A 57,171-nucleotide genomic window follows, 5' to 3' on the forward strand; every position below is an offset into this window, starting at 1 on the left:
CAAGATCCTGGTACCTTGTTTGTTTCAGGGCATAGTCATCTTGTGTTTGTAACAGGGATTTGTTTGCTAACCTGACCTCCACTAAAATTATATTTTTGGATATAACTTAGGACTATATTATACTTGTGTACCCGCGGCACTAACCACCAAGATTTTTTCAGGATTGCCCCTTAGTTATATCTGATCTTCAAATGCTTTGCTTAATGCTATACTTCAGAATGTTGCTTGTTTTATTCTCTACTGTCTCAAAAATGAAATGAAAATGAGGAACTTCACATCTGTGATTGTTAGCATGGCCTACCTGAAGTTCTATTGTGTTATTACTCGTTACGTTTACATTGTTATGTCACTATAGCTGTCACTTGTGAACTCTAAGTGACCTTCGTTTTGATGTTTGAATTCATGGTTAAATACTTAAATGCATGTATCAGTGTTGGCATTATCAGTATATGACCAAAAGCCTTGTGCATATTTTGTAGGCTTCGGCTGGAGGATTCATGGTAGCATTTGCTGGTAGGAAGTATGCAGCCAGATCTGCTCCAATATTTGTCTCCAACACCTCGTTTACAGTGTCCAGCTTCACCCTGGTATGGAGCTACAAATTTACGATTATGTCTAGCATGTGTGAACTTGGGATCGAGAAATCCTGATGACTCTTCTCTAGGTACTTGAGTTCAAAAAAGGCAGACTTCAAAACTTGCACTGGAAGAAGGATGGCTGTGGTGCTTGTACAGGCAAGTCAAACTTTGTTTGCCTCGGGAAACAAACTTGCGCTATCAGAACACAAAGCTGCAAGACCCAAGGGCCTGTTGACTGCAGCATCGGCATCCAGCTGGCTTTCTCAGGCACCGACAGGCACGAGTCGGTTCTGAACTCATGGTACGAGGTGTCCAACCTGCGGCAATACTCCCTGTACGGGCTCTACTCCAACCTCAAGGACACCCTGAGTGGCCAGTTCAACAAGTTCTTCTAGGCTGTTTGGCGCGGCCTATGTTTATTCTCTCCTGTTCCTGCCTCATTCTGTTGATCTGCTTGAATCCCCATGTTGTGCTTAGCGTCCTTTAGGTTTGCCCGTCCAGGTTGCTTGTACCCAAACTTACTTTAGCCTTGTCTGAAAGCTCTACCTTATGTATCATTGGTGTCATTTTCTGGGAGTATCCTTTTATCGCCTTTTGCGCTTTAACTTTCATTATGTGATGAGCTAGCTTCTGCTGACGATGTTTGCAACCAAAGGAAGATTCATATCGTCCAGTGTGCATAGCTGTGCACAGTTGCTTGGTCCTTGTGATGTCGACAACCTGTACCCAATACCCATCATCGACGCTCAAGGTTTCTGAAAATGCCATACGATCGTCCGTCAGTTGGGCTGGTTCAGAATTCAGGGTCTTGGGTTTGCAGCCTGTCCTTTTTTTTTCTTTAACCCAGCCGTTTTGGTTTTGTGCTTCGTGGACTGTTAGTGACACTAACGTCATTATTGTTGGGTTTGTTTATAAGTTCGCGAAGCACTTCGGTCCAAATCTCAACTAACCTGGATGTAACTCTCGCTTCTGAGAATCGGTCTGAAACTTTTTTGTAACACAATTACGCTGCACCGTTTGTAACCAAAACTTTTTTTTGGTAGGAACTACACTGTTTCTTGCAAAATTCCGACTTTTGTCGTATGCAAAGGCATGAAAATTGGGGACATGAGATACGGTCATACGGATTAACAATTTCCGAAGGGAGCGAAAACGAGCTGTCTCCCCTTTGGCGACAGATCGTGGAAGCAACAAACAATGGCGATGGGATGACACTGACAGAGAAGGAAAAGGATGGAGAATCTGAGCTGGTGAAACTGAATATTCTTGCCGAAATATACAACGCCCTGTTGTCCCATTTGCACGCTATCATAAGCTCAAAACTACCATCAGGCTAGGATGGCCATTTGTGAATTCTTAGAACACGGATCTGTCCGGGGTTTTTTTTTTCGGAGCAGTTTAGCATTCCCAAACCCTGACAGTAGTAGTTAGCACTTGTTGTTTTGTTTCACCACATGTTTTACCGTTCAGGGAGGCTTGGCCTGCATGAGCTGGACTGCTGGAACACCATCCAATGGCCGGATGAAGACACACAAAAAAATGCTGGATGAGGACCACACCAAAGTTCAAGCATCACCACAATTCACAAAGGACAAGCACCTTTGGCACACGCGGTCACACACAACACTGGTGAAAGGAAACCTTGGAGGGTCCTGCATTTGCATCCTGGTTTCCTGGCTTCCTTGCCAACTGTTGATGGGCCATTGCATGACACCACACTAAAGAAAAACCACCTGCGCAGAATGGCATGAAATCAAAAAGAAAAGAGGCACTGTGCACATGTACAGCTCATCAAAGCTCTTGAACCTGAAGCCAAAGGGAAGCGAACTTTGTGTCATCCAAAAGATGCAAAATTTGCACTATGAGAGGACAGGGCGAGGGGGACAGAAGCCACACTAAAAAGGCACTCACACTTTTGCTTGAAGGGAGCACTCAAAGCTAATGGCCACTGCAAACAGCAGTGCCACATCCTCCGGTCCTATTTGCCAGACACACATCCGACTACATGCACAGATTTATCAACTTTTTTTAAAAAAAAAGAAAGAAAAGTGATAAAAGGCAGTAATAAAATGATGCTCTGATGGCAAATACATTACTACCACTGACAATTGATGTGCAGAAGTAATCAGAGGTTAAAAGTTGGCTGGACGCATAATTGTATATAAGTGAAAAGTGTGTGTGGACCGATAATTCAAGCTCCATGGAAGCTAGAATCTGAATCTGAGTTCGCACAAGGGCAAAGCAAGCATTTTTATTTTAGTGGCAGCAGCATTAACAGAGGAAGTTTCATAAGGAGAACGCGAGGGTGTTTAGTTTAAGAAACAGGGAGAGGATAAGATGATGACGTGAGCATGGAAAAGGCAGGGAGGAGGGAAAGAGTGGTGGCCACTCATCAGGGCAGCACCACGTACTGTAAAAAGATTTTCAGTGTAGCGCAGCATTGGAAAGGATCTTCAGTGCAGCATCAGGCCCACAGCTGAGCTGGAGTCCCAACGTATAGTATTTACTTATTTTTTCCACATATTTATACGCGCCTTCCTATTGAAGTTACGCTTTTATTCTTTCGCGTCCAATAAATATTTACTAATAACTAATTAGAGATATCTTAATATTCTTTCATCGTTATTATGAGAGTTGCTTTTGTAGTCTCCCAATAATCTCAACCTAATCCAACTGTCGTATTGGGAGAGTCTCAACTCCTCCTTTATTTAGGGAGAGTCATGGTGAATTATTAGGATGCTGAAGCACTATTTTCTTATCAACTCTTCCAATATAGTAGTTGGATTAGTGAAAGGGAGACTGCTGTAGATGCTCCAAGAAAAGTTAATGGCAACTGATATTATGTATTTTTACCTTTTTTTCCAAGAGTGATTCTTTGGCTACTTTTATATAGTAGATGCACAAATGGAATTTGACTAGCATTCCCACTTGGATTCTTCTTTTCATTGCGAGGCACTTGCTAAGAGCATAACCAACCTTTTTCTGCTAGCTATAAGCAGCTTACGCTATTTGAATTTTTTTTCTAAATTAAATATGTAGATAGAGAAAAGGAAGAATTCCATTTACTAACTAAATCATATATGTTCTTTCATTTACGTATATATGTGGATAACATGTGTAAAGTTGGAGCACAATATGAAAGATATATCCCAAATTTATAAATTCTTCAAGTCCCAATTGAAGGGCCTACTACAAACTCTACAAGAATCTCAACAAACTAAAGCCCAACAGATTGCGCTTTGTTTACCATGATTCTCAGTGTTAGGAAACTACTCTTAACAATGCCCAAGTTGTCGATTAATTACAATGCAAACCTTTTTTTTCGCTAGGGAATGCAACTTGCAACCTTTTCCCTACCACAAATTATCTATATAACCAATTCTATCCATGGAAAGTCTTAAACAAGCATCACTCCAAACCTATAATATTTGGACAGAATAACAAGAACAAAGAACAAAATAAAATTCAGTGGCACGTACTTAGAGTTAATTAAACTATAATAAGCATACCTATACGGCTATACCGGGTTATATATAGATGGCCTAAAAGTACACATGCACCTCAACGGCTCAACCGTCTTCTTCAGCTGCATCTATATACAAAAGGAATTTGGCTCCAATGACGTGAGCGCTTTCATTAGATCTTAACCTACTGCTACCTAACAAGGTCTATAGAAACGAAAAGACAGCTGCAACTTGCTATACAGGAAATGACCTCCACTAAAGGTGTTCCATCAAATATGCTGGTCATATAGTGTACTTGTGCCCTCAAGACTCACAGGAACAGGAACATGCTGAAAGGTTGCTGACACTGCATCTAGATACAGTTAAAAAGAGTATGGCTGCTTCTCCACTAATGCAAATGCTATTATACCACTTTGTAACTTTTTTTGTTTTAGTTTATTTTTGTGGATAGGGCCTGGCAAGATTTATGACCCGTGTTGCGTGGCGGCTTTATTTTGAGCTTTCTGTACTGGCGGCAAGTGCTCAGCGCACAAGTATCAGATGTGGGGCACTTCTATTTTCACTAAAGGTGCATAAATTTCTAAGTACTTATCGTTACTAATGGTTTTATGACTGTGCGAGTTTTTTTAATCACACATTATGGACGCAGACGGTTACATAGACGCACGAACACTCACCACTACGAATATATGCACGCAACCTTACCTTATGAGCACATCCAAAAGACTGAGCCGGCAAATCCTTGAGATTGACGGAATCACCACTGGCACCTCGTATCGACAGGCATGTCGCCTCATTGAAAGAATAGCGCTGGTTAAATTCTGAAAAATATCAAGAAAAATATCAGCACCCGTGCTGAGTTGAGAATTTGAACCCGAGTGAGCAGGTTCCAGGGATCTTATAAGCTGAGCTACAAAATTTTAATGTTCTTGTCCACTGAAATGGTGCAGCTTTGATGTGAGCGATGATTTTTAAGCTGACCTTTTTTATCACACTGAAATATTGTTTGAGAGCAAAAAATTTCCCAAATATGGCTTCTTGCCCATTTGAGATTATCTATCTTAAAGTGAATAAAAAGAAACTAGTTTCTTCAGCTCTCAATCCCTTAGTTTAATTCAAAAGAGTCTCTTCACCCAGAATCGGCCTAGCTAGAATTATTTCTCAGTAAAGATATCGTATAACTCCCAATTCTCATTCAGGAAGAAACACAAACTGCAGTCTATGTGCTTGGGTAGTAGCCTTTCATTTCACATTGTAACCATTTTCGCGCTTTCACCTTGAAGGCAAGATGGGGGACTTTGGTATAAGATGCACTCCTATTTCTCTTAGGCCCCGTTTGTTAGGATGGAATTGAATCTCATTCTAAGAATCTCATTCTAGCAATTAGATTCAATAGGAATTAAATTCCATAGAATTAGATTCATTTCAATTTTCTTGTTTGGATGTACAAAGAAACTAATTCCTAGAATTAGATTCCAAATATTGTTTGGTTGATTAGAGAGGAAACTACTTCTTTGGAAAATATAGGAAAATACTTAGCACTGTTTTCGAAACTAATACACGAGTTAGAAACTACTTCTCGAGCTAGGAATTAGAAACTAATACTTAGCACTGTTTTCGAAGAAAACCACATCATACACGAGTTACATACCTCCAGCTAGGAAAATATAGATAAAATACAAGATAATACTTTCAGATGAGCTACATATTATTACAAGTTCAATAGATATTATCCATCACTTGATATAGATGAACTAGTTTCTTCACTTGTTGAGCTGTTTTAGAAGCCACCTCTTCCTCATCCTCTCTGGAAGCGCCAACAGAGACTCGTACTTGCGTGCGTCACCGGTCAGGATATCAAATAGGTCCAACAAAGTGTCTTCATCCAATCCTTGTACTTCATTCAGTGTGTCTAGAATTTCTTTTGATGTTGGTCCTTTAGGGGCTTCCTCCTTTAGTGCTTCAGCAAACTTGTCTAGTTTTTCAGCCATCATAGAGGTAAAAGAGTCGCTTGACCGTTGCCTCTTTAAACTTCCTGAAGTTGCCGATGATGTGGGCTCTTTGTTACTAAGATCTTCCTTACTCATGTCTTTTGAGCTCTCAGCTGCAGTCCTTGCCGCTTCACCGGTAGCATGGTCTTTGCCAAACACCAAGCTGATTGAGTCCCAGTACAAGACAGTCTTGTGCCTATAACCAGAAGCTTCTTTGTTTTTCTACAAAAAATAAATGTTGTACTGGTTAGAAAACAAGTATATCACAAAAATTGAAGGACCAGCAGTAATGATACTATCAGGTAACAGAAACAACTTGTATTAGGAGGCCGGCATTACTAGTGAAGCAAATAAAGAATTATGCTGAATGCAAATAGCAATACTAACAAAATTATAGCATTACTGATGAGTTGTTCCTGGCAGAAACAACATGCTCAAGATCACAACTTCTAACCAAGCACCATATGCCTGAACATTTCTAGCCATATGCCTGAACAAATACCGGTAACAACATGTAGGTGCATTGCAAAGCTACCTGTAATGGGGTATCCATTCATAAATAAAGCAAACACCACACAGCTACCTCTTAACAGTTGAAAATAAAAACTGAGAGGATGCCAGATGCTTGTTGAGGGATAATATCACTTCCAAGATGAGCGTCAAAAGTAAAAACAGTTTTGGCCAACTTATGACTATGGCTGAAATGTCCATATATTCTTGCGTCGATGGCCAGAGAATAAGCAAGCAATGACCACTGCATTAATTAGGTAAAGAATTCTAGTAGTTTTATTGTTCTTTTCACTTTCACGTTGATTTTTCAGAAGCTGATCAAAATCAAGATAGACTTGTATCTCAGGGCCCAGCTGAATTATGATTGTTGGAAAGATAAGATATAATCTGTTATTTGGACCTCTAGTTCTTACATAACAATTGTTGGAGTTGAACAGTTTACACACTATCAACAGAAGAAAACTTCCAGTCTAGCAGAGTGTGGACGCTGATGGTTTTGATCAAAGGAAATGTTCAGTTATCCACAGTTCCACACCAATGTGACATGCCACGAGTGTCAGGTCAATATCCTGATAGGATATAAAACCCGTAAGCTATCTAGCTGTCTCCAGAACCTTAACATAAAACAGAGGCAGATAAACCAAAAAGACGTGACATGACCATTCTTTTTCAACTGTTAACATTCATAAGAACAGTACTACGTATAACAATGTTATATAACAATAAACAGTAAACTCCATGACATTAAATAGTGGTACGAGAGAACACAACTTACAACTACATATAACAATAATAAATACGATTGAAACTTACCGCCACATATTCTTCCCATACAGCATCACTATCAACAGATATTTTGTTTTTGTTCCAATCCCAACCAAATCCACTTGATTCCAGCATACCATTGATGATAGTGTAGTGTTTGTCAAAGGTCTTGTTCCTCGCCATGATATTGTCTTTTGAGATATCCACATTACACTTTTCTCGGACATTCTTGATAGCAGCTGTATAGACATGAGACTTCCACCCATTCTGGCATCTGTCACCCTTGTTATAGTACTCCACAAATGTGTCAAGAAGAGCCTTGTCCATGTCATCATTCCAAGAAATGTAACCCCTGCCCGAGCCTGACTTCTTGCCCTTCTCCATATCCTACAGGAAAAATGTTCACAAAAGGTTATTAGTAAAATATCAGGAAGCAAAACCAAATATCATAAGTTTAAGCATGCATTGATGATAGAATTTATCATACATTGACCACGTCTTGCTTGGTAATCAGCAAACATTTGGTTAGCTTTGGTATCCCTAAAATTGCTCCATTCATTTGTTGATTGAACATTGGTAATCATACCCACTTCACTTTGAACTTCATGAGGTTCAAAAGATATTACTTGATCAACTTGGTGTATAAGTAAATCATCCATATCTCTCTGTCTATCAATTACAAAATTGTGCAATATGCAGCAAGCATTAATGATCCTAATCTGCAAGAATTTAGTAGAAATGAGTTACATGCTAGCTAAGGTCATTCAGAGGTGAATTTCAAGCTAGGTTACTACGGAATACCTGATTTTGTAAGTCAAAATATGAGTTGCTTCTTAGTATAGCCCACCTCATCTTTAATAGCCCAAATGTTCTCTCTATCACATTTCTAGCAGTTGAATGGCGCAAATTGAATAGTTCTTTGGCAGTGGATGGGTTATGCCCTTGAGCAGCCCACTCATTCAAGTGGTAGCGAGTGGATCGATATGGAGCAAGAAAGCCCGGTCCATTGGTGTATCCCGCATCTACTAGATAGTATTTCCCACTTGGAATAACAAATGCATCGTCCCGAGACATTGCATCACGTAGCACACGTGAATCTGAAGCTGATCCTTCCCATCCCGCTAAGACATAAACAAATTTCATGTGACGATCACAAACCCCCAAAACATTGGTGGTAATCTGTTGCTTCCTATTCCTATACCTCCCTTGGTCAGCCAAAGGCACAAAAACGTCAATGTGTGTACCATCTAATGCTCCAAGGCAATCTTCAAACCACTTCCACTTGGAATCCTCAGGTTCTACAACTGATGGATCAGGAAGCTTGATAAATTCATGGCATAATGATAGAATACCTCTAAGCACCTCATTGAAGTGACGGCAGATTGGCTCAAGTGACCATCCATATGAGCTACGAATCATCCTCATCTTAGTGCCATGACCCACTACAAGCAAAAAGATTGCTACCTTTTCTTCTACCGACACATTCTTGTTATCACACATACCACATCTCTCACGTAAGATGGCACATAGGTCATAAAATGATCTCTTAGTTAGGCGCAAACTATCATAGCAATAGACATTTGATCCTTGGTACAGATTTCTTAGCATTTGTTTGCGTGTAGCTACATCTCTCTCAACCACTTCATTTGGATCAACAATATGTCTAGGTCTCTTACGCTGATACCAGTGCACAATCATGCTCATGACAGCAGAAACAAATAAAGCAGCCACCCTTTTTCTCTTTTTCCTACTCATCTCTCTCATTTGCTCCATGCTTGTATTAACCAAGTCTATGTTGTTGTCAGGCATCTAAAGCACATATGCAAAAAGGAATATTTTAATTTATCATCAAAATGCTACACTATTTTGGATAATCAGAAGACAAAAAATAATCAGAATGCCTACCAAACTGAGATAGATGAGGATCGAGATTTTAACGCCTACCAGTCCAAAAAACAGAATGCACTCAACAAGGTACATACATAATTTTCTATAGACGATGGACACTAGAGGTTGCTTGTTTCTGTCCTGATAGATGCTTAGCCACTATAGTAGCTCGATCGCTATCTAGCTAGACAGCTAGCTGTCTACAAACCGTCCTGCGAGTGGATATTAAGGAGTTGATACGAAATGTCTTATTGGTACCTTTGCTCGGGAAGGCGATGCGTGTAACCGTTCAGTGTAACAGAATCCAACATAACATTCAGTGGTCATTTAACCGTCCTAGTTCAGTGTAACAGAATCCAACATAACATTCAGTGGTCATTTAACCGTCCTAGAATGGTAACTGGATTCTAGCATGCATTGATTTAACCGTCCTTCATGATTACAACCCAACATGCCCAACATAACACATCATACGTCTAACAGAATCACCATACTGGTAACCGAACATCAGACTTGCATAGTAATAAATATTTGCGTGAAATTATCGACCATGTAACACATCATCGTCTAACAGAATCACCATACGGATGCTGCAAACAAAGCTAGCTGGTCATGAAAGCGATCGGTGACAAGTAAAATTCAATCAACACACAAGTTGAACAACCCTCATTCAATTCGATCAACAATCACCCCAAGTAAAATTTCAGAGGGACATATAAAAAATTGCACTTGCTGATTTTTAACTCATTACAGTTGAAAATATCAAACATCAGATTTTTCAACCATATCAAACATCAGAATCAAAATGTACCAGACTATCATATCTGACAATGTATCCACTCGCTAATCTTTGAACTTACAATGTATCAGTGCCTCAGCATATCAGTTCCTTGCACCCTTCTTGAAGCCGCCCAGCAACGCCTTAACCAATAGCTAACAAAAGAGAAAAGAATCTGAGACAGTGAAATAATTGGCCTTAAGTAACATTAAATAATCTGGTACGAAGTGATCCATAATAGAAGAAAACGTCTATATGCTACACTCTGAGAAAGAAACTTGTCTTCCCAGGCAGTTACCGGGAGTTGACTGAAACCTGCTGTATCCAAAGAGCGACAGAAAGCAAGTAGTGCTGATAGGAAGGATCCAAACAGCTAAAACATACACTGCTGTCACTAATAATATTTAATTACACTAATCATGCATCAATCATAAGCTTTTCTGAAGCACTACTAGTGTTTTTCCTTAGTCAGTTGTCCTATGTCCTTGTCAGAGATCGAACATCCTGCAGCTTCAAACTATTTACAGATTAGTTTCCTTTTCAAATGCTACGCTTTCTTATGAGCAGGTAAGAGTTGATGCCTTTTCCTCCAAGATATTGACGGCTAGCGTTAACAAACTCATTTTAAATCTCTACCAATAACAGCATGGCTTTACCTGACACTGACATGTATCAATTACAAGGTTAGACACCGCATTAAGCTTCCCATGTCACTGAAGAAAACTAACATGGAGGCACAGAGTGATTGGAACTGGGAAAGAAAAATGCACATAAGACAAACTCATCCAGGTCACTCCGTACCATGCTTTAATATTTCAAATAGCTCAGCTCTTAGTATTCCTACAATATTCAGTATTTCAAATAGCCCAGCATGAATCCCAGTGTATATAACAGGAAGAAAAGGGAATTTGATATTTGCTAGTTGTCCATCTGGAACCAATGTAAACAAATATATAACAGGAAGATGGGTAAAAAAGCCAATATCAACCAGAGAGTTGCATCGCTCTAGTAATTTGCACTGCACTACCTATTGATTTTGACACTAGTTTCAGTAATTGAACCTAGGCAAACAGCACATCCAAGGCAAACAGCACATCCAAGGCAAATTATAAAATTGATAATTTTGCATTTCTCATCCAAACTTGTTTATATTATCTAAAAGTTTGAGTTAATTAATAATAGGAAGACCTTCCTGCATGCTCTAAGAAAAAGCTTGACTAATTATACTACTGTGATGGCCTCTTTTGCACTAATTCTGCCAGAAGCCCAGAAAGCATGGTTATACAGATCTACTGCAGCACATACATTAGTGAACATAAATCACCATGCTGAATGAGACTTGTTATCATCAAAACAGGAATTATAAAACAGTAGAAACACATGTACAGAGCTATGGTTTACACAAATCTAGTACATATCTCCATTCTACTGAAAGTAGAAACTAGCAAGCTTAAAACTTTTGATAAACAACTAATTAGCAGTTTCATGCTTAAAACTAGCAAGCTTAAAACTTAGATCTGCAGGACTCACCAAGGCAGGAGTATTGGTGGTGCACGTCGATCTTCCAGTGAGTAAAATGGATAGCTGCCGAGCTCCTCCTCCTCCCGTCCTTGTGCTTCCCTTCCCTCAGATCTGTCTACAGCCTCTAAAAAAAGAACAAATCGAGTCAAGGGTTAGGGTTAGGAGAGAAATTGCTGTGTATGTCGACGAGGAAGAGAGGGAGGGAGAGGGGGAAGGAGCACCGGCTCACCGCGTGGCGTGTGGTCGCCGGCGAGAAGCTGCTCGCGCGGAGGAGCGGCACGGGCGGCGCACTCTGTGCACGGGCGGCGCACTCTGTGCCGGCTCTGGAGGGGGTCGACGGAGGAGGGGGCAGCGGAGGAGGGGGCCGGCGGAGGAAGTGGAGGAGGGGGCGGCGGAGAAGTGGAGGAGGGGGCGGCGGAGGAAGTGGGCGGCGGCGCAAGGGGAAGGAGTCGGGGCGGCGTGCGCGGGGGGAAAGAGGTCGGGGAAGGAGACCGAGGAAACGATTTCCTCTTTTTTGGGTCGGAATGTGCGGGGGGAAAGATTTAGATAGATTGGAATCCTGAGGAATCCCTCTTTCCAATTCCGGGAGCAGCCAAACAAGATGGCTTTGGAAATTAATTCCAATTCCAGCCAATTCCAATGAAACAAACAGGCCCTTAGAAATAAGATGCCAGTGCAAGTGTTTATAGGAGATAAAAAGAGGCAAAATGGGGACTTTGGTATAACTTTGCATGTGTTATACATTGAGACAAGATATAACGACTACAATTACAAGCGCGGAATAAAACCAGCCAAACATATGAAGTTCAATTAACACGGTCTCTCCACCTCCATCAAGAGCTTGACGAGGGTTACGAGGGTGATAACCTTTGCCGCGCATCAATACTCTATGACACGCGGAGACTAAAAGAATATTTGCTCAAACGTTTACTCATTTTTATTTGCTGTTCACTCTCTATCTTAAATGAACACCAGTAACTAGAAACTTGCACTCCGTATTTTTTTAAAGTAGCTAGGAGCACTGGCCTACGCAGACCGCGCGCTCAAACGTAGATGAGCTGCTGAGAAGTCTCGGATGCGCCCCGAGCTTTTGCCCGGTCCCTGTGCGACACCCGCACCGCTCGTCCCGATCAGGGATCGAACGCGGGTGGGTTGCCTGGCCACTGCCAGCGTTACCACCGAGCTGCTCGCTCGTTCGCATTGCACTCGATATGTATCCCTTCTCAAGTGCACCATAAAGGAGTGTCATGGTAAAAAAAAAAAACAATAACAATGCATACAAGGTATAGTAGCGCAGATGAAAGAAAGCTCTATTTGGTACTTGGAACTTGGGTAGATGCAGAACCAACCAACCGCGCCCCAAAAATACAGTGGTAGTACGCCGCAACAGCAAAGGGACGGTGGCCGTGCAGCGTCTAGTCCTTCTCCCCCCTTGCCCTTTTTGCGAGGGGGAGCGTTGGGAAGCAACAGTTGGCAAAGCCTATAGGCGGTAGCCGGCCGCTCGACCGATTTGGCAAGGGAACTGCGTCCGGGCTCGCCGTGTTCCTGGGAATCTTACCCAGGTTAGGTTGGTGGCCGCGCGGTACAGCGGCTACAGTGCGCAGGGAACCAAATGTACTACCACTTGCTGCCGCCCTTAAACAAGCAAGGAATCGCCATGGCGACTTCAGAAAACAGAAAGAGAGGCTGCAGTGCCTTGCACCCAAGCGCAGCTAGTGACAACGTCCATCTTTCTTTTTTCCTCAAATTGGGAGGAGAGAGAAGGGAGACTTTTCCAAGCTTGAACCTTCAGCTCTGTGCCCACACTACCATTTTGCATTTATATACGCCTTCTCTCTCTCTCTCTCTCAATCTTTATCCTCGCGGTGTGCTACTGTTGTCCTCTAGCGTCCATTATTAGGCGGCCTCCTGGCGCTGAGATGTGAGTGGGCTTCCTTGCTCCCTCCCTCGCTAAGCCTCTTCACCTGCCTCGGTCTGCCCTGAATCCTTGGACGCATACAAACCTCATCAGGTATTCAGGTACCGCCGCTGCCTTCCCGGGCGTGCTCCTCCCCTTGCAAATCTTTTCAGCATCTAGGCGCCACTCGATCTCGCTCTCTCCTTCCCATGCTGATCTTGGTGTGTGCTTCTCCGCCCTCCCCAGTCCCCAGAGCCAGTCCTCGTTGAAAACTAATTTCCCTCGGTACTTGCTGCTCCTATCGAATCATTTTTTTTTGCATTTTTTCTTGGTTTCATGGTGCATGTTTCTGTTGCTTACACCTGCCTTTCAGAGTTTATTACTATTTTTCATCCGATTGATGTTCTTGTTTTCTTGTGCGCGAGTTTCCCTTTGAGATTCCGTTCTTGCGGATTCTCCAACTTTGTTTTATTTCCACCCTACATTTTCTTGCTTGTTCCCACCTCACCTAGCAATCATTTTAATAATAGCATTTCCACATCAAGCTCTCTAATCTGCTGTTTAATTATTCGCCCACAGGCTGTTTGTTGGATCCTTTAGTATCCCACCAGGCCAAGAATCCTTCAACAGCTTTGGAGCCGGGGTTGCTGCCTCAGACTTGGGTGAGGCTTCAGGTTCCATTGGCGAGGCAAGGCGGCGATGATGAGCTTCAAGGGCCACGAGGGGTTTGGGCAGGTGGCCGCCGGGGGCCAGGCCTCCCACGGTGCGGCCCTGCCGTGGTGGGCGGGGCCCCAGCTGCTGTACGGCGAGCCGGCGCCTCTGTCGCCGGAGGAGACGCGCCGGGAAGGCCAGTTCCAGGTTGTGCCGGGGGCTCAGGGCACGCCGGATCCGGCACCGCCGGCGGCCGCCAAGAGAGGGAGCCCTGAGGTCCTGAAATTCTCTGTGTTCCAAGGTGAGTTCTCTTTTTTTTTGTTGGTCAAGTTTATGGATTATTAGTTGAGGGATTCTTGCTTAAGGGAAAAAAAGGATGAAATGAAATGCAGGAATTTGGCATGTTCCTGCACCTGTTGGATCTGTGCATGTAAGCAAATATCTAAAGGTTACATCACATATTGTCTAATTGCAAGATGATTGGCCTTACTCCAAAAAAGTTGCAATATGGTAGGCCTGGACTAGCTTCAAGAATCCATTTTCTCAGAAACCGCTTTAGAAATTGGTGCCTTTTTCTTTTCCTCTAATACGTTGGAGGATTACCTGTTACTCCTACTTCGCTAAGAAGGGCAGAAGGGAAACTACTTCTTTTATTGTGATCCTTTCAAAGTCGTTATATATGTATGTGTATATGTGTGTGTGTGTGTGTGTGTGTGTGTGTGTGTGTGTGGAAGGAAGGATTTTTTGCAAAATCTTAGGTTATCGCAATGCAACATGAACTATATGTATTTGCATAAAAAAAGACAATGCTATATATGTCACGTGTCATGCCAGAGGATGCAATTAGTTAGATTGTCCATTGTTTTGGCCCCATGCGTCCATAGTACCATTCTATGAGTGGCTCCTCTACTTTGATGCCGCTGCCGGCTGTTCTATTATTGTTGCCTCCATTATGCTCCCTGGTGCGTCTCTATCACTACTGCGACACTTTTTTCCTGGCTGATTTTTATTGATAAAAACAGAAGTTTATTTGACTAACAGCCTCAATATTGCAACACTTGTCGACCAATTTGATTAAATTCATGGCTGCAAGCTTATTTGTGAGAATTTCTTAAAAATACTAGTATTTCTTAACTGTGGATCGGTACAGAACGAAACAAAACAGTACTGTAGGAGTTACCAATTAGATCACTCAAACTCTGCATCGGCGATAAGATTTTCTTTGCTGAATATGGCATTGCAAATTGCAATATATCATCATCAGCTTCTGTGGCAGATGCTGCCTCCTGTTTGTGGCATGTGCTGCAGAGAACAATCATTAAGATGGTTTATTTAATTACATGGAAAACAAAAAAATTCTAGACAAACATTTACATAAATAAAAAGAGAGAATTTGTGATGTGGCAGTATGGCATGTAGGTTTGATGGTTAGCCAACAACTATCCAGTTTTGAACCATGGAATGGCTTTTTCTGTGCGTATTAACATACAATAGACTTCCGGGGTAGCTCCTGATGGAATTCAGTAGCCTCGTCGGATTCCATGAGTAAAATACACATCTTTCCAACCATAGGAGTTCATTGTATAATATCTACCGTGCTGTCTAATTTTCTTAAGTATCACTACTAGAGATTAGGATGCATCAGTATCATAATATTTTATACTATTCTTGTCTAATAATATAGAACAGTGCCTAGATCTGTAATCTGTTGTGACTTCTTGATCTGTGTCGTTAGGAAAATATGTCCAGTTTTTAGTGGTTGGGAAAATTACACTGCATGAATGCCAACTTTTTAAGGTTGAGTGACTGGCCACCAGACTTGAAAATAGGAGTCAAACAAAATGGTATTTGTCCAACTTGTCAGAAAGAAGTACTATTTGAAGCCTTCACAATGTCATTCATGTTATCTATGATGTGAATTGATAATATTTCAATTCTTTTGTGGTTGAGTGGATTTGCAATCACTTGTGAAGAAGTTTTACTATCTAGTAAAAATTCAAGACTTGTAACAGTTTCCTGATCCTATGACATTCAGGGAATTCGGAGTCAGATGGTAAAGGAGAGAAAGTCCCGGAGCACTCTACCACTGTCTCACTGCAGTCACCATTCCCAGAATACAATGGCCGTTTCGAGATCGGTCTTGGTCAATCCATGGTAAGTTTATCCTTTTATCTTTTATATCTTGCAATTAACCAATTATAAATCCCAAAATCCATTCTTGAAATTTTTTTGTTAATTTGTTGGCTAACTTCTTTGCAAAAAGGAAATAAAATAAATCCAACTGACTGCATTTCTTTCAGGCCCCTTCCAATTATTCTTCTGCTGACCAGTGCTATGGCATGCTTACCACGTATGGGATGAGATCGATGGTATGGTTTATTTGTTTTTGGAAAACATGAGTATTTCAAAACTTTAATTTCGCTGACTATCTAATTGTGCAAAGAACTATCAAGGAAAAGGGACCGTTATATGATTAAATATTCAAATATTCTCATGAATTTCATAGTTCTAGCAATCTCACGCAGTAAGGTTTTGTTTATGAAATTAAGTAAACAACACATGTTCTGGGTAGCTTGTATCACAACTGAATTTACATGATGAGTTCCGCTGCCCAAACAAGTCAACACAAAGTTCACCTATGCTCAAACTCTTTTGTCGTGTGATCTCATTTTTAGTGGTAACTTGAATTGGCAAAAAAATATTTTAAGTAACCCATGGAACTCAGAACTTGTATATTTTACGTCGTTGACAGTAAAAATGATGAACACAGCATGTTCCAGTGAGTAAAAAGATTAGGAGGCGAGAAACTGATTGCGAAACTGAAAGATCTGCCATGGCCTTTTTTTCCCCTGATGCAACGATGGATCATGTGTTAATCATGCTCCTTGGATTTATATGCGATCAGTTGAGTTCCTTTGATAGCACATGATTCTCTAATGACCTTTTTCTTTCCCCGTAATGCAGTCTAGTGGGAGACTTCTCTTGCCATTGAATGCGCCAGCTGATGCACCGATCTACGTGAATCCGAAGCAGTACGAAGGCATCCTCCGTCGCCGCCGTGCTCGCGCCAAGGCTGAGAGGGAGAATAGGCTGGCGAAAGGCAGAAAGGTGAGGAGCTTCTTCTCTCAGTTAACCTTACCTACATCCATGGCAGTTGCGGAGTTGCCAGTTGCCACCAACCAGCTGAAAGCAACATTTCCGAATTCCGATCCACCCATATTTCACTGTCAACACTGATTAGTGATCACTCTGCCTGTCACGCTGCAGCCATATCTTCATGAGTCGCGCCACCTCCATGCCATGCGACGGGCGAGAGGCTCCGGCGGGCGCTTCCTCAACACGAAGAAAGAAGGGGCAGCGAACGCGAACGGGAGTGGCAGGACGGCAGCAGCAGCGCCGCCTGCGCGCTTTGCCACGTCACCTAGCTCCGAGCCACCACGGGCGCCGCCGGGGCTTGGCAACGTCAGCAACCAGCGCTGCCACTCCCGGAGCAGTGTCTCCAGCCTGTCCGGCTCCGAGGTGTCGAGCATCTACGACCACCACGAGGACCACGCGAGCCACCACCGCCAGTACGGCGGCGGCATGGTCCGGGCGCCGCCCTTCTTCACCCCACTGCCGGCCATCATGGACGGCGACCACGGCGGGGCTGCCGCCATCCCCTCCTTCAAGTGGGCAGCCAGCGACGGCTGCTGCGAGCTCCTCAAGGCGTGAACCGAGGAGGGGATGGCTACTCAGACGGCCGGCCTTCACCCCGTTGGCTGGCTGTCTGTAGGCAAATCATTCTTGGCTGTTTCTGCATTGGGGTGCAACCTCCTCGTCACCTACCGACCAACCTATCCCTGTCCCTGAAACCCATACAGGTTTCAGGGGTCCTGTGATGCTGGAGCTGCCCCCATATGCCTGTAACATAGTGTACCCTAAGCACTGCTGCTTGGTACTGCTTGATAGCAGTGCCAGTGTCTCAGTATGGAAGTCTCTGATGTCGGGTTGATCAGTGTCTGAATAATTGAGGTGTCAGACTTCACAGTTGCTCCAGTTCTTGGAGATGTGTCTGAGTCTGTTTGAAGCTTTGAGGGCTGAAACTTGTGCTTGGTGAAGATGCCGTGTTAAGACTGAATCTGCAGAAACTTTAAGTTTGGGACCTACATTATACTATAACGTCCGTTGCTGCAGTTGATATGTGGCTTGCAATTTAGGTAGCGTGTCTGTTTATGCTTAGGTGACTTGGTATTCGTTCTGCACATTTCAGCCATTCAAAATCTTTGTCTTAGTTGTTGTTTTCGGCAGAAATTTCCAATTGCACAGTTCACTCGAAGGATTTGAGCTCTTTTTAAAACATTGATGAATTGAAACTGTTAAAAAGTTACTGAAAAGTAAAAAAAGTGAAGCACTGGAAAGGTACTCGAGAGAGAAGAATTGGGCCGTTTGCCAAAGCGGCCCGCAAAACCCATCGCGTCACCACCGGCAGCGGCGCAGGCCGCAACAAGGCCGCGACGCCCCGCCTTCCGCGTGCCGCCTCGCTCGATTCCGTCGTCGACGCTGTCTTCCACAGCGCCGCCGCTGCCTGACCCTCCCCGGCGAAGATACTGTCGTTGATCTGTACCGTACGCGCTTGGCGCCAGCTTTACCTGTCTCGTTTCTCTCCAACAAGCGTTCGATGAATCGCCTCTGCGGCTCTGAATAGAATTTAGTTCTTTCGATTCGTAAATTTTAATACCTGGAGATAATTAGTGACTTGAACGCAGTGATTTGGTGAGTGCATATATCTGAGGCATCCATGGTAACGGTACAGTATGAAGCTTCTGAATTCTCGGACGGTCAAAGTATGAAGATTTTTCTTTATTTCAGCCAGTTGAATATGTACGTACAAAGTATGAAGGATTTATCTCTATTTCAGCAAGTTGAATATGCCCATATAAATCTAAAGAAATCAGCTTTGAATATACCGACACAAATGTATAATATTTCCTATATATGAAACACTGGTGCCTACACTACACCGGCGTCACAGAGGAGCCACAACATGGGTTTGCATCCAAATCCATACAACAGAATGTCGCCTTCTAAAATCTAAACAATGGAGTGCAAAGTATTCAACTAGAAGTTTAGAACATGGCAACAAAGCTATCGGAACGCAGATCCAACAGCATAGGGAAGCCAAAGCACCTGCTTGGCCAGTAAGGTCCAAAAAAAGCCAGAACAACCCCAATAACGTTACGACGGTCATAACTGAAACTTGCAACACAGCTAACCCATACACCTACAAGATAGCCCTCCTGCTCTGATCTGCTAGCAAAACAAGTGCACAAGGATAGCAGCTGAAATGTAGATGCACAAACGAGATCATTGGAACGTATAACAATTGGATGAGCGATTGGCAAGCACTAATAGCTGACCGAGATGCACTGGCCATTTGCTAATAATAGAAGCTCAAGAAACATTCGCAAAGATCGATGTGATCAGTAATTTAGAGCAATCAAATCAGCAGATTATTCAAGCATGGGATGTCTGTATAATTCGCCAGAGTAAGAATTCATCTGGCAACACGTATAATTTGATTTCACCCAAAAGAATCACATCTTCAATTAGAGGGAGCAGAGGTCTATCTCCCTCGCCGGTCACCAATCTCGCCGACCACAGAAGGTTAATTGATGCTCGAAAGAAGAAATCAAATGCACATCCTCAAATCCCTCACCAAAAATTCCAAGATGCCGCCGCCTTTTTGCCCAATCAGGCTGCAGGATCTCTGTTCTCTGAGACCGCTGTCTCGGCCGCCTGTTTCTCCTGGCCTTCCTCCGGTGGAGGCGCCGCTGCGTCGGCCGCCTGCTTCTTATCGCCTCCCTCCGACGCCGGCGCCGCGGAGGCGGAGTCGGCTTCTTGGGCCTGAAAGGCCTCGAGATCCGCGGCCATGGCGCGCTCGGCGCGGAGTATGGGCTCGTAGTAGTCGGCGTGCGCGTCCATGCACTTCCGCAGCGCGGCCGTGATGTCCTGGCACCGCTCCACGACGTCGACGCCGCCCGTCTCGGCCTCCGCCTCCTCCACGCACTTCTCCCACGCGGTGAACTCCTCCTTGCACCCGCCGCCCTTCATGAAGAGGCAGAACCCGCACTCCCCTTGCTCCTCCTCCCCCTCCTCTGCTTCGCCGGCCCCAGCGGAGGCTTCCAAGACCACCGTCTCCGCTGAATCGGCCGGGCCGCCTCCACCGGCGTCAGCCGACGCTCCCGCCGCCGCATCGTCCGCAGCGCCGCCGGCCGGGGCGGTGGCGGCCTGCTGGGGATCTCCTTTGGCTGGTGGAGCGGCGGCCTCCGGGGGAGGAGTGGGAGGATCGGAGGCGGCGGTGGCTGCCTCTGGGGGAGGAGGGGGAGAGGAAGAGGCGGCGGCTGCCTCTGGGGGAGGAGGGGGAGAGGAAGAGGCGGCGGCTCCCATGGCGCTAGGGTTTGGGGGCTAGCAGTTCGCGCGGCGGCTGCGCGAGGAAGAAAGCTTAAACCCTGCTTCGAGAAACCGAGTCCGTCAGACAGGGGTGGGCCTAAACGAGTACAACAAGGATACCCAGATCTGTGAAGAAATAAAGCCCAGCCCATGTCCAGCTGTAACCGTCACCACGTTTCTGATACTGTTTCCAAGTAATACTTGGCAACTTTGATCAAAGGTGACCCGTTTTTCAGGATAAATAAAGTTATAAAAAATACGCCATAAAGTTATATTTTAAGTGCTTCTAGAACACTCCAATAGCAATTGTATAAAGCCAAAACATAAAGTTCCAAGTATTTTGATAAATAAATAAATAACGTGTAGTGGACCTGCTAAATCCACGGTGACCATTTTCATCTTGGCACCGGTGCGGTGTGCACAGATTGGGCATGGCGTTTAGTGCTTCTGAGTTCTGATCTGGAACTCCGAAGACTGCCGTGCACTGCCTCGCGTAGCCATGGGAAATAAATCAGAATCGATACAAGATTTCGGCACCAAATTGCCCGGGCGGCAGCATGGTTTCCTCAGTATCACTACAGAACCGGTAACAATCGGCTACAGAGATCTGGTACTGTAACAGGTTTTTCTAGAAGAACACGAATAAAAAGTCTCGATACGAGTTCAAGTACTGATCAACTAAACCATAGTCTGCTTAGACGACTTGTCAAGACGAAGAACCCAACCTAAATAATTTGATCTAGAGCACTGCGTAGATGGTCCGATATCGAATCACTCGTCGTCAGAATCATCTTCTTCGTCATCCTCGTCCTCATTGTAGCTCTCGTCATCCTCATCCTCATCCTCATCCTCCAGCTCGTCCTCTTCATCATGCACCAACTCGTTATCTATGGTGGTTCGGAGAAAGATCTCAGTTCCTCCAGCCTTGGGCACGATGCAGAAGAAGTCCTCTGGCATCCCATCAGACAGGGAGGAGCTTCTCACAGCATCCAGCGTTGAGAGCTGGTGGTGGCCCGTGAAGCACGAGAAGGCCACCGAGCACCCGAACCTGGAGTCCATGGCCTCCGGCTGGACGCAGACGAGGGAGATGGCGTGCCCCAGGGGCTCCACGGGCTTCAAGTTCATGAGGAAAATTTTGCTGTCCGGGGCTTGGAGCACGCGTGGGCCTCGCTGGAGGGAGAGGCTGAACTGCTCAAAGTACTTGAACTTCATGAACGGCCACTTGTGGCGGGTGATGAGATGGTTCGCCAGCGCCACCGCTGGCCCAGTGAAGCCGCAGCCAGGTTCCGGGCAGAAGCACGGCCCATACCGGCATGCCTTCTCGTGCTTTTTCTTGTTGAAGTAGGTGATCTTCTTGGTGCATCCGTTCTTTGCAAAGCAACAAGGAACCTCAACAGTTTCGACAACGCGCTCCATGCCAAAGCAGCGCTCAAAGGCAGTTCTTGTACATAGGGGGCACTTCTTGAGCCTCTTGCAGCATGACTTGCAGACCAAATGCCCCACACCACACTGCAGTATTGGAATCATTAAATAAATCCTCATGAGGGAATATCATGGACAAAAGCAAAATGGATTTTGACAAAAACATAGATAGTACATCTTATGTAAAGTGTAACCTTACTTATACTGTTTTTGGTAGATTGATATAACAAACAAACTGATCTGATGGTCTCCAGAAATTGACAAATTGCTTTTGGTAGATCGACAGAAGGTTTCAATTTCCCCAGGGAAAACGATAAAAAGATTTTGCTGGTCCCATGTTCTTCAGAAATTAACTCGATGCTATTCATATGTCTACTGTGTATACCTGGTAAATCGGAGGCTCAAGGGGCTCGTAGCAGACAGGGCAGTCCAAGGGACCCATTGCCATTCTCACTCCGTCCGTCTTAGTTTCCCCTTTCGGCTCCATCACCTGCAAAACCACTAGCTTGCTTGATATTGCAAGCGCAGCAAAGGGTTCAACGTACTGACCAGGATAGTTCCATCCCTTCTTAGTGCCAATTTATACCAGGAAAAGGCAAGTGATGATTTAGTAGATAGAAGGGCTATTTTGATTAACATACTGCATCCTGATTGATGTACTCGCTTGGATGGAAGGGCCAGTAATCAGAATTCAGAAACTGAACATCCAAGCAATAGAATCTTATAACAAGTAAACAAAATAACATAAAATGGGATAGCCTAATACATGGATTTGATTAATATACATTCCTTACTAATCAAGCCTTCCTATCAGCCCAAATCTCACTAGCTTAACAGCCAAGCCTAGTCTCAACTCATCATTATGTTGTAAACAGTTTGCACTGATGTATCACGTCAGAATACCCATAGGCCACAGGGCAACAAGGTCAGTTTTTTGTATAAACAATGATAGATCACCACAAATCCCTAAACCAAGTTCTTTGGTTGAATCACACATGGCGATCACCTGTCAGCCCGGCTGCACATAATACGTGTAGTGAGTCCTGCAGCCAGGAGGTGCCCCGGACTAATAATAGCGATCTATTCAACAAGGTAGCATTTTTTCATCAAACAAATCTGATCCCTTTGTTAAGGAAAGTCAGTGAGTTTGCTTTATACCCCTCATGCACTTCTGGCTCCAGATAAATCAAAACGAAAACTTTGTCAAGGTACTGCAAGTCTCACGCACGAATTTAGGTTTTGGCATATGTTGCCAAAGGTCGTTGTTCATGAACAAAGATGGCAGGAATGATTCCTGACAATCATGAAAAAAAGATAATTGGATCAAACTATCTTTGAAACGAAATTAGATTAAACTATCAAGTAGCGCTAGAATCAGATAATGTTGGAAGTGATCCTGTTCTTTTGATGCGGAAATAATTGTGTCATGTTCATACATGAGTTAATATAGAAGTAGTTGGCACTAGAAAACAGGAAGAAGGTTCGATTTTGTTCAACAATTTATCAAAGAGAAGTCCAAACTTTCTGTGGCGAGCAGCAACCGTATGTTTTTTTTGGCTTAATTTCGCACTTAGCAGTAACAACTACTCCCATCGACCATCTCTCAAAAAAACAAAAGCCTATCCTCATTTTAATTTTCTCCCGTTCAGGACAGGAAAAAAACAAAAGCCTATCCTCCACTTTGCCCCCCATGTCCTCGGTTCCTACACAACGCGTCTTACACCAAAAAAGAAAATCCTTCACAATGCACGTGTACGTCCAGTACTTGGGTTTAAGCGATGCATATGCTAGAGATTGGGCACAGAAATAGCCAGATAAAATTTGCTCTCGTTCCGCGCAGCATAAACCCTAGTAACCAACAGTACGAACCGCGGTGTCAGTTCCGAGAGGAGGGAGCCAAATTGTCACGAATAGGGAGGGGCCTAGCCTCACCTGGTCACCTCTCAACGAATTAGGGGCCGCTGGGACTGCTCCGCCGCCGGCGACCCCCTCCGCGCTCAACTACTCCCCCGGGCGGCGACCTCACTCGCGTAATCGCGTTGATCAGAGCCCGTCGAGAACGTGGGGGACGGGAACTGACGGGGACGGCAGCAACGGTGAGTGGAAGAGGAGGCGGCCGAGGGGGCTAGAAAATGGGCCTGAGTTCCGTGGGCCTCTTGCTTCTTCAACGGCCCGCGGTGGCCCACTTCCCGCGTTCCGGAGACCGATAGGAGATGTCCTTTTCCCCACGAGAGCTGCTTGCTACAGTGACATCGACTGAAACTTACGCCTGCCGACGCACTGTTCATGCCAAAAGTATACTGCCTTGCCTGGGCGGTAATACGAAATTAGGTCAACGATTATTGCAAGCCTCAAGGTCAACGCCTACTCTCGTCCTCGTACGATTATCGCAAAAGGCAAGCCAAAACGCAACGCTCGTACTGACGCAGGCTCTATCTTATTTTTACTGTTTATCTCAGCCGCTGCTTGACGGGCTAACAACAAACATTCTTCGGGACGGCGGAGGCGTGGTTTGGTTGGTTGGTAGATGCATCCCACCTCACCTGATCCCCCGAAACGGCAGCTGACGCCCCCCGCTCCCCGCAACTCGCAAGCGAGTGACGCGAGCCGCTCTGCTCCATCCACCTCCACCCCGTAGGCCGCGAAAAAAAGGTGACGTGGACGTCGCTACACGCAACTTGTCCGCTGCTGCTGCCGTGCCGCCCGCCCCTGGTTGACCTCGTCAAACACAACTGGGATCTCGGGTTGACATGGCGCTCGTACGGCGGGATCGTCTGCGGCCGGCCTGCTTTCCCATTCGCCCACGGCCCACGCGCGGGGCAGCGGGGCCCACCCCACCCGGGGGCGCCGTCGCCAGCTGCGCACCGCTGTCCTGCGGCACGCGCGTCCCCGTTCCCCGTCCCGTGGGACGGCGGCGCCTCCAGGGAAGGGGGGGGCGACGTGTGTTTTCTCTGGGGTACGAGGGTTCAAGCGGAAAATGTAGCGGCTCGCATGCTGGAACTGGATGGATGGAGCGATCGCGGCCGTCCGACGCCGCGACAGCTGTCTCGCGCTTGGGTTCCCTAGCACGGTCCGCGGGCGCCGGGCACGCCGCCCCCTTCGCTAACGGCCTTCTTTTTTCTTTTGGCTTTGCCAACCGAATCTCCCGGCCTTTTCAAATGTTTCGCAAGCGAAAATGTTTTGCAGATGCGCCCTCCGATTCTCCTGGTTTTTATTCTGTCTGTCAGCAGGTCCTAGCACGTGCACCTACGCGACGCATAGGTGAATCTAGGTCTTGCGTGTGCGATCAAGCCAAGGTGGGTGTGTATTACATGACGAGAGATCGCAAGCCTGCAACATTCTATTATCGTTTCCGTGTACCTTTTCATTTGCCATTTTTCCAAAAACAGACCATGAGCAACAAAGTGGTTAAATCTATCGTGTGGTGGAAATCCTTCGCGAAACTTGTATGAGAAAAACTATTTTTTATGAAATATACTATCTAGTTACCAGATATACACCATTTATTTTAACACTTAAAGTTTTTTTTTGACCTCAAAAAATTTTATAGTCTGTAACTCGCCGCCACAAGCACGGAGGCTTATATTTGGATGGCACCTACAGCTCGCCACGCCAAAGGTGTTTCGTGCCGCAATTGTTTAGGCAACTATTTTTTACGCATATTAGGCTTTGCCGCAGAATATTAGGCACGTCACTCGTAGTTTGCTACCAAAACTGACACAAAAGTGCGTTCGCCACAACCGCGACGTGTTGCGGCACGCCCAATATTAAGGTGGGCAGTTATGGAAATGGTGCAAACGGATCCTGAGTGAAAGTTTACAGTGATGGGTGTCTCCCCTAGCATCCGAGTTGCATGATCATAAGTCCATACCATTACGGTAATGCACCGAATATCATTCCCCCTCTACTCTTCAATCAAGAGCCACGATTTTAATTTTATTAGAAGTCAATTTTTATTAATTTTATTTATTTATTTTTGGTACAAACTAGAGTTTTAATTAAATTTATAGAAAAATACATTAACATCTATAAATGCTAAACAAATACACTAGTCGGTAAACTCATCTACGTTCTTTAATCTTCAGTACCACCAGTCTCCCGTCGCCATCATCATCATCGAATCATTCCACGTATCTAACCTCACCCGTGGCAGTCGGAACGGTACACCAAATCCGCGCAACGCCACACAGCGCTGCTTGCGTGACCACGTACTCGCGTTATCCGACAGCAACGGCAGCACGACGCCCACGCCGGGCTCCATTTCAAAAAAGGGGCGAAGCGCGGGGGGCGGAACGGTAAAACCGCCACCCAAGCAAAACCAAAAAAGAACGTTGCTAAATTTCCTTTTCCCATTTCCACTCTCCTTCTCTCTCTTCCACCTCGTCCTCCCGTCCCCTTCCTCCCGTCGCGGCCCGTCTCCTCCACTCCAACCAAGCTAGGCCAACGCGAGAGGCCGTCCCCCCACACCCCTCCCAGATTTGCAGCTCGCCCCCCGCGAATCCCCCGAATTCCCCCACCCCCTCGCCACGCCGCGCGCTGCCCGCGGCCTCCGGAGCGGAGCGGCCACCCCCTCCACCCTCCACCGCAATTCCCGAGGCGGGGGAGCCTTCCTGCCTTGGCGCTCGCTCCTCGCCTGGCTCTCTCTCCCTCGTGATCGGCGCCGCGGGCGAGGCGGAGCGGAACGCGGGCGAATCGCGCTGCCCGGTGCGCGGGGGGGAATCTAGGGTTCCGGCGATGCCGGCCGCGTCGTAGGGCGGGGGTCCCTGCCTGCGTCGCCGGCGCGTTCCCGAGATCTCGGGGCCTCCGAACCCTAGCGTGGGCCGGGGAGGCCGCTAGCTGCTACTGAGGCATGGACGTGGACTCACGCATGACGACGGAGTCCGACTCCGACTCTGACGCGGCGGCCGCGGCCGCCAGCGCCGGAGGCTCGGGGTCAGGGAGCGAGACTTCGTCGTCGTCCGCGCCGTCGACGCCCGGGACACCCGGGACGCCCGCGGCGGCCCCGAATCCGGCGGCTGTCGGGGCGGCGGGGCCGAGGCCGGCGCCCGGGTACACGGTGGTGAACGCGGTGATCGAGAAGAAGGAGGACGGACCAGGGTGCCGCTGCGGGCACACGCTCACGGCGGTACCGGCCGTCGGGGAGGAGGGCACACCAGGGTACATCGGACCGAGGCTGATCCTGTTCGGCGGGGCCACAGCACTCGAGGGGAACTCTGCCACGCCGCCCTCTTCTGCCGGGAGCGCGGGGATCCGTATGCCTCTATCTTATGGCTTTTGCTTTCTGATGATTTTAGAATATTAATACACCTTCTCTCGTGGTAGGGTCGTTCCCATGTGTGGAATTCCGATTAGTGGCTGTTCTGGGCCGGATTTTGGGATGCAATGTAATTTGAGCAGAGCAGTTTAGGTTCTGGTTTATGAAGTTCGGAATTTCATTTTTGAGATGGAATTACAGGCTAATAGTGATTTAACGAAAATCATTGTTGTATTGTGGGTAAGATCATTCTGAATGCTAATTTCTAGTGGCACTTGAAAGTTTGAATATGGTTCGATTCTTATTCAGGACGGAATTATAAAGTCATCATGCTAGTTTAGATGCTAATTCGACTAGGTAGGAATGTATTAAAGCCTTTCTGAGGAATTGAGTTGAATTTCAGCAGCAAAAAGAGTGAATTCAGGTGCTGTTGGGTTGTTTGCTATGTCAAATGTTGCTTGTTGAGCAAAAATTTGCAATGCTGTTTTACTTAAAAGGTTAAAATGAGCATTACACCTGATAGTTTTCTTCCATCTTTCTATTTGCTAAAAGTTGTTGGATACCTGTAGGTTATGATGATTGGTTCTCTTCAAGGAACATTTGCTCCTTCTTGGAGCCAAATTGGGTGTTATCCAGGGTGCAATTTATCATTTTTATGCCTGTTCTAGGCTTCTAGTACAATAGGGTGGGCAAATTAGTAGGTGTAGAGAACTGTTTCATGACCGGCAGTGGTCAGAAATTTAAAGGCTTATTTGTTCTTTGGGTTACCAATTAGAAACTGTCTGAAATGTACAAAAGGAATTTAGTTGCTTGGATGTTTAAATTATACTTAAAAATGAAAAAGTAAAGGATATCTGCTGCTGGTGTAGAATGCTAATTTTGTTTCCCAGCCAAATTATAAAGGTGGGCTCCTCACTGATATCTCCCATTCCAGGTCTTGCTGGCGCGACAGCAGACGTCCATTGTTACGACGTGTCATCGAACAAGTGGAGCAGGTAAAATATTCCTTATTGATTTTGACCTTTTTCTGCAACTAGTAATTAGTGCGCTATTTCGGTTGTTTGTTGTTTAGGGTAGTATGGAATTATATTGCCAGTATTCGGAAATCTTCAAATAGTTCTAACTATGACATGACTGTGTGTGTTAGGCTTACCCCACTTGGAGAGCCTCCTTCACCAAGAGCTGCACATGTGGCAACTGCGGTTGGAACCATGGTGGTCATTCAGGTATTATTTTCCTTGTACTACTAGTTGCATTATTTTTCTGACTAGGCTGGTGTCGAATTTGTTGTTCGTTACAAAAAATTTCTAGTACCTATTATTCTAACTAAATATTGTCCTTTTTGCAGTATAAATGTTTGTCATATTTTTTAGACTTGCGCTCACCTTATTACCACACCAATCAGATCTCCAAGAAACTCCAGTTGAAGTAGCCACTAGCCAGTAGTTGATTCTTGATACACCTAGTAAACTACAGTACTAGATTGCTAGAGACTCCCTTTATTTTCATGAGGGTGGAGCGGAAATTTCATCTGAGTTATATTCTTCTTATGATTCAGGGTGGAATTGGCCCTGCCGGTTTGTCTGCAGAGGATCTTCATGTCCTAGACCTTACACAACAACGACCACGATGGCACAGGTAATCAACATTCTTGAATGACCTGAGTTTATAATTGCATTTCTTTTACGTTGCTAAGGTTGTTACGCTTACGCAGAGTGGTGGTTCAAGGACCTGGTCCAGGTCCACGATATGGTCATGTGATGGCCTTGGTTGGGCAGAGATTTTTGTTGACTATTGGTGGAAATGACGGTAATGCACAGCTCTTTTAGACATCTGTAAAGTTTCAAATAACGATTTCCTGCACACCCTTAATGGTGTCAATACTGGAACTATTTTCACGTCTTTAGGGAAGCGACCTCTGGCGGATGTATGGGCCCTTGATACTGCGGCTAAGCCATATGAATGGAGGAAACTTGAACCAGAAGGTGAAGGACCACCTCCATGCATGTAAGTATGCCAACAGGAATATGAACTTAAATTGAGTAAAGAATAGTTTATTACTCATCGACCTAAAACTTTATAATATTTCCATGGAAATAAATTATAATGCATTGGACCATCTCATGCCATGTTGCTTTATAAGTTCTCTATGAGAATATCTGCAAGTTGATCTGCTATTTATTTTGTATGGCACAGGGTAGCATGCTGTGGCAGTGTTAGCCCACCATGTTGGCAATCAATTTCTTGTGATCTGACCTCTGCATGAGTTCGCATTCTTTCAGTGTTTTTACTGTAAATAGTTTGTTTGATGTTGTTCTCTATTTTCCTGTGCGGTGCTGTTCAGGTACGCCACTGCAAGTGCACGCTCTGATGGTCTTCTCTTACTTTGCGGTGGGAGAGATGCAAATAGTGTGGTAAGTAATTGATATTTACCAAACCTTTTCCAGAGAAAAAAATAGTATCACTGCTTACTAACTAATTAGCGTCACTGCTTCTTAAAGTAAGACCTGCCAAGTTTTTGTTCTCGTAACATTTAGAAGCACACCATCCCGATAAGGTTCCATACATCCTTTTGTGGAAAAATTAGAGCAGTTCCCAAGGAGATTTTATTTTAATTTATAAACATCTAAAATCTAAAGTTGGAATTTTCTTTGAAACAGTAGCTACAGAAAGCAGATACATCAAATGGAAAATGAACAAAGTTTTACTTGTCCGCCTGAATTAAGAGGAAACTGACTACTATATATGACACTTAGTTATCCTGTAATAAGGTGACAAGTAGCATCCTTTTCTGTGACTGTAGAAAAGTTGTGTTGTGGAGATGTCTATTTGCTTGAATTGAAAAAAATGTAGGAGAAGAGTTCTATAGTACGTATGCAACAATGATTATGTTCTCTACACTAATCATTACACCAAGTTCTATAACCTAGACATAGCAGGGGTATTTGTCAAATGTCACGATTGGTTTTTCTCGTTCATTTGGTACTAAGCACTATTTTCTATTCTTATGTGTGTTTTGCAAAATTTCCAGCCCCTATCAAGTGCATATGGTCTTGCAAAACATAGAGATGGGCGCTGGGAGTGGGCAATTGCCCCTGGTGTTTCCCCATCACCCAGATACCAACATGCAGCTGTAAGCTATATTGCTCAGTCTCAGTAATTTTGTTAATTCCCCACTGTGGTCCTCGTGTAATGATTGCTATTTGCTATTCATTAGGTTTTTGTCAATGCGCGTCTTCATGTGTCGGGAGGTGCTCTTGGAGGTGGGCGGATGGTGGAAGACTCTTCGAGTGTTGCAGGTTGCGGTTTTAAAACCTTGAAGTGACTCACATTTTTTGTATCAAGTTGTGAAGTACCTTTTGCAAAATGTCCCATGCTGCCATCATTGACAGAAACGGCCATTGTATGGTTTCACCCATTCCAATCTCAACCAAGTATCATTCACTGCCATCAGTTTACTTTCTTTTCAAACATATCCAAATAGACTTGTTTATCTCCTGTTGTGAGTTTCATTTATCCATTTCTGATAAAATATCTGTACTGTATATGTACCTGAATATCCTAAATGCTCTAGTTACTTTTAACATTTCATTCATAAACCACTTGCTGATGATATCTATATGATGTCCTGTATTCTTTTTCGTTACCTATGATGGCATGCTGATACAATCTGGTTCCTATTCCTTTGCTAGCATTTGAATTGTGTCGCCTTGTTTATATATGCATCCACATTGGAACTAGAGCAGTTTAACTACTTACTATGGCAACTTATTGTTGACACTAGTCTTTTCTTTCTTATAAGTTTGTGCTATTGAACTTGTTTCAGTACTGGACACTGCTGCTGGAGTCTGGTGCGACACAAAGTCAGTTGTTACAACTCCCAGAACAGGAAGATATAGTGCAGATGCGGCAGGCGGTGATGCTGCTGTTGAGCTTACACGACGGTGCAGGCACGCAGCAGCTGCTGTTAATGATCTAATATTCATTTATGGGGGTTTACGGGGAGGTAAGATGACTGGGTTAGTTTTCCATGTTTCATGTCTGACATCAAGTGTCATTAATGCCACAGATTTTGCTGGGGTGACCATTGTTGTTGTCACTTCACGTATATAGTTGAAAACAGATTATTGTAATGATCACATTTATAATGATTTCTCATTTTGAGTAGTAATGGCCACATTTATAATATTTCTAGCATTGCATGATTTGGTTTGATGCACTATTGCTTATCGGTTGCTAACTCATAGAGTTGGTATTGTAGGTGTACTTCTCGATGATCTTCTTGTGGCTGAGGATCTTGCTGCTGCTGAAACAACAAATGCTGCTAATCATGCCGCAGCGAGTGCAGCAGCCACAAACTTGCAAGCAGGACGAGCACCTGGAAGGTATGCGTACAATGATGAACGAACAAGACAAACAGCTACGGAATCAGGTCCTGATGGAGCTGTAGTTCTTGGGACTCCAGTTGCACCTCCTGTAAATGGAGACATGTATACTGATATCAGCCCTGAGAATGCTGTGTTGCAGGGACAGAGGTACATAGACTACTTTTTATGTTATTGTGCTGTTTCGTGAGCAAATTAATACTATTTTTTGTAATAGCTATTTCATTCTGATGAGTTTAAAACCCTTCGCAGGAGATTAAACAAAGGTGTGGATTATTTAGTTGAAGCATCAGCAGCAGAGGCTGAGGCAATCAGTGCGACATTAGCTGCTGTGAAGGCCAGGCAGGTTAATGGTGAGGTGGAACAGTTGCCTGACAAGGAGCAGTCTCCAGACTCAACATCAAGCAGCAAACATTCAAGCCTCATCAAACCAGACATTGTTCTTTCTAACAACATGGCAGCTCCACCTGGAGTTCGGTTGCATCATAGAGCTGTGAGTAGCATACATGTTGTGTTTTTATTCCCATTTATGTTTTCATTTGGCAATTTGATGCTAATGCTTGTCTCTACTTGTTATTACCATCCTAGCAGAAGTTATTTGCATGATTGCATTACACTTTGTTTTTACCTTGCAGGTTGTGGTGGCTGCTGAAACTGGAGGTGCCTTAGGTGGCATGGTCAGACAGCTATCGATTGACCAATTTGAAAATGAAGGAAGAAGGGTGAGCTATGGCACCCCGGAGAATGCAACTGCCGCAAGGAAGCTACTAGATAGACAGATGTCTATTAATAGTGTTCCTAAAAAGGTACTTTCACCTTGTCATTAATATAATATATGTTCACATAGTAGTGATTGTTGAGGTACTCCCTCCATCTATATTTATAAGGCATGGCATGACTTGGCACGGTCTTCCAAATAACAGTTTGACCATTCATTTATCTTATATTATATTATTTATGATTATAAACTTAGAATCATTATAGAGTATATTTGATTATGAATCCAACCATATAAAGTTTACATTATAAAAAATAAAAAATTAATAGTCAAATTATTGGTCAAAGATTGCAAAGTTTGAATCTTGATATGCGTGTGCACCTTATAAATAAAAATGGAGGGAGTAAATAAGAAATGTATTTTGGCTTTCTGCATGATAAATAAATGATTAGAAGCCTAGCTGATCAACTGCTCTGATACTCGTAGCGGTATCTAATGAGTTAGAATTTCCAATGCCCATTAGGTGTTGAGGTAGATGAAAGCTGCCAGTTACTTAAACACTTGTCGCGTTTTTTATGTATCTGCTGCTATATCTATCTAGGTAATTGCATCTCTGTTGAAACCTCGTGGCTGGAAGCCCCCTGTCCGAAGGCAATTCTTCTTGGACTGCAATGAAATTGCAGACCTATGTGACAGTGCTGAGAGAATATTTTCAAGCGAACCAAGCGTTTTGCAGCTTAAAGCTCCTGTTAAGATATTTGGTGATTTGCATGGACAATTTGGAGACCTAATGAGGTTATTCGATGAATACGGTGCTCCTTCGACTGCAGGAGACATCGCGTAAGTCTTTCTTTCCTTTGAGAATGAAAATAAGTCACTTATGCATCTTTAACAATTAATTCTTGTGTTTTATTTATATGCCAAAATGACTGAATTCTAGATGGAGATTTTTCTTCTTTTCATGCCTTCAGCTCATTTTTCATTTTCTTGACATGCAGTTACATTGATTATCTCTTCTTGGGAGATTATGTAGATCGTGGCCAGCATAGTTTAGAAACTATCACCCTTCTTCTTGCATTGAAGGTATCATACTATGTACTTACCTTCAAACTATCTAGACTTGTTTTGATGCAGTAATTTGGTTAAGGTATAATATTCAAACTACTGCTTATTTCAGGTTGAATATCCTCAAAATGTACATTTGATTCGTGGGAACCATGAAGCTGCAGATATCAATGCTTTGTTTGGTTTCCGAATAGAGTGTATAGAAAGAATGGTAACTAACTTTTTGCACTGCACCCAACTGCACTTAACAAAATTGCCTAGTTTTCTCACGTTGATATTCATTGATCAAAAACAGGGCGAGAGAGATGGTATCTGGACATGGCATCGAATGAATAGGCTATTCAATTGGCTTCCTTTGGCTGCGCTTATAGAAAAGAAAATAATCTGTATGCATGGTGGCATTGGTCGGTCAATCAACCATGTTGAGCAGATTGAGAATCTTCAAAGGCCAATTACGATGGAAGCTGGCTCGGTTGTCCTTATGGATCTTCTATGGTTAGCATTTTCAGCGTCTCCTCCAGCTCACCCTTTCATAATGGCTATTTATTCCAGTCCATGATCTTGTTCTGATTTTACAGGTCTGATCCAACAGAGAACGACAGTGTTGAAGGGCTGAGACCCAATGCCCGGGGCCCTGGTCTTGTTACATTTGGGGTTGGTGCTTTTCAGTCCATCTGTTGTCTGTCTTTTATCCTTTCAGCCCCTTAGATTTTCTTGTGATAACATTTTGGTGTTACCAGCCTGATCGTGTTATGGAGTTCTGCAACAACAATGACCTTCAGTTAATTGTGCGAGCACATGAGTGTGTGATGGATGGCTTTGAGCGCTTTGCTCAAGGCCACCTGATCACTCTTTTCTCCGCGACAAATTATTGCGGTGAGAATCTGTCTTATGACGATCTGCTTTGAATCTACTGGCTCAATATACAATTTGTTGACATGAATGCACACCACAGGTACTGCAAATAATGCCGGTGCGATCTTGGTTTTGGGTAGAGATCTTGTGGTTGTCCCAAAACTAATTCACCCTTTGCCCCCTGCAATTACATCACCTGAGGCATCACCGGATCATATTGAGGACACATGGATGCAGGTAAACACTAATAGCCAAGTTATTCCCTCTGCTGAACTCTTTGGTGCTTCCATCCACCTCTTAACACCTTGACCCGTGAAACGAAATTCAGGAGCTGAATGCTAACAGACCACCAACTCCGACCAGGGGCCGTCCCCAAGCAGTAGCTAATGACCGAGGCTCTCTTGCCTGGATATAGTAGATTCGCCACACATTGGTTGGTATGATCCATATGAAGCCCTCAGCAGGATCTTGCTGTTTTCACTTGTGTTCGGGAGAGAGGCTGGTCCAAAGCCATACCGAAAGATTATGTACAGGGAGCTGAGCGGACTATAAGCTGGTAGAAGGGAGCTTGATCTTGGACAGCGCTCTCCATTTCATTTGACCGAACACAAGTAGCAGTGCATATAGAAATTCATCTGAAGATCCTCAGAGGCTTCACTTGTATATACTCAGCTGGGTGGATAGGGCGCGGCGGTGTATGGTGTGTTTTTTTGCATCCAATTGGAATGGCAAAAGGAAATAGTGTTATTGTACTAGGTATTCTTTCCTCTCTCTCATTCTCCGGGCCTAGAATTTTCCTCATGTTGCAAAGTGTTTTTGAGTTGCCACAGGGATTTGCCTGGCGGGGTCGCTGTCCAGTTGTCGTGTATAATAGCCCTCCCAACCTCAATGTAATTTCATGCTGATGTGTACAATTTTGTGTTTAAAGTTTTGGGTGGCGAAAGGAGTTTACGGTTTGATTTATTAGAGGTAAAAGAGCTGTTATTTGCCATCATTGGTGCACGATGTCCCTTCACTGAAATCATTTCTGCCTGCTGCTAACAAAGGTGGCTTACTCTTTATGTCCTGACATGGTAGTTGCTACGCTTCATGAGGCCGCGTGGTTGTGGATCTCATATCGTATTCAAAGCCGTTCGTATAGCTCCGGTCCAGAGCGCCGTGGAAGCATCATCCCTGGACTACGGGTAACTGAATGTAGCCGGGATAGCGATTTTGATGCTAGACTTCGACAAACAATGAACATCATCCCTGGCCTACGGGTCATTGAACGAGGACAAGGTCGAGCAGCATGAAAGCTTTTGAGGGCCACCAGCAGACTGTTTCTAGTGCAAAGGGAAGGGGCTCTGCTTAATGCGTTAATGAAGAGGGGCATCTGTTCTTTTAGATCATGATTTACACCATATTCAGATCGCCTTATTTGGATCATCACGAACGGCGTGCTCAGTGAACTATTCAGTCCCTGAATTATTCCCAGATGTGCGTTTTCCGTTTGCTAATAAAATGTAAATGTTTATTAACTTGAAGTAATGTCATTTAGGATGCAAATAACCTACCTTAGTTACTTGTATCCCTCGCTCAGAACTCAGATTTAAGAACCAGAATAAACTCATACGTTCAAGTTAATTAGCTTGTATTGACCATATATAGAAGTATAAAACTGTATATGTTAGATATTATACACCCCCTCCGTTCCAAATTGTAGCTATGCACTTAGATATAGTATATGTTTAGAAATGCCAAAATGACCTACAATTTGGAACGGAGGGAGTAGTAAAGTGGTGCAACACCTTTGTTTTAAGATCTAGCTTAATTTGTCCCAGCAAAGCGAAAGGTAGTGTAATACAGAATGTATGGAGCAAGTTCACGTAAAGCCTATTCTGCTCAAAAAAAAGTTAGATTGACCTAGGAGGAGCTAGGCGATTTTTCATTAAGAAAAAGAAATAGACATCCAAATTTAAATTCAAGCTAGAAGGAACTTAGGTGGTTACTGGTTAGAGTGCACAACCACACCTTCCACGCTAAACAGTTGAGCTAGGCTCACTTCCTAAACCTATTCTGCTCAGAATGAGAGGATCCACGAAGATGCAAAACTAACTAGCTATCAGTTTATACTTTATAGTGAAAGTTTTAATTAAATATTTTGTACCACTGGATTGCTATCGGCCGGGGCGCACTCTACCCTTAAACTAAGTTCTCCAAATTTAGAATCTGCTTTGGACGAACTCATTCGTCCGAGGTTCCTTTGGATTGTTCACGCGCTCCAGATGTCTGCCATTGCGAAGCCAGACTGGCAGCCGTTTCAAGTGGCTAATAATCTGAATCGTGCATCACCATTTCGTGAGTGCTGCCCTCACTAACATTTGGGATCAGGCATGACAATCGTTCAGCTCTTCTGAATGAGTAAAACTGAAACTAATCACCACAAACTTGTGAGGTGAGAGAATCAAAATTCTATGATGAACTGATGTTAGTGCCTATATAAACACTCCTTTACCTTCAGCCTTCTCCGTATGCGCGATATCGATAGCTGTAGCTTGACAATTGGTTGCGTGGGATATTGGAGATAAACAGAGAACAACGGTGTCAACACCAAGGACGCGCCCTCATCCAACTGGTTCCACCAAAATCCGAGAAGAATTTAATGTTGGGCTAGCAACATGTTAGTTGCCCCGTCTTTTAGACCCGGGACAGTTTTTCTGATTGCAACCTTAACTCTCATTGTTCATGCAAATTGAGATGGTCTTGCAATGGTGGTCGATTAATTGACACAGGTCTACGAAAATATTCTCGTGTTTAAACATTAATAGACACGCTAGACATGGAAAAGAGAGGCAAATACAAGAGAACCAAGCTTAGAGGGTACCGAGCAGGTATTAGACAGTTAGACATACAGCCAAATTGTCTTAATAAAAAAGAATAAACATAACCCAAAATGGGACTACGCTGATTATTCTTTTCTCTATCCTTAAAACACTAATAACATAAGGTGCTACCAAAGGCTCCAGCAATTGTCAGCAGGCAAGATACAAGCTTCATACATCAAGTGCTATTGGCACTCTTCCTACGCCAACGTCCAAAACTCATAGCAGAGCTGTAAAACATGTATGGAGGAAGCTCACTGTAAAACCCATGCTCAAAATGTGAGGATTCTTGAAGATCTGGAAACTCACTAGCAGTTTGTAGCGAAATTTGACAAACCGAACTTAATGAAATATTTCGTACCACTGGATTACTGTCGGACACATCAAGTTTGGCAGTAGTCCTCGAGTGGTCGAGTAAGGCCCTATTTGTTTCAGATTATAATCCATATAGATTATATAATCTGGATTATGGATCATGCCATGTGATCATAAATAATCCTAAATGGTCCTATTTAGGTAGCTTATTTGATATTATTTATGGTTCCAAATTAGTCCCACGATAATTTTTTACTCTACTACCCATAGACCATAATCCAGCTTATAAAATCAATGAGGGAAAAAAAAAACAGGGTCTAAATCGTGTATCCCATTTTGTAAGGTTGCTTCGGAGCATGACATGTGTTCGTGTTCTGCATGACTATCAGCCCATTTTTGTGAGGCGAGAGCTGCCGCTCAACAACTGATGCTAATGCCTGTATATATGCACATGTTATTTTTCCTTCTTTCAAGAAAAGAATGCACTGATACGTAGTACATCTTTTGCAACAAATTCCGTGAGATATTTGAGAAAGACAAACAACAATAATCGCAATCGCGGGACCGGTGCCTGAGTAGAGAAATAACTCTGCGTCCGATGTAACTGACATGACCGTTGGATCAGAGCAACCAAACCAAATTTGCACCTACACACGGCGGGCTTGTGGAGCGAAAGATGATGAGCAACCTCCTCGGTTTTTCTAGATTGGAATTTCGAAGGCATCGTTGTGTGTGCGCGCGCGGCTGATGAAGCGCTCTTTAAATTGGATACGATTCTCCTGTCAATCTCCGACTACATCACATATCGATCAGTCAATCAATGGCCTCCTCCTCCTTGACGCGGAAATTTGTGCTCGCCGGAGTACTCGCCTTAGCATTAGCGGCGGGCTCCGAGTCCGAGGGGAGACCACCCTGCGGCACCACCACCATGAGCGGCCTGGCGATCATGGCGGGCATACAACTGAGTTTGTCCCAGTTTGGTTAGACCTCTCATCCCAGTTTAGTTTGTGATTTTTCATATTAATAGAAGGACCATGATAACATATGTATGTAGAATTTGTCAATCCATCCAATCTCAGCAACCGTTCATGTATTGTTCGTTTTTTAATAAAGCAAAAAGAGATTTGTTATAGTTCATACATTTCGCCAAAATATATGAACCGCTGATATGTTTTTTGAGCAATTCTGTTACGTTGATCTTAGAATGGCAGTACCAATTCTTAAATGGCAAAACTCATGTGAGAGTTAATTGTTTATATTATCACAACCAGTGGTCAGGCATACGTGTCTCGATGGCAGGCGTTTTTGCTCAAATATTTTGCAATTTAAATTATTGTTTATATTATCATAACATGATTGGATCCCCTAGCACGCACGCAAGGGGCGGTGCCCTCGCAAGCACACCCAGCGCTCCCTCAAACACTCAATTTCGGGCTTGTTTGGATGCAGCCCTGAGAAAGCTGCCTGAGCCAAGCAACAACATCTGACCCTAGGCGTTTAAAATCAAACAGACCCTAGGCGTTTAAAATCAGATGTCTGAGATTGCCACTGGGCTAGGCAGCTTTCTCAGGGTCTGAACCAAACAAGCTCAGTCTGCACTCGCCGTGACGTCGTGGCGGTGGCCACGCAGTGTGTCTGAGAGCACTGCGCATCAGTTCTCATTCTCTCATAACGGTCCAACTCCCAATCTGATAATTAGACTATCATGCATATACCGGGGTAAAAAATTCCTTTGGTTACCTAATACCTACACCAAGTGTTAACAAGACGTTGCAACAAAGTCCTACGAAGTGGGCCATTCGATTTTAAATAATGAATGGTTATCACCACTCCTGGCACCGGAAAATCTCTCAAAGAAAAAGGTTCTGGCTCTATATAAAGCCGCCATCAGTTATTAGATCATCCGAAGTATTTGCTTCATGATATGATGAAGCAAATACTATATGCTGACATCAAACGCGTATAGTCTATTGTGGAACCGCCACCTATTGTTGGCTAAAAAAAACCTCCATGGTATGGCATGTACTTATAATAATATCCTCTCTTTGAGTTTTAGTATTCATATGTTTTAGATGTCTACGGTCTACCAATGTGATGCAACACACTAAGTGTGGCAGCAATTTCTGAATGACGACGCACGAAATTGTCTACCCCATCTTGTAAGGTTGATTTCGAGCGCCCTTGTGTTCGGCATGCCTATAGGTGTGACTCTCTGGCAACTACCGATAATCTGTTGCAGGATAACTACACCTGGAACCAAATGCAATCAGCCCAGTTTTGTGAGGCGAGGGGATCAAACGTCTCTACTCAACTGATGTTATATGTACACATACACTTATGTTCTTCTGCCTTCTTTTGTTATGGAGAGGATGGATGACCGATGAGTGTACACATCGTGATAGGTTTCGTGGGATCTTGAGAAAACCAATGATCACCGATGGCAACAGAAGAATCGTTGAGAATGGTAGAGTCCAGTACAAAAAGCCTTCGAAGTGGCGGCCGGTGAGTAGGTAATGACCGAATGTAGTTGCAACTTTTACCCAGAGTACCGAGCTCTCATCCTAATTTGGTTAATGATTTTGCTGTGAGTGTCATTTTTCTTGAATAGAGTGGAGAGCAGAGGAAGTCACTAGTGCATGTAGGAGCATATAAAAGGAGCTGGACAAAAACTTCATTGTTTCGAGCTGTTACTCGATTAATTAGTCTGTGTTGACAGCTGACAGTACTGTCCATGTATTCATCATCCACGTAATTGCAGCCCCACGACTTCATCTATTCTTTGTTTTTCCTTTAATAAATCCACACCGAACGCTTTCACTTGTTGTAATCCTGTAAGAGAATGTCCGGTCAATGGTTCGTGTCCATCAGGGGTAAAAGAGTTGCGTTACTTGCCATCTTCGATGCACGCTGTCCTAGTCAGTTGTTCGTGGTGCTACTTTCAGTTGTGTATTGCACTCTGGAGGACACGTTCAATAGTGGTGATGGTGACTCTAATCTGTTTTCATGGTTGCATGCTGTACAAGAAAAGTTGATGTATGATTTTTTTAGACAACTTGTCTAGGTGCATATTAGTCCAACAACTTGTAAAATGCTCAATTTAGTACAATAACTTGACAAGTAGGTGCAAATTAATCCAACAACTTGTAAAATATTACATTTAGTGCAATAACTTAGTAAATTGGTGCACCTATAATCCAAACTCTACAACGAAAATGCATTCAATAAAGTAGATCGACATGTGAATTTTCTTTGAAGCAATAATTCTTATTTTTTGTCAATAAAAGTCGTTAATCGTGACCAACCTGTTTCTTCTCAACTGTGTATATATTTATTTGTTCATCAGTTAAAATTAAATCAAATTTTGGAATTATGTCATTAGTATTACCGAAAGACTAAAGTCCATAAAAGAGATCCTCGGACCTTAGGTTTGTTTTGCGCTGTATTCAACAACGGTAGAGAAGCATGTTTGTTCCTATTAGTTTAGCTTATTTTTACTTTCTTAACAAGTACACGAGCCTTTAAAAGAATATTAATGCAAATTTCTAAATGGTAGCATTAACATATTTGGGTTTTTTAGCCGAACGAAAATGCATATAATCAAACTAAAAATAGTGAGGGTGAACTTATCAATATTGAATAGGAAATGAAATATTCTTAATAAAAATTAAATTATTGCATAAAAAATTAATTAATATATATGAGGACATAACATTAATTTCCTAAATATTGAAGGTTCTCCTTGTCAAATACATTACCATTGCGATATTAATATCAATGGTCAAATAATGCTCAATAATTTGTTCCGACGCAAATATACTCTGGTCCGATTGTCGGTGTTTTATACTCGGCAACCTACCGAGGGGTATCCCGAGATAGTAGATTGGTTGGTGGGGGAGCGCCGGACGTGGAACTCGAAGGTAAAAGCGAGGATACAAGACACGAATTTATACAAGTTCAAACCGCCAAAGTAGCGTAATACCCTACGTCATGTTTGGGGTGTTGTATATTGCGCCCTGCGCTTGGATGTTGTTTAGTGTTGAGAATTTCGTCCTCTGTTGTGGTTCTATGAGGTCTTGACCTGCCGATCTAGGGACCCATGCCCTCCTTTATACTCCAGGGTGCAGGATTACTAGTCGATTACAAGGTATGAGTCCTAGTGGGATTACATAGTAGGATTACAGAGGAATCCTAGTAGGAATCTGTTTTCTTCCTTCCTTGCGGGTAATGGGGATCTATCCCCGACATCGACAGCAAATATGTGGCTTGTTACAACATTTGGACTTCGGATTGACCAATTTGCCAAGTTATGGTACTAAATTGAGCATTTTACAAGTTGTTGGACCAATCTGCATCCACATTTCAAGTAATTGTAATAGATAAAATATTTTACAAGTTGTTGCACAATAGATACAGTTTAGTTTTTTTCTTTGACCTGGTGAAGCCCACGCTCAGAGGGCATTCTTAGAGACGTGGAAACTCCGATCCCTAGCAACTTTTAGTGAGATCTTTTATCTAGATTTAATGAAATGTATTAGACCACCAGACAGCACCGGACGTTGCAAGACATTCAACCCTCAAAGAAAAACAGTGCCAAGTAATCACCCTAAAATTTTAGCATCATTTTTGCACGACTAGTTTAGGTATTCGCGTGGGATCCCATTGGATTATTCATGTGTTCTTGATGTTTGCTGATCGATGTGAAGCAGTGCACTCTAAATTTGGCAGCAGTTTCGAATGAATGGCTATATTATATATCATCCATCCCCATTTCATGAGGTCGCTTTGGAGCATCCATGTGTTCTGCATGCATAACAGTACGTGAAATGTGAAGAACACTTCAGATTTGGGCATCATGCAAAGAGCTGGTGAGAACTGATCAGCTGTTCCGGATGACTAAAATTGAATAGAGCACGCCAGCCAATTAAGCAAGAAAAGCAAAAGTCTACGCATAACTGACGTGAAGGCTTATATATACCCTCTGTTTTTCCTAATTCGAACAAAGAGAATGCATGGCCATCTCTTTCCTTGGGGAAAGATTGTGGAGTTTCGTGGGATAGTGGAGATAAAACAAAGAACAGCGATGCGCAGAGAAATGTTGTCTCAGTTCAGTTAGGGAGGTAGGAAGTTCATCAATCTGTAACGCAACCTACTCTTGTTTCATCCATCTGCCGTCTGTAACCCTCAGCGAGCGGCACCACTCCACGACTTTTTTGTTTTTTGGCCCTTTTCGTGAAAAAATCTCACAAATAGGCCCCTGGCGAAACCAATTCCGAAAATGGACCCTCGGCTTGGCGCCAGGCTGGCTGGCTGGCGCCAAGGTATAACGTCTTGGCGCCAGCCGTCCTGGCGCCAAGGCCCCTACGCCGTGCCTCCGACGTGGCGCCGCGCCCGCTGACGTGTCCCGGCGCCCGCTGACGTGTCCCGAGGGCTTGGCGCCACAGATCTTGGCGCCGAGGCTCGGCGCCAGCCTCCCTGGCGCCAAGCCCCCTACCATAACGGCGGCCTTCCTTCTGGCAGTTTGTTTTTGCATCTTGAAACCATCCTATCCTATCTGTCCAGTCCGCAGCGCTGCCGCCGCCGTACGCGCCGTCGCCGCCCGCCCCCGGCCCCGCCCGGCTCGCCTGGCCGCCGCCCCGCCGCCGCCCGCCCGGCGGCCCGCCCCCACGCGCCACCCCGCCGCCGCCCGCCCGGCGGCCCGCCCCCACGCGCCGCCCCGCCGCCGCCCGGCCGGCCGGAAGGCCCCGACGACGCGCCGCCCCGCCGACGCTCGACCGGCGCCCCGCGCCCTCGCGCCGGCCCGCCGCCCCCGGCTGGCTTCCCGGCGGGCCCCCGCGCGGCGCCCCGGCCCGGCCAGCGCCCGGCGCCAGGAGGCTCGCCGCGGGCCGCCCCGGCCGGCCCGCCCGGAGGGTCGCCGCGCGCCGTCCCGGGCCGCCCCGGCACGCGCCGCTCGGAGGCGCCCGGCCCGAGCCGCGTCTCCCCGCTCGCCGGTGCCTTCCGGCCGGGCTCCGCCCGCCGTGGCCTGAGGCCGGCCGCTTCCCGTCCTGTGCCCACTCCCGACCGATCGAAGGTAACTGTTGTAATGTAATGTAGATGGATAGGTTTAGATAAAATTGTAATATTGATAAATTAGAATAGTTAGGTTAAATTTAGATAGATTGGTAGAATTTTTAGATAAAATAGGTAGATAGATAAGTTGACAGATACATATAATTGTTAGATATGATAACTAATAGCATAGTAAACTAGTTATTACGATATTTAGTTAAGTAGTTGTATAGGTAAGTATGTAGGTACATATTAGGTGACATAGTTAGTTAGTATATGTGACATAGTTAGTTAGTTGTATTTAGTAGATTTAGAATGTTTAATTTATTATGGACTAAATGAATTGTGCGTCGTTATATTGATATACTAGATGGAGAACGCAGTGTGCATATATTACAGAGGCACTGTGGAAAGGGATGAATATGGATGTGTTAAGTTTGTTGGCATGCAGTGCGAGGTTGTCATATTCGATGAGAAACCATCGTTTAGTGAGTTGGTTGCAAGGGCTCGGGAGGAGTTACATTGTCATGAAAATGATGAAATCACAGTCGAGGGCATACTTCACCTAGGTTCCCCTCTCAACATTCAAAGGAAGATGGTCCCAATTCGGTGTGCAGGTCAGTGGGAGAAATATGTGAGGACGGTTATGAATGGTCATTCCCCAAGTGTTGAAGTGGTTGTTCGTCCGGTGGGAGTTGATCGAAATTCTCGTCGGTTTTCCCGACCAATGGGTCAACGGGCACATTTCGATCCTCCCGTCCCAGAACCTGTTATGAACGTGGATGTTGCACCTACTATTCCCGATGCTGAATCTGCCCCTAATGAAGTAGTTGGACATGGTTGTCGGATTGATGATGATGTGGCGGACTCTCCTAATGAGTTCCTTTTCACTCAGAATGATCCGAGTAAGTGTCTCATCGGTTTCTATTGATACGAGATAATCCATTCGTTCCATCCACTTATTCTTTACTCATATTTGTACTTGATGGCGCAGGAGATATTCCAGAAAATGTGGATGTGCCTCTAGTTGATGCGCAAGTGCAATGTGGAGATGGATTGCGTGGCTCTAATAGTGTTGAAGTTTTGAATGATGAAGATGCATACGAGATGGGAGTGGATCTTGATTCTGATGATGATCGTCCTGTTGGAGAGATGACAGAGAGTGATATTGAGATGTTCAGGCGTATATTTCCCGGACGTCGTGATCCGATAGTTCACGAGTTTAGCGACCTGACTCTTTCCGATCAGGCGTTTGCAGAAGGACGTGATGATGAGCTCCTAGAAGCTCCTGAAGCTGGTCCTAGTATGGTTATTGAGGAGGGTAGGGTATTTAAGGACCTTCCCGCATTGAAGAGATGGTTGCAAGCCTTTGCGGTGATACGGAAGAGACCGTATAAAGTGTTGCATTCATATGCGGAGCGCCGTTACACAGTTGTGTGTGACAAGGAACGGTGTCCATGGAGGGTTTGTGCAAGAAAGCAAAATATCACCGGGAAGTGGAAGATCACAAAAGTTGTCGGTCCACACAATTGTGCTGACCATGAGCTTACAGTGAGACATCCGCAGCTAACATCTACCCTCATTGCGAAGCGATTGATGGGAATATTGAAGGAACAACCCAACATGAAAGTGAGAACAATTATAAGAACTGTTGAGGAGATTTATGGAGGATATGTGATAACTTATGGTAAAGCTTGGAGGGCTAAGCAGCGAGCGTGGAGGATGATTTATGGGGATTGGGAGTCTGGGTACGAGCAGCTGCCAGTTCTTTTTAATGCAATTAAAGCGGTGAATCCAGGCATGCATTATGAGTACATCCCAAAGCCAAATGCTTGGAAGGAGGACGGGAGGCAGATATTCGGGCGTGCGTTCTGGTGCTTTCCTCAGTCTGTGGAAGCTTTTAGGCACTGTCGTCCTGTTTTCTCTATTGATGGTACGTTTTTGATTGGCAAATATAGAGGCACACTTCTTATAGCCATATCTTGTGACGCGAACAATATGTTGGTTCCTTTGGCATTTGCATTGGTTGAGAGGGAGAACAATGACAGTTGGGGGTGGTTCTTAAGACTAGTCCGGATACATGTGGTTGGTCCTGGTAGGGAGGTTGGCGTCATATCCGATAGGCATCAGGGCATACTTCATGCTGTGCAAGAACAGATAGAGGGTTATGCACCTTTGCATCATCGTTGGTGCACTCGGCACCTTGCGGAGAACCTTCTTCGGAAGGATGGTGTGAAGGATAATTTTGATCTGTTTCAAGTTGCAGCACAGCAGCTTGAGGACTATTACTTTCAGCGCAAATTGGAGCAGGTAAGGACCGCAACAAATGCAGAAGGTCGACAATGGCTTGCTGGTTTGATGAGAGATTTAGATAGGTGGACTAGATCTCACGACGCCGGTGGTTGGAGGTACGAGTTTCAGTGCAGTAACATGGCCGAGTCATTCAATAAGTTGTTATTGAGGATACGTGGTATGCCTGTGAACGCAATCGTTGAATTCACCTTCTACAGGCTTGTTGCGTGGTTCAATGAAAGACACGCAAAAGCAGAAGCGTTGCAGGTTGCTGGGGAGAGATGGGCTGAAAAACCAAAGAGACATCTTATCATTGCAAATGAAAGGGCTTCCACACATGAGGTGCAATGTTTTGATCTCGGCTCAGGGACTTATCAGGTGGAGCATAGGGGTGGTACAACGTCCGACGGCGAGATCCGAGAGTCGAGGATACATGTGGTAGTTCTCCGAGATTTCAAGTGCACTTGTGGTAGGCCAAGGCAGTACCACTTCGTATGTTCTCATTTGGTGGCAGCAGCTAGGCATCGTAATTTTGATATCGAGAGCATGATACCACATGAGTTCAGCGTAGCCACCCTTGTGCGGACATGGAGCCCCCGCTTCGTGCCTTTCCGGGATCCTAGAGAGTGGCCTCCGTATGATGGGCCAAAATATGTTGCCGATCCTGCATACCGTTGGAACAAACGTGGAACAAGGAAGCGGACGAGGCATAACATGACTATGGATCAGGTATCCGGAAGAACGAGGCGTGGTAGAGCAACACCATTTCTTGCTGATCCAGAACAGAACGAGTGCGGCAAGTGCGGCAGATTGGGTCATAATTCACGCACTTGCCGTTGGCAAATTAGTGAGGTGCGACTAGTACCTTTTTTCGTTACTTGATATGTGTTTTATTCATACAGGTTGTGTTTCTACATCTATAACTTCATAATTTATTGTTTACCAATCTTATTTCTTTTTGCCTTTTTGTAGGATGGCGCACTTCCACCTTCTAGATCAGGCGTACGACCAGACCCACCGAGGTCGTCTTATAGCGGGAGGGCAGGTAATAATTTACAATTCATGATTAAAGCTTTGCGAGCGTCCACGTCTTGTGTCCTATGAAATCTCTGACTCGGTTTATTTGCATGCAGGTCCTTCCGCTCCTTCGTTCTAGAGCCCATGATGGGTTTTTGGCGCTGCAGTACGACGACCGCTACACTCCTTTGCTAGAGATGGCTGGCCTAGATGTCATCTCGTATCAGGTTCGTCGTGGGATGCCCAAGTTCAATTCAGCGGCTATAACTGCGTTGGTTGACAGGTACTGTTACCACTAATCATGTTCATTTTGTTATGTCTTTACTTGTTATCAAATAATAATCCGGCGAAATGTAGGTGGCGACCCGAGACTCACAGCTTTCACCTCCCGTTCGGAGAGATGACAGTGACCCTACAGGACTGTCAGAAGATGCTGGGTCTGTCGATTCGGGGCCAGCCAGTCACTGGGCCGTGCGTCTCAGATGGTTGGAGAGCACGAGTCGCAGCCTTCCTGGGGCGAGAGGTTGAGGAGCAGGGGACTCGCACATCTGGAGTGCTAATCTCATGGCTGCGGGAACACTTCGGCCAGTGCCCCCAGGACGCGGATGCTGAGACAGTTGGGCACTACTGCAGGGCGTGGATACTACACCTCTTTGCCTGCGTTCTTTTCCCAGACGCTACAGGTGACACAGCGTCTTGGATGTGGATCCACTGCCTCACTGACTGGCACCAGGCTGGTTTTTACAGCTGGGGATCAGCTGTGTTGTGCTTTCTATACCGGCAGCTGTGCGAGGCGTGCCGTCGGACTTCGGGCTCCCCGTCAGTTGGTGGGTGTGTGTACCTGTTGCAATTATGGATGTGGTCCCGTCTTCCTGTTGGTCGGCCCGAGATTATGCCGCGTCGACCGTGGTTCCCAGGTGAGCCACCGAGACGACAGCCGACATGGGCATATATTTGGGATCAGGTTAAGGTTACCCATACGAGGTTGGACCGCGCGTACCTTGATTACATCAACGAGATAGACGCGCTCACTGCTCACAGTGTAAGTGATTTTTTTTAGACATGCTTTGTAATCTTTTAGTATAACAACTAACGTTTTTGATTCAAATTTTGCAGGTAAATTGGCAGCCTTACGACGGAGACGATCCACTTCCTTTTCCCCTTAGCTTCATGTGTGCGACGGACGATGATATTTATAGGATGGTGTGCCCTCTTATTTGCTTCTATGCTGTCGAGTACCACCTGCCACATCGAGTCGCACGTCAATTTGGGATGAGGCAGATTTGACCACCACAGGCGACCTCGACTAGTATAGAGTTACACAAGTAAGTCTTTTCCTATTTCATATATTTCAATACTATTAACTAAATTTTGGCTAACAGTAACGTGTAACATGACGTGCAGCGTGGATCGAAAGAAGAAAAGGAAAGTCTCCGAGTGGGCCTCATTCCACCACGCATACATTCAGGAATGGGAGCTGTTCGAGGAGAACGTCGACGAGAACAACGAGCCGCACACAAACAGTGCGTACAGACAATACCAGAGCTGGTACCAAGGTGCGACGCGGCACAGGCTGAGGGAAGCGTGGACGCAAGATGACTACGCCGAAATCCAGTCATCCGACGATGAAGACACGGTGTACGATCAGAGTACTCGTGCTGGAAGGCAGGTGGAGGCAGGACCAATCCTGGATAGGATGGTAAGACAATTGCTTCACTTTTCTATGTTCTATGTTACGTTACTTAGAGATTTAGATAGTTAGAGAAGGACTTAGTGATCATCTGACTTAATCATTTAGTCATTTAGTGACTTAGACATTTGTTGCTTTAGTGACTTAGTCATTTGTTGTAGGGCCGTACCCTACAAACCTTGGTTAGAGATATAGAGCATATCCGTCCACGAGTTAGGGACCCCGAGATACGGAGCGTCCTAGAGGTAAGTCTCAAATTATTCTTTCTAATCCTTTATTAATACGTTACATTCTTCATTTGTGTAACTTGTTTTTACTACTGCAGCGATTGTCAAATCGGCTTCGTCGTGCCGCTGCTCGTTGTGGTTGCAGGACTGCCACGACGCGAGACGTCCACGTTCCATCCCTGCGCGAAGGAGGCGTCGGTACGTCCAGCCAAGGCCCCTCAGGTTCGAAATCAATTGCATCCGAGGAAGTCGACGACGACGACGATGACGACGACGATGAGCAGAGGGCCGAGGAGATTGGCCCATCTCAGCTCCAGGAGGCTCCCTTGACTCAGCCTACACAGGTTGTAGGGGGCACTAGACTACGTCGTCCACGTTCTCCTTACACTCCAGGCACCGACGCCCTTGGTCACAAGGGTAAGGGTAAGACTAGGAGGCAGTGACGACTCTGATTGCGAACTTTGTATCATATGGACTATTTGTATATATAAGGACTTTCATTCTGAACTATTGTGGATTCTATTCTGAATGTGTCATATGCTTGTGTCATATGCTTCTATGCTTGTATTTATATTCACTATTCATCTCGTAATTTTATATGGATTGCATGAACAAGTAGGGAAATTCTGCCGAAATTTCGCTAACAAGTACCATTTTTATTTTCTACGGATATTTCAGTACACTACGACTTCGAAATGCATTACATCGCAAAATGAACATATGTCGTCTACAAATTGCGTGTCCTTACTTAAAGTGCATTATTACATGACAACATAATAAAAGTCTCACAGTAGAAAATATTGTTCATAAATAAACCATAGAACTAGAACCTAAATATGGCTACTGAGTGCAACGAGGCCACTTTCCCTTCCTTAAGGCATCGGGATTCTCCTCAACCGCTGCTTTCGCTCGGCGTGCCCGCTCAAGCTTCTTCTCTCTCTCCTCCCTGTTCGCAGCAACCCGCCTCCTTTCCTCCTCTTCCTTGTGCTCCTTTTCCGCAGCCTCCTCTACGAGCCTCTTCTCGTACACCTCCTTCCTCTCTGCATCCCAGCGCATCATATACTCCAAAAACTCCTTGTCTTCAGGATCGATCTCAGTGTCGATCCACTGCTCAAAATCACATAGCGGTGGAGGGGTCTACAACAAATGCAATTGTTATAAAACAAAAAAATTATGAACAATAATTATAAGACAACAACATTTCCTTACCAACATGTTAATGCGGCGCTGACGAAGTGTAGGTTCAAACGCAAAGTTGGAACACATCCAATACCTCTGCCTATACGTGGCATGTTCTTCGGACTTGGCTACCTTGCAAGGATCGCCGCAAAAGCACATCGGCACTGGAACACCACTAGGCAGAGGCAATGGATCGAACGCATTTCCGGTCTTCTTTGCGCCATAACTACAATTTTGTTTATTTGGTTCTATGAATCAAACGCACTTAAGAATAAACCTACAATTAAGGTTTTTTCATTTGATCCACAACAATGAGTATATAACATAACTACGGGCGTTGAGATTACCTTAGTTTCTTAGCTTTTCCACGCCTCGGCATCCTACATTTGCATGAAACCCTAAGTTCAAAAATGCAAGAAATATATAGCGAATCGATGTGAAAAAAAGGTATGACGGAGAGAGGATACCTTGCTCTTCAGGATCCACGAATCAAATGAAAGTTTCCTAAGCTACAATGTTGATTCGTAGTCTAGGGCGAAGTAGAGAGAGTAAAAACCCGAGAGAGTAGAGAATAATGAGGGAGGAACTCTCGGGCAGGAAGAAGGGGCGTTATATATGGCAGGGGGCTTGGCGCCAGGGAGGCTGGCGCCGAGCCTCGGCGCCAAGATCTATGGCGCCAAGGCTTGGCGCCAGCGACGGTGGCGCCGAGCCTTGGCGCCACAGATCTTGGCGCCACAGATCTTGGCGCCAAGCCTCTGCGCCACGTCAGCGGGCCGGCGCCACGTTGGTCGCACGGCGTAGGGGCCTTGGCGCCAGCCAGCCTGGCGCCAAGCCGAGGGGATATTTAAGGAATTGCCACCGTTGCAAATGGCACTCCTTCATTTGCCACTTTTACGGGAGCTTCTACTGTTTTGCCATCGCGAACGAAGCGAGGCAACAGATTTGCCATTTTTGCTGACGTGGCACGCCACGTCCCCGCGACAGCGTGTGTTAGGGGTGCCAAAAGACCCTCATGCCCCCGTCGTTCTCCTCCGTTACCCCCCGGCTAACAGGGGACCCGACGCCATCCCCTTCCCCGTCTCCCCCCCACTTCTCCCCTTCTCCCCCCAGGCCTCCCTCCTCCCTGCCTCCCCGACGAAAAACCTAGGTCTAGCGCGGCGGCGGCGGCGGCGGCGGCGACTGAGGCGGCGGAGGCGGTGGCGGCCATCCATCTCGCATTCCCCATCTCCCCCGTTCCCCATCTCCTCCCTTCCTTGCCTGCGAAGGGGGCCCCCCCCCCCCCCCCCCCCCCCCCCCGCTAGTCGTCCCTTCTTCCCCCATCCGCCACGCGCAAGCCATGTCGCAGGCTGGAGCGTCATCAAGTGTGAGGAGGCCGGTTGTAGATGCTCTTGTCGGTGAGGAGACGGGCTTACCTTTGATCCAGTGCCCTTTGTGCCGTAGGGCACGGGTAGTTGAGCGGCGCACACAGCAAGGTTCGGTGAACTACGGTAGGATATACATAAAATGTCCAAGGAATGATAGATGGGTGAGTTTGATTTCGGTTTTTTACTTTCGGCATTTGCATTTGATGCTAGACTCATAGTTCATGGCTTGCAGATAAATGTGACTTGATGGTCAGTTTCGGTTGACTTGCTATTCAGATTGCAGATAAATGTGAGTACTACAGGTGGCAAAGGTTTTATTTCAAAGATTTGGTTGATGCCAAGGTGATTGAAGTGCTTAATTGTGGGGAAGTTGATGACCAAGTTGATGACCAAGAAGTTGAGTCCATGGGGCGTGCAGAGAGGGCAGTTGCAAGTTTGAGATTGGAGAAGGAAGCCATGGAGGCCAAGCTGGATAAAATGATGAATGCCTTGTTGCTGTTGACTGTGTTGCTTGTAGGATTTATGGGTGTTGTTGTTGGGAACATGTTGAAGTAGTAGAAACATTTGTGTTGTTGTTGTTGTTGGACTCATTTTGTATTGTGTCTTGGTGTAATCAATGAAAGATGACTTTTGTTTTTGGATCACTGTGTTCATTTCTGAATTTCATTCATGGCCAACAGAATACAAATGCACATGAGCATATACTAGCCAGTGAGTCAGAAATAGAATCCACAGAAATTCAGTGGTTCAGGCAACAAAAAATTCTTGAAAGTTGCTAGCACATCATATATGTTGTACAATACTTCCATCAGCTAAGAAACAGAACATTTGCTCCTCCTTAGCATCAGATAGATATTTAAGTATTCATGTGGACAAGCTAGAACTATAGTTTCTTTTACTAATTCACTTGACAACCAAATAGACAGATACATCTTCATTGCCAACAGATATACTTGAATTCCAAACAGATACACAAGAGCATAGTTCATGGCAACAGAAAAACATAGTTCATGGCCAAACATGACAGACATTGTTCATGGCCAACAGACATAGTTCATGGCCAACAGCACAGACATAGTTCATGGCCAACAGCACAGACATAGTTCATGGCCAACAGCACAAACAAAAGTAAGACACAAATATTGTTGGACTCATTTCTTTGGCGTCTTCTTCACTTTGGTCGCCAGCACCTTCCTTGGGGTCATCTTCTTGGCAACTTTTGGTGCTGCTGGTGCCACCACTTCTAATGGTACAGGTTCAAAATCAGCAGGTGGGTCTGGTGGTGCCTCCAAAGCAAGTCTCCTGTGCAATGTAAGAGGCTCTTAGCTGCTGAAGTAAAGGTTTTATTTAAAAATGTTGTTGTGTAGATGCAATACCAACCTCTTAGTCCTGGATGCTGCTGCTTGCAGATGTTGTTGTGCCTGAGCTACAGCTTCAGCTTCTTCCCTAGCTGCTTTCCTAGCTGCTTTCCTTGCTGATGCTGCTGCAATTGCTTCTGCCTCTTCCCTAGCTGCTGCAGCTCTTGTCCTTGGTGTCCTTTGTGGTGGAACTGGCTCTGGTTGTTCAGCAGCTTCTTCATGGTTGTCATGGTTGGCCTTCTTCCTTCCTGGCTTCACTGCTGCTTTCTTGGTCCTCTTCCTGTAAAATAAGACATAGTAGTTAGTCATGGCAATATTATAGCACAAACAAATGATTGGCTTAGTACATACCTTTTCTTGGTCCCAGTGAGCCCACAATGCCTACTGCCCTTCCTATGACCCTTTTCACCACAAGCTGCACATATGGATTGCCTAGTAGGCTTACCTGACCTTTCCAAGCAAGAGGGAATTCTGTTCTTCCTCTGCCTACCAATGCCTCTCTTCTTCCCTATAGGTGGCAATAGTTTGAAGTCCTTTGCAACTTCAGGCCATTGACTCCTATCTGTGATGTTAGGCCAGCCAGCATCATATGCTTGTCTAAATCTTTGCACAGAATATGCCATGTCCACAAACTTTTCATAATCTGGCTGCCTCACAGTGGTTATAACAGCCAAAGCATGGGGGCAAGGCTTACCAGTAACCTGCCATTCTCTACATGTACAGCTCTGGTCATTGAGATAGACCACATGTCTTCTTACTTCCTCATCTTTGTATATCTCAGTGACCTCAGCTTGGTGTGGCAGTCCTTTGGTGACCTTTAAGTGTCCTATCCCCTTTGAGGCAGCATTAAGTTGATGAATCACAGCAGGGAGAATAACTCCATTTAAAGCTCTTCCAATCCTCCTCCTCCTTTCAAACATGACCACACCTTTCTCTCTGATAGCATCTACCAGACAGTGTAGTGGCAGGTCCTTGAATTCTTTGATCCATGCATTCCAAGACTCAGCCAAATTGTTCAGGATGTAGTCACATTTGATGTCTGGAGAGAACTTGGATCTGGCCCACAACAGATTATGGTGCTCTTCTAACCATTTTCCTACCTCAGGGCTAGCTTCCAAGACTTTACTCATAAAGTAATTGTGCTTTCCAGCTGAGTAAGCTCTTGCAGCAGGCCACATGTTTTCTGCATATACATTTCCTGTGAACTTCTTCTTCATGTTTTCCATCAAGTGCCTAAAACATTCCCTCTGTTCAGCCCATGGAAAAACATGCTTGACAGCAGACTCTAGGCCCTTGCAAGCATCAGTACAAACAGCCATTCTTGGAAGTACCCCAATGGCCTTGCCTAACTGCTCCATGAACCAAATCCAATTGTCCTTGGTCTCTGAATCAAAAAACCCAAAGGCCAAAGGGAACATCCAATTATGACCATCTAAAGCTAAGGCTGCAGGCATATGTCCATTCCACTGCCCATTCAAAGCTGTGGAGTCTATACTAATGTAAGGTCTGCACCCATACAAGAACCCATCTATACTACCTCTGAAAGCACAAAAAAATCTGTTGAAATGATGCTTCTCTCCAACTTTGACAGTATCTATCTCAACTACACTACCAGGCTGCCTCAACTCCACTTCTGCCTTAAACCTATACAACCAATCAAATGAATCATCCCACTTACCAAATAATTTGTCAGCTGCTCTCTGCCTACCATACCAAACTGTCTGGTAGTTGATCTTAATCTTGTACTTGTCCTCCAATGCTTCCTTCACATCTGCAGCACCCATTCCAGGCTTCCTCTTGAGCAAAGGTATGGCCCTCTCAGCCACCCATGCTTGATTGGCCATTCTGCCCAGCACTCTGCTTCTTGAAGCACACTTATGAAGCTCATTGTTTATTTGGACCTGCAGGACATAAAGATTTGTTAGCTCAACAGCAAACAAATAGTAAGGCTAAGTTAGTCAAACATTACAACACATGTAAGTTAGTAAATGTACCCTGACAGAACCATCATCTTTTGTTCTAGCTCTAATAACCCATGGACACCCTTTAGCCAAGCAATGCCCCCTGAATCTTTCTTTGTCTGACTTCTCAGTTCCCAGCTCAAACTCATTGACTATAGCATGCTGCCTCACTGCCAATCTGAAATCTACCATGTTAGGGTAGATTGTGCCCACCCTCATGTCTGGGTTGTCTCTATCCCACTCAAGTATTGGCTCTGAAGGTTCATTGTCATCAACATGAATTCCAGCCTCATGCATCTCTGCTTGTACATCAGGAGGAATGTCAGGGATAGCAGGGTCATCTTCTGCTGCTGCTTGTGCTGCTGCCTGAGCTGCTGCCTCATCTGCTGCTTTGAAGCCCATTGCCTCATAAACCCTGTCCTCATCAGCCAAAACATAAGCTTCACCATCTTGTTGAGTCTCTGGCAGTATAGTCAGTGTACTCCAATCAACATTTTCTGGTTGGGCTTGCTCATGTTGTGCTGGAGATGTACAATATTCACTTGCACCTTCATTTGTTACTCCAGAAGTCCCTACTCCAGAATTGCCTACTGACCCTGCACAACTGTTAACATTCTGGTACCCTTCATTCCATCTGTCCACAACTTCTACCCTAACATTTGCTACTCCAACATTCCATCTGTGCTTTATCATTGACTCAAAATGCTCATTTTTTCTAACCTTCCACTCAGCTTCACTGTCAACATCCACAGACCACACTGCAATTGTCTGACTAGATCCCCAGTAAATTTTGCTAGCCATATCAACAACAAAACTATCCAGATTATACCCACTGCATCTATCAAACCACAGCACATGTTCTTGTTCATGAATTTCTACAATACCAGACTCTGCAAATGCCTTATACTTTTCAACCTTAACCACTATTCTAAATGCATTTCCAGGATCAATCCTGGTATAATAATGAAAATAACAAAATACGGAGTTAGAAACATCCAACTCCTCTCAGGCAAACACTTTAAGAGGGGATGCTTTGCGGCTTACCAGGGAGGAGGCTCCATTGTTGACCCGTTGGCGCAGGGAGGAACAACAGCAGATGGGGAATGGGGTAGATGGGGAAGGGGATGGGAATGGGGAGATGGATGGCCGCCACCGCCTCCGCCGCCTCAGTCGCCGCCGCCGCCGCCGCCGCCGCGCTAGACCTAGGTTTTTCGTCGGGGAGGCAGGGAGGAGGGAGGCCTGGGGGGAGAAGGGGAGAAGTGGGGGGGAGACGGGGAAGGGGATGGCGTCGGGTCCCCTGTTAGCCGGGGGGTAACGGAGGAGAACGACGGGGGCATGAGGGTCTTTTGGCACCCCTAACACACGCTGTCGCGGGGACGTGGCGTGCCACGTCAGCAAAAATGGCAAATCTGTTGCCTCGCTTCGTTCGCGATGGCAAAACAGTAGAAGCTCCCGTAAAGGTGGCAAATGAAGGAGTGCCATTTGCAACGGTGGCAATTCCTTAAATATCCCCAAGCCGAGGGTCCATTTTCGGAATTGGTTTCGCCAGGGACCTATTTGTGAGATTTTTTCCGAAAAAGGCCAAAAAAACAAAAAAGTCGGCACCACTCCCACTCCGATGCAACAAGTAAAAACCGGCACTTACATTCGAGCAGGGCGGAAGCAACATCGGCACGAGTATCGAGAGGAGCAGGGTGATGTTTGCACAAGTCATTGCTAACCACTGGCCTAGGTTATAAAGTCCAGATCAGCCTCATGTACTCTTTGATGTTACCTAAACCTACCTAAACCTGAACAGCCCTACCTAAACCTGAACAGCTTTCAGTGAGAGCGGAACAGCCCCTTACCGTCACCGCCACACTGAATGGATTCTGCGTATTGTAACCACTGAACAGAAGTTGTATTTTGCATATTGTAAAGTGTGCTTTTTAATATGTCTTCTCACCAATTCAGCACTGACCATTCCCTCTAATATCGTGTGGGTGAAATAAAAAGTTAAAGGCTTACAAAATCTTCTATTGCTTGTGAATCGACGTATTATAATAGAACGATTAAGGTCTATAAACGTAATATTAGAAATCCTTGTAAATCTTGCATTGTAGAATTGTACTTTTGATTGTACTTTTGAGTTTTAAAGTAGTACCACGAATACTCGTAAGCCTTCCATTGTAGCATTGTTAAACTGATAAATATATGCTCGAGGGAAGAACAGTGAGGACTGAGGAGCACCGCGTCCAATTAGCTTGTTATGGTGCATAGGCCGATATGGTAAGTACGCTCGGAATGGACGCGGTGTAGCTTGTCATTTAGTTCATTTTAGTTTTGTTAAGTCAACCTTCTCTGACTTTAATCAAAATTTTAATATAACGAAAAAGGTTAATATTTTGGTAGTGCATTTAAACAGTTTAAGACAAAAGTAAAGCGAACTATAATTTGAAGGGGAAAAATATATTTTACTATCCTCCCCAATTCAATTTGTCCACTTAGCCCGTTAAGCTTAGCCCATTAAGCAAAATTTAGGTTTGATTGGCTTCCCGAACTATTTCATTTAATTCAATTTACCTTCTAATGAGTTTTTTCTTTTTTATTTCTCCATGAACAAATTGAGTTTTAGTTTCAAATTTTGTGAGTGGATAGGCAACATGATGCCTTGTATTAAAAAATATATTAACTTTTTTCATGATTATTAGGT

At 44.8% G+C, this 57,171-nt stretch overlaps 7 protein-coding genes across 13 annotated transcripts in view; 3 read left to right on the forward strand and 4 right to left on the reverse strand.

Moving 5' to 3' along the window:
• The window catches only part of LOC101777564, a 4,613-nt gene extending 3,424 nt beyond the window's left edge, over positions 1–1,189 (forward strand). The window contains exons 2-3 of the mRNA XM_004982250.2: positions 480–587; positions 665–1,189. Coding sequence (XP_004982307.1) covers positions 480–587; positions 665–973 — 417 coding nt within the window. The 3' untranslated portion in view covers positions 974–1,189. The remainder of the gene's footprint in view (positions 1–479; positions 588–664) is intronic.
• A 4,525-nt stretch (positions 1,190–5,714) lies between these two features.
• On the reverse strand, positions 5,715–7,982 carry LOC101777983. The gene is made up of 3 exons (XM_004982251.2): positions 7,796–7,982; positions 7,357–7,695; positions 5,715–6,255 (listed from the first exon to the last, which is right to left on the reverse strand). The coding sequence occupies exons 1-3, from the start codon at positions 7,880–7,882 to the stop codon at positions 5,806–5,808; spliced, it is 876 nt and encodes a 291-aa protein (XP_004982308.1). The 5' UTR covers positions 7,883–7,982; the 3' UTR covers positions 5,715–5,805.
• Positions 7,983–10,029: 2,047 nt separating this feature from the next.
• On the reverse strand, positions 10,030–13,153 carry LOC111258427 (proline-rich receptor-like protein kinase PERK9). The gene is made up of 4 exons (XM_022829658.1): positions 13,116–13,153; positions 11,724–12,001; positions 11,504–11,618; positions 10,030–10,128 (listed from the first exon to the last, which is right to left on the reverse strand). Exons 1-4 carry the CDS (start codon positions 13,151–13,153, stop codon positions 10,062–10,064), a joined length of 498 nt encoding a protein of 165 aa, XP_022685393.1. The 3' UTR covers positions 10,030–10,061.
• Positions 13,154–13,342: 189 nt separating this feature from the next.
• On the forward strand, positions 13,343–18,214 carry LOC101778378 (nuclear transcription factor Y subunit A-10). 3 transcript variants are annotated; one of them, XM_004982252.3, is made up of 6 exons: positions 13,343–13,513; positions 13,971–14,343; positions 16,078–16,196; positions 16,343–16,411; positions 17,007–17,150; positions 17,310–18,214. In XM_004982252.3, exons 2-6 carry the CDS (start codon positions 14,091–14,093, stop codon positions 17,751–17,753), a joined length of 1,029 nt encoding a protein of 342 aa, XP_004982309.1. In that variant the 5' UTR covers positions 13,343–13,513; positions 13,971–14,090; the 3' UTR covers positions 17,754–18,214. The 3 variants fall into 3 exon arrangements, with proteins under 3 accessions (XP_004982309.1, XP_004982311.1, XP_004982310.1); XM_004982254.3 differs by having other exon boundaries at positions 13,343–13,505; positions 17,310–17,753; XM_004982253.3 differs by lacking the exon at positions 13,343–13,513 and adding an exon at positions 13,520–13,676 and having other exon boundaries at positions 17,310–17,753.
• A 1,268-nt stretch (positions 18,215–19,482) lies between these two features.
• Positions 19,483–20,561, reverse strand: LOC101779328 (mitochondrial intermembrane space import and assembly protein 40-like). Its single transcript, XM_004982255.3, has one exon. The coding sequence runs from the start codon at positions 20,466–20,468 to the stop codon at positions 19,773–19,775; it is 696 nt and encodes a 231-aa protein (XP_004982312.2). The 5' UTR covers positions 20,469–20,561; the 3' UTR covers positions 19,483–19,772.
• Positions 20,562–20,973: 412 nt separating this feature from the next.
• Positions 20,974–23,990, reverse strand: LOC101779718 (E3 ubiquitin-protein ligase SINA-like 2). Of its 3 annotated transcripts, none has more exons than XM_004982256.4 (3): positions 23,826–23,990; positions 22,279–22,383; positions 20,974–21,980 (listed from the first exon to the last, which is right to left on the reverse strand). In XM_004982256.4, exons 2-3 carry the CDS (start codon positions 22,378–22,380, stop codon positions 21,243–21,245), a joined length of 840 nt encoding a protein of 279 aa, XP_004982313.1. In that variant the 5' UTR covers positions 22,381–22,383; positions 23,826–23,990; the 3' UTR covers positions 20,974–21,242. The 3 variants fall into 3 exon arrangements, with proteins under 3 accessions (XP_004982313.1, XP_022685590.1, XP_012704282.1); XM_022829855.1 differs by having other exon boundaries at positions 22,279–22,398; XM_012848828.3 differs by having other exon boundaries at positions 22,279–22,402.
• Positions 23,991–26,269: 2,279 nt separating this feature from the next.
• Positions 26,270–35,164, forward strand: LOC101780119 (serine/threonine-protein phosphatase BSL2 homolog). 3 transcript variants are annotated; one of them, XM_004982257.3, is made up of 21 exons: positions 26,743–27,145; positions 28,082–28,142; positions 28,295–28,373; positions 28,706–28,785; positions 28,862–28,956; positions 29,055–29,154; positions 29,492–29,561; positions 30,179–30,280; positions 30,365–30,446; positions 30,974–31,153; positions 31,409–31,682; positions 31,785–32,025; positions 32,168–32,338; positions 32,852–33,090; positions 33,249–33,333; positions 33,428–33,526; positions 33,611–33,810; positions 33,894–33,969; positions 34,056–34,191; positions 34,271–34,407; positions 34,499–35,164. In XM_004982257.3, the coding sequence occupies exons 1-21, from the start codon at positions 26,743–26,745 to the stop codon at positions 34,583–34,585; spliced, it is 2,997 nt and encodes a 998-aa protein (XP_004982314.1). In that variant the 3' UTR covers positions 34,586–35,164. The 3 variants fall into 3 exon arrangements, with proteins under 3 accessions (XP_014660032.1, XP_004982314.1, XP_014660033.1); XM_014804546.2 differs by having other exon boundaries at positions 26,270–27,145; positions 33,428–33,810; XM_014804547.2 differs by lacking the exon at positions 26,743–27,145 and adding an exon at positions 27,205–27,387 and having other exon boundaries at positions 33,428–33,810.
• The last annotated feature ends 22,007 nt before the right edge of the window (positions 35,165–57,171 follow it).

Source organism: Setaria italica, chromosome IX (genome assembly GCF_000263155.2).
Source record: "Setaria italica strain Yugu1 chromosome IX, Setaria_italica_v2.0, whole genome shotgun sequence".
Taxonomy (NCBI): Eukaryota; Viridiplantae; Streptophyta; class Magnoliopsida; order Poales; family Poaceae; genus Setaria; species Setaria italica.

Coding starts and splice junctions, on each gene's coding strand:
- LOC101777983 (XM_004982251.2), bottom strand. CDS start 7,882: ATGTTCAATCAACAAATGAATGGAGCAATTTTAGGGATACCAAAGCTA. Junction 7,696..7,795: donor CCAAGCAAGACGTGGTCAAT/GTATGATAAATT, acceptor TTTTTCCTGTAG/GATATGGAGAAGGGCAAGAA. Junction 6,256..7,356: donor TATGGGAAGAATATGTGGCG/GTAAGTTTCAAT, acceptor TATTTTTTGTAG/AAAAACAAAGAAGCTTCTGG.
- LOC111258427 (XM_022829658.1), bottom strand. CDS start 13,153: ATGGCGATTCCTTGCTTGTTTAAGGGCGGCAGCAAGTG. Junction 12,002..13,115: donor TTTAAGGGCGGCAGCAAGTG/GTAGTACATTTG, acceptor CCCAAAAAAGAG/GAAATCGTTTCCTCGGTCTC. Junction 10,129..11,503: donor CCACCAATACTCCTGCCTTG/GTGAGTCCTGCA, acceptor CTCTTTTGTTAG/CTATTGGTTAAGGCGTTGCT.
- LOC101778378 (XM_004982252.3), top strand. CDS start 14,091: ATGATGAGCTTCAAGGGCCACGAGGGGTTTGGGCAGGTGGCCGCCGGG. Junction 16,197..16,342: donor TCGGTCTTGGTCAATCCATG/GTAAGTTTATCC, acceptor CATTTCTTTCAG/GCCCCTTCCAATTATTCTTC. Junction 17,151..17,309: donor GGCTGGCGAAAGGCAGAAAG/GTGAGGAGCTTC, acceptor GTCACGCTGCAG/CCATATCTTCATGAGTCGCG.
- LOC101779718 (XM_004982256.4), bottom strand. CDS start 22,380: ATGGAGCCGAAAGGGGAAACTAAGACGGACGGAGTGAGAATGGCAATG. Junction 21,981..22,278: donor TTGAGCCTCCGATTTACCAG/GTATACACAGTA, acceptor CCAATACTGCAG/TGTGGTGTGGGGCATTTGGT.
- LOC101780119 (XM_014804546.2), top strand. CDS start 26,743: ATGGACGTGGACTCACGCATGACGACGGAGTCCGACTCCGACTCTGAC. Junction 31,683..31,784: donor GCTGTGTTGCAGGGACAGAG/GTACATAGACTA, acceptor AACCCTTCGCAG/GAGATTAAACAAAGGTGTGG. Junction 34,408..34,498: donor TTGAGGACACATGGATGCAG/GTAAACACTAAT, acceptor AACGAAATTCAG/GAGCTGAATGCTAACAGACC.
- LOC101779328 (XM_004982255.3), bottom strand. CDS start 20,468: ATGGGAGCCGCCGCCTCTTCCTCTCCCCCTCCTCCCCCAGAGGCAGCC.